Source organism: Jatropha curcas, chromosome 6, assembly GCF_041381405.1.
Source record: "Jatropha curcas cultivar XTBG-Jc1 chromosome 6, XTBG_Jcur_1.0, whole genome shotgun sequence".
Taxonomy (NCBI): Eukaryota; Viridiplantae; Streptophyta; class Magnoliopsida; order Malpighiales; family Euphorbiaceae; genus Jatropha; species Jatropha curcas.
Genome location: NC_143156.1, coordinates 13,689,887 through 13,761,975, shown reverse-complemented (window position 1 = coordinate 13,761,975; position 72,089 = coordinate 13,689,887). Strand labels below are relative to the sequence as shown.

The 72,089-nt window shown below is 33.8% G+C and overlaps 3 protein-coding genes across 8 annotated transcripts; 2 read left to right on the top strand and 1 right to left on the bottom strand.

Annotated features, from left to right (window-relative positions):
• Positions 1-14,048: 14,048 nt before the first annotated feature.
• Positions 14,049-15,071, top strand: LOC149495573 (uncharacterized). The gene is made up of 4 exons (XM_089723203.1): positions 14,049-14,121; positions 14,427-14,498; positions 14,602-14,687; positions 14,802-15,071. The coding sequence occupies exons 1-4, from the start codon at positions 14,049-14,051 to the stop codon at positions 15,069-15,071; spliced, it is 501 nt and encodes a 166-aa protein (XP_089579329.1).
• A 31,325-nt stretch (positions 15,072-46,396) lies between these two features.
• Positions 46,397-49,398, bottom strand: LOC119370981 (uncharacterized). Of its 3 annotated transcripts, none has more exons than XR_016321137.1 (6): positions 49,366-49,398; positions 48,502-48,782; positions 48,202-48,392; positions 47,705-48,105; positions 46,815-46,996; positions 46,397-46,639 (listed from the first exon to the last, which is right to left on the bottom strand). XR_016321137.1 is itself a non-coding variant. In XM_089722367.1 (6 exons), exons 2-4 carry the CDS (start codon positions 48,611-48,613, stop codon positions 47,972-47,974), a joined length of 471 nt encoding a protein of 156 aa, XP_089578493.1. In that variant the 5' UTR covers positions 48,614-48,782; positions 49,366-49,398; the 3' UTR covers positions 46,397-46,639; positions 46,815-46,996; positions 47,705-47,971. The 3 variants fall into 3 exon arrangements, 2 of the variants coding, with proteins under 2 accessions (XP_089578493.1, XP_089578494.1); XM_089722367.1 differs by having other exon boundaries at positions 48,202-48,426; XM_089722368.1 differs by having other exon boundaries at positions 48,202-48,423.
• Positions 49,399-65,979: 16,581 nt separating this feature from the next.
• On the top strand, positions 65,980-69,060 carry LOC149495572 (uncharacterized). 4 transcript variants are annotated; one of them, XM_089722291.1, is made up of 6 exons: positions 65,980-66,080; positions 66,670-66,950; positions 67,030-67,251; positions 67,348-67,748; positions 68,461-68,642; positions 68,818-69,060. In XM_089722291.1, exons 2-4 carry the CDS (start codon positions 66,839-66,841, stop codon positions 67,479-67,481), a joined length of 468 nt encoding a protein of 155 aa, XP_089578417.1. In that variant the 5' UTR covers positions 65,980-66,080; positions 66,670-66,838; the 3' UTR covers positions 67,482-67,748; positions 68,461-68,642; positions 68,818-69,060. The 4 variants fall into 4 exon arrangements, 3 of the variants coding, with proteins under 3 accessions (XP_089578417.1, XP_089578415.1, XP_089578416.1); XM_089722289.1 differs by having other exon boundaries at positions 67,027-67,251; XR_016321122.1 differs by having other exon boundaries at positions 65,994-66,080; positions 67,061-67,251.
• The last annotated feature ends 3,029 nt before the right edge of the window (positions 69,061-72,089 follow it).

Sequence of the window (72,089 nt, the reverse complement as noted above, 5' to 3'; positions counted from 1 at the left end):
ATCCGATGTCGGATCTCCCGATGTCGGATCGCTGGGAGGAGTACCTGCTGGATGTGATGTAGCGCCAGGAGGGGTGACCAAGGTATCGTCTGCAGCATCGGGATCAGGAGCCGGTAGTGGCTGCTGCTGAGACGTCGAAACATGTCGGTCTGTAGCAGGCGCATGATCAGAGGAAGAAGTACCAGCACGGGGCTCACCAGACAGCCGCATCACATGCGCTCTAAGCTCTGCAATCTGTCTCTGCTGATCAGCAAGCTGAGCCCTTATATCATCATTATAGTGCGAGTCAGTGTGCTCGGGCTGTGGTGCTGCGCTGGCTGTAGAAGCGTGAGATGCTGAGCCGCAGTAAAACTGTGATGCCTGAGACCCGATGCCGTATACCTTCCTCTTCTTCTCGCCCCCTACAGCCTCGAGATAAAGCGCTACCTCGTCAATTCTTGACTCAGCTTCGGATTCATCAGTCTGAGAAGTAACAATACGCTCCCGAGCTGTAGTATAGTTCTCCTGAAAATAAAAAATTAATTAATCAATGCAATTGCAAGCTTTATTATATTGAACTTTGTACATCTTCGCAATGATTAGAGGGTAAGTGTAAATATCATTCATTGTTACTTACATTGACGCTCAGCGCACGTCTGTCGACAAACGTATTACGATCGTGGTCCTTCGTGTGAGTGTATGTAAACACCTCAATCGGTGTGGGCTCACGACCTAATTCTTTAGCCTGTAATGAATTTTTATGCATGATATATTAATATATATAGTGTCCTTTCATTAAACATCAGTTTCTTGTAAAGGGACTAATTCACTTACTAATAATCGAGCTGTCTCTATAGCAGATATAGATCCGCCTGTGTGTCGCGAAGGTCCTGCTCCATCACCGCCAGTCTCACTACGCCTGTTTTGTGCAAATATCTCCCGCTTTCTCTTGAATGTAGGATCCTCCCAAGCCTTTTGCCAGCTCTCCCATATCTCCTGAGACACGCACTGCTGCTTCTTACCGCTTCTTCTCATCCTATAGGTGAAGTCAGCATATCGATCGACGCATATCTTCTCCCAGGCTACTTTCAGCATAGCCGTAATGGCCTCATCCCTTATGAAATGTTTCTGCAAAAAAAATGAAATTTTGCGTTTCAACACTAAGGATGTATCTTGAATTGTAAACATTGAATGATGATATAACTTAAACCAAAGAGTACTTGGAACTCCTCCCAATAAAAGTCTCTCGCCTCCTGTGGTACGGCATCCCATGTGTATCCTTCTTTATGCAGTTGTAGTTTGATTATCTTCAAAATTTGCCTCGCTGCTCGAGAAGATGGATATATGCTGAAAAAAAAACAGTAGTGAAATATAATTACACGAAAGCATCACAATCTGAACAAAATATGCCTGCGGAAAATTTGAATAAGTACTTACTGTCTCGCTACCAAACTGAGGGTGATACGTGGATCTGATGAAGCTGCAAAAGAAGTGACAAATGTTATAAATTTTTAGATAATTAATATATAATTAAAATGAAAGTTATGACATTTATGATTACCTTGCACAGTAGGTGACTATGCAGCTGGTGGAGTCTGTACTGGTCCAGAAACGGGGGTAAAAGAGGAAGGAGTAGAAGAGGAAGGAGCAGAAGGCTGTGATGGCGGCAGTACTAGACGTTGAGTAGAGGATGAAGCCCCAGACGTACCTGAAGAAGGATGTGATGGCGACAGTACTGGACGCTGAGCAGAGGATGAAGCCCCAGACGTACCTGAAGAAGGATGTGATGGCGGCAGTACTGGTCGCTAAGCATATGACGAAGCCCCAGATGTACCTGACGAAGGACGAGGGATCGACCCTCCTCGTCCACGGGCATTGCGTACAGGGCCACGACCTCCACGCGAACCACTACCGGACGTGTCAGAATCAAACGCTCTGCCTCTAGCCATCTGTACTGTAGATATCAGAACCTAGATAAAATGAATTTATACAATTATATGAATTGTGGAACATGTGATAAATATGAGTAAAGAAAGTTAATACCAATAGCAGAATTCTTCATTAATAATATTAATTAGATATACATTTATGAATTTGTAATAGTAAAACTGCTCTAAGTTTTAAGTGTCTTCAATATCATCTGCTTCCTCCTCCTCTTCATCAGCTTCCTCTTCTTCATATTCGTCTTCTGAGGTACCCATGATGATTTGATCTTGTTCCTCTTCATCATCTGATGCTCCTATTTCAACATAAGATCGGCTTTCATCATCCAATCTATCTGTTAAATCTTCAACAACTTGCATCGGTTGCGTTTCAACCCTAACTTCTTGAAATGGCTCCGATACTGCGAGTGAAGCAGATTGTTTGGTTTTAAGTGCATGAACAACTGATCTAGCCTTGATTTTACACACTGCCATCCAATCGCATCGATCTCATTTAAACGATGGATATGGGACATAGTACACCTGTGCAGCTTGCATTGCCAACACAAAAGGTTCATACTTTGTATATCTTCTTCTTTGATTAATATCTACCAGATTATACTTATGATGAACCTTCGTGCCAATGTTTGGCGTAGGATCAAACCATTCACATTTGAATAAGATTGTGCACTTCATTGGTAGGCCTGGATATTCTAACTCCAAAACCTCAACCAATTTCCCATAAAAATCGTTTGACACATCACTATAGTTTGATCCCTTTATGCACACACCGCTGTTCATTGTCTTTCTGCTTCTCCCATAACCCTCAGTGTGAAACTTGTAACCGTTTACAAAGTAGCGAGAGTAGGCATTAGCAATCGGTAATGGCCCCTTTGCCAGATCCGTAATAAATCTGTTACGGATATCGATTCCCGAGCTTCGAGCCTATGGGAAATAGTAATGAAATGAGTGAGATTTAATAAATGTACATTCCATGTTGTGTACATTGAAAGTAACTTACATAATATTTGAACCATTCTGCAAATTCGGTGTCCAGCTTTGCATCAACTGCAGTTTCAGTCAAATTGGGATTTTGAAGCCCGCAAAAGATTGATATATTTCCTATTTATCAACGAACCAAATTAGCATAAATATGATTTAACAACCGTTTACAAAGTTTAGACTATTTACATTATTTATACTTACTGTACATATGGTGTGATCTCTTCGCAATTCAATAAAATATAGGTTTGAGCCGCTTGTATCTCTGCATCAGTCAATCGTCTTTTTTTTTTATTTACCAATCGTACGCCCAGGATAGGTGAAAATTTTTAGATTTCCTTCAAACTCAGATTGTACGCGATCTCCTCCGTCATCATTACGTGGCACTCTCCGATGCTTGGTGAAAACATGTTGGTCAAAGTAGTGTGAACAGAATGTGGAAGCTTCTTCCACCAAATATGCATTGCAAATGGATCCCTCGACCTTTGCCTTATTGTGCACATTCTTTTTAATTTTCTGCAGGTGTCTATGATTGTACAATGCCAATATATAAGTATAAGTTCAAATAAATGATGTAATCATTAGAATGAGATGTTAGTGAATCACCTCTCAAATGGATACATCCATCGATATTGTATCGATCCTGCTAAACGACATTCATAGGGCAAATGAACCGGCAGATGTTCCATAGAATCAAAGAAGTCGGGTGGAAAAATTCGCTCCAACTTGCACATCACAACTGGGATTTCTCGCGCTAATTGGTCCATATCATCGCATCGGATAACAGTCATCGTCAATTCCTTGAAAAAGAGACTCAATTCTGTCATTGCTTCCCAAATTTTTCCTGGTAATAATTCCCGGAATGCCACAGGGATCAATCTTTGCATGGAAACATGGTAGTCATGGCTTTTCATGCGAAACAATCTGTACTTCCTCATGTCCACACATCTACCCATATTTGAACAGTAGCCATCTGGAAACCTTAATGATCGTAACCATTCGCACAATAATTGTCTTTAGGGTTTATCTAAACAATAACATGCCTTCGGAAACTTACCAGTAATTACAGATTGCTCAAGTTCCGGTCGACGACAAATTTCCTTCATGTCTGCTCTCACTTTTGCATTATCCTTGGTTTTCCCTTCAATGTTCATGACAGTGTTGAACAGATTTTCAAACACATTTTTTTCTATGTGCATGACATCAAGGTTATGACGGATAAGAAGTGAACTCCAGTATGGCAAATCCCAGAAGATGCTTCGCTTTTTTCCACCCGCTATTCTTGTCAATTCTTGTATTTACCTCATCTGCACCCAACTCTGTAACTTTCATAAGCCCCAGATCTTCAATTTCTTTTAATATTTCTACTCCAGACTTCACAGGTGGAGGGGGTTCAACAATAGTCGTGTTCTTTCTAAAGCACTGTCGATTTCTCCTCCAAGGGTGAGATTCTGGTAAGAATTTGCGATGACAATCAAACCAACATTGTTTACCTCCATTCTTTAGTGTAAATGCATTAGTGTTTTCCATGCAATGAGGACAAGCCAATTTGCCAGCCGTACTCCACCCAGATAACATTCCAAATGCTAGAAAATCACTGATGGTCCAAAGCAAAGCAGCTCGCATTATGAAATTCTGATTGGTCGAAAGATCGAATGTTTCAACCCCATATTCCCATAAATAATTAAGTTCGGCAATCAAAGGCTGCAGAAACACATCAATTTTATGTTTTGGATTAGTAGGCCCAAGAACAATAACACACAAAAACATATATTCATCTTTCATACACATTGACGGTGGTAGATTATATGGTGTCACAATGATAGGCCATGATGAATATTGTTGTCCTGATTGGCCAAACGGCTGAAACCCATCAGTACAAAGCCCCAATCTCACGTTTCTCATTTCAGCAGCAAACACAGGATGAATGTTATCAAAATGTTTCCACGCTTCAGAGTCTGACGGATGAGTCATTATACCATCCTCATATTCATGCAAAGCATGCCATGTCATGTGTTCAGCTATCGCCTTAGATGCATATAACCTTTGAAGGCGAGGAACAAGAGGGAAATAATACATCTTCTTGAAAGCCTTCTCTCTTTGTACTCTACCAGTCCCTTGACCGCGTCGTTGATATCTTGGAAGATTACAAAACTTGCATTCTCTGAATTCCGAGTCAACACCCCAGAATATCATACAATTATTACGACAGCAATCAATCTTTTCTACTGGTAGTCCCAATCCTCGAACTAATTTTTTTTTCCGATAAAAATTATCAACCATTAAATGGCCTTCAGGCAACATTTCTTTTGCTAACTGAACAAAATCATTGTAACACCTTTCTGAAAAATGGTGCTCCGCTTTCATGTGTAGTAATCGTGCAACAACAGACAGAACTGAATGATTCTTGTATCCAGGCCACAATTCACTGTTAGCTGCACTTAGCATGTCAAACAATTGTTGTGCTGCTACGTTTGGTGATTCCTCCATATTATCCCAATCACATTGTACTCTACTCGCATCGATTACCATATCATTGCATTGATTACCATACAGAAATTGATAAGGCTGAACTTCTAAACTTACCGGAATGGAGTGGCCTGACCCACTGGCAACTCGAGCTTCACCATGATGTATCCATTCGTAATAATTTTCCACGAACCCATTTTTGCACAAATGAAGTTTCACTGTATCGATGTCTAAGAAGGCTCGATTTCGACACTTCTTGTGATTACATGGACACCTCAACTTATTCCCATCCATAAAACTGGGATTACCAACTGCAAACTGTATAAACGCCTCCAATCCGTGCAAGAACTCTTGTCTTAATATCCCATTGACCTCGAACTTCCAGTACATCCAATCTCGATTATTTCGCATTTTTTTTACCTAATTAACAATGTGTTTATCAAGGGTAAATTATATGTAATTGCATTAGTCTGATCTAGCCTTAAAACATGCCACTAATGTAATGTTCAATTTACACTTATAACTACCTAAGGTTATTTCTATAATAAGGGGAACTATATATAAATGTAAAATAACTAAGTTCATTTATTCAATACAAAGGTTATATATATATATATATATATATATATATATATATATATATATATATACCTACTATAATAAAGGTAAGTATACTATTCTACATATTGAATTTATTGAAAAAAATTTGGCAGCATTTCGGCACAACACAATCAAATCTCAAATACAAAGACACTTCGATAAACACTTCTATAACATATCAACATTCTCCAAAGGCAAAATGGCCACTACTAGGCCTCCAATCCAAACTCATCATTCATTTAATAAAAACATATTTAAGAATAATAACGACAATAATATCTATAATAAAGAAAAAAATATTCTAAAGAAAAATATTCTAAAGTTGTAAGCAAAAAACAAGTTGTAAGCACCAAAAAAATAAAACACAAAAACATAAACGTACACATTATTAAGCAAAACTTGGGTATTCCACATCCATGGTGAAAATCGGTTGAGAAAGGTAATCCTTTTTTGAATTAAACTTTCAAGAAAAGAAAAATATTCTAAAGTTGTAGCGTCTTTGCCAAATGTTTGGGTGTATGTCTCATTATATGTATTAACGTGTCAACTATGTAAAAAAGAGAAAAAAATGCATACAACCACAAACAAGAACGTCAATTTCTCCAACTTATATGCTAAATTGTACTGTCTCTTAGGCTTTAGAATTTGTTTGTCAGTGGTTTTTTTTTTTTTTTACTTTTTCCTCTGTCTTCTCTTTAAACATGTCAATTTAAAATTGATGTGATTAGGAGAATTGATCATAAGTTCAATACAGACAAGTATTTTTACCTAATTCAAAGATATATTGACACACTCTTACAGGAGTCTAGCAATTTCTCCAAATTAGGTAATTTATTGTTTTTATTTGCTGAAGCTTTGTTTATGTTCTATTTTCCTATTTTATCTTTTAAGAGAAGTTCTATTTTCTCCAAATTACAAAATACTCACTAGTAAAATGACATTTAAAAAAAAGAGTTGAGGAAAGATTTGTTTGTCTTTTACCTAATAAAAAAAGGGTTAAGTTGAATCTAATCTAGTTGAAGTTTATTTAATGGAGGAAGGGCTCCATCGCACCTAATAAAAATTATTGAATTGAAGTTGATCATCTTGAATTAAATGGTAGCCATTATCAAAATGTCACAAGAAGCCAAAAAAAAAAAAAAAACATTATTCTGCTAAAACGGGCTCAACCGACTAAATTGACCGCATGTAGCAAAGACTAATTAAGAAAGAGGATTGCTTTTTAGAAACGTATACCCTTTAGATTTAAAAATATGAATATTCTTTATACTACTTTTAGTTGGTTAATTACAATGGAAAACCTGACATTTTTAGTTTGTTTTCTATTTTTCTACTGCATTGCCAACTGTGCAATATAACCATTATTAGGCTGCTTTACAGATTATTTGAAGTGCAATGTGATAAGATATAGCCAATTCTCATGGCTTGATTGTTTAGAGTTAAATGTATGACATGGCAAGTCAATGACATGCTCAAACAGTCCACATGTTCTCCCATGTGGCATGTTTCTACTTTGATCTAATTATATGCCCTTTACCTATTGGCAATAAGTTCTTTTCTTTCATTTTTATTCTATCTTTTCATACTTTTTTTTTCTTTTTTCTTTTCTGGCTGTGAATTAAAGGGCACAAGGGCATTCCCTAAAGAGGATAATTATTTTGTTTAAATTCTATCATTAAACTCAATTAACGAATTTTAATTAATTTGGCTCAATTCTTAAGACTAGATAATTCACTTTGCCTGAAAATAATCAACTACACTGTGTAATTTTATTTTTTTTAAATCAGAATAATAATTATAATATTTCAGTTTGATTAATTCAATTTTATGATAAATTGATCTATTAAACTCATTTAATTAATTGAATATTATTAAGTTTGAAAATCAAACCCATAAAATAATTAGCTCTTAATAATTCATAAATAAACAAAAGGAAACCAAATCTCAGCTTAATAATAATTAGACACTAAACAATAGGCAATCACTAATCACTACAACCTAAAGCTCACATCCATGGCTGTTATTACCATTAAAACTAACGAGACAACTAAGTTCAACAGTCAAATGAAAATACTATTTAAGACAAAGGTGTAGTTTTATATAAGGATCCAAAACCCAGAAGCAAAAATCCAAACAAAGACTACAACAGTCAAATGAAAATACTATTTAAGGCAAAGGTGTAGTTTTATACTATTGCTGTCATGCACATGGAGTGACATAATAAATGGATAAAAATGCAAACAGAAACAAAAGGTGGGTGAGGCGAAGCAAAGACAAGATGTACCATCAACCAGCCTCAAATAGGAGGCATGTTTTTCATTTTTTTTTTCTGTGAGATTATTCTTTTGCCAGGCTCAACAAATCTCACAGGTGTACTCACTCGCGTTACAATCATGCCTACCCTAAACAAGGGTAGTCCTCAAATCTTCAAATTTATCATCTAAAAAATTATGTTTTACAATGCAGATCTTGTGGCAGAATCAGGGAATCAGCGAGGCATAAATAGTATAACTATAAAAATTTTCAAATCTTCAAATCTTCAAATTTATCACCTAATTATAAAAATTTGCTTTTGTTTTTCCCCTTTAATTTTTCAAATTTCGTTTACAGTCAAACAAAAAAAAAACTAAACTAGTATAACTATATTAATAATAATAATAATAATAATAATAATAATAATAACAACAACAACACTAACAACAACATTAACAATATTAATAATAATAACAATAATAACAGTAACAATAATAATAAATTGAAAAAAACACAAAAATCGCAAAAAAAAAAAAACATTTCGAAAAAAATAAAATGAAAACCGGCTTACCTCAAATGCTGTCCAAACGGTGGCGAACGGCATAGAGGAGTGACCGGAGCGTCGGTGGCGGCGTCACAGGGGCTGGAGCGTTCTCAGGAGGGGCTGGAGCGGCGCTGCGGACAGAGGAGAGGAGAGGAGAAGGAGAAGAGAGAAAGAAGAAGAAAGGAAAAGGAGAGGGCGCGTTTAAAGCCCTAAACTTTGCGACCGACATATTAGTCGCAAAAGTAATTTAAATCGGTCGCAATTTTTACTTGTCCGACGTCGTTTTACTACGCGACAATATTGCAACCGATTTGCGACAGAAATAGTCGATCACAAAATATCGGTCGCAATTTTATCTCAATTCGGTCTCAGAATTTATTCCTTTTTTTGACGCGCGCATTTTTGCGACAGAAACACAATGGGTCGCAAGGAGGTCGCAAAATCGGTCGCAAATGCGTAGTAATTCAGTCGCAAACGGAAAGGCAAACTCGCGCGAGTTTTCAGCGATAAAATCTGCGACTGTTTGCCAATGAGTCGCAAATTGGTAGCAATATTGCGACCGATTTGTGTCGGTCGCAAAAATCGGTAGCAATTTGGCATTTTTTTTTGTAGTGGTGGAGAAGCGATGGTGGTGGTTGAGGTGGAGAAGCGATGGTGGTTGAGGTGGCGATGAGGGTGGTGGAGCGATGGGCTAGGATTCATTCCCATTTGTTAATATCATATGCAAACAAGACTATATTTTTTTTATTTGCAGCTTAATAATCCATATTTTTTGGACATTTCTTCCCATATTTTTGTCTTATACTCTGTCTTAGGTATATTCATAACAGGGTAAAAGAAATTTCATGAAATTCAAGACTTGTAGCCATTCTAGGTTTCTTGGAAGGATTTGATTGGACTACAAGTATGAATCAAAGCAATTTAAAAAAATAACAAACGAAAAGTACATGAGCAAATGTTATTCCTCTAGCATTCGCAATCTCAGTGAGCACTTGATTCTCCAGAACTCTGTTGCTACCCGAAATAGTTCCTCTAGTAGTCTAGCTCCTAAAGCTGCATAAGGAGTCAACATGATTCCATTGCCCTCCATTAACTTCTTTTGTTGCCACAGTAGATTTACTAAGAAAAGAAAATGTTACTTAAAATGCGAAAAAAGCAAATGCACGTACTTAATTAACAGCAGGAGGTATCTGCACAACAATAAAATAATACATTCACAACTGACAGGCTTAAAATTGAAATGGTATAGGGTTCAAAATTGTTGCTTTATATAAACAGTATATGAGTTTAGCATAATTCCAATGACATAAATAATTTGGATTCAGAAGAATTTATATTGCATTCTGTCACGACCTGCTTCCATAGGCCGGACCGGCACTAGGGCCCAAGTAAGCTTAAGGCCCCAGAAGCCCGTAGTAAGTCTGAATCATTAAAATTCAACTATCTTAATATGAATTTCTACCATTCAGCCCATATTATCATGCGCAGTAAACCTCATAATTATATTATATTTGGCCCCAAATTTAACATTTTACACATTTTATAGATCGGGCCCAATTTCTAATACATTACATTTATAATATGGGCTCATAAAATTATTACACCTAGATTAATACACAACTAGAAGTACATAAATCCTACAATTGAGGAGTTCAATATCAAACAGAACAATTAGATTTTTGTAAACTCACAATTACACTATATTAAATATTTTCTTTTCTAGCTCTGCGGTGAAGGCAACAGAGCCACCAATAGAGCTTTAACTGGGATTTAGAAGAATCTACGTCCTGAAAGGTTAAACAGAAGAGATGTGAGTTTATTAATAAATAATAATTATTGCACCACAACGCATTCACACGAATGTATAAATATCTCAATCTAATCATCCAACTAGTTATATGCTCACGCAATCAGCCACACAAATGTCATAACAACGACACTCACAATTATTAACAACTTCACATAATCACATCACGTGAAAATTGGTCAGTGCCGTCACCAAAACCCTCGATGAGTCATCCTCCCATATGGCCCATCCTCTCATAACGTGTGCACCAGGGAGACGACCCCCCATACATAGCCGACCGGTCTAATCCTCACTTGACCAACCCTCTCATTGTTTTTCCATTCTCCCTTTTCTTTTTTATACCAATAGGAGGCCACCCTATGGTTTTCCATATCATATCATAAGTGCACACGAAGGCGCCGATCTCCTCATACCTGGCCAACCATCAAATTTGGAAGAATCATTAGTGGCAATAATAATATCATCCACGTACACAATAATAGCTGCAAATGAAGTTCCTTGCTGATAGATAAATAAAGAAGTGTCAGCTTTGGACTGTTTGAAACCAAATTGTAAAATAGCAGTAGAAAACTTAGCAAACTATTATCGGGAGGCTTGTTTTAAGCCATGCAGGGAGCAATGAAGATGACAAAATCTTTTATCATCAGCAGATAAATATCCAGGTGGTTGTTGCATGTAACCTTCCTCGTGCGAATCACCATGAATAAAAGCATTAAGGACATCTAATTGATGAAGGTCCCAATTTCGAATAGATGCAAGAGCCAACAGAGTTCGGACAGTTGTGAGTTTGACAACTGGAGCAAAAGTTTCATGATAATCGAAACCTTCAACTTAGATGCAGCCTTTTGCAACAAGACGAGCTTTATAACGCTCAATGGGTCCATCAGAATTGTACTTGATTTTGTAGACCCATTTACACCCGATATTCCTTTTATCAGCTGGAAGATGCTCCAAGGTCCATTTATGGTTTTGGTGAAGAGCTTCCAACTCATTTTTCATGGCTTTCTTCCATAAATCAACTTGCACTGCTTGTTGATAAGATGTGGGCTCATGATGGTGAGTAATGGATGAAAGGAAACATCTGTGAGTTGAAGAAAATTTTGAAATAAGTAACATAATTAGACAAAGGATATGTTGGACCTGTACCTGAGCAAGCTGTGTTGGATGAACCTGAAGAAGAGCCTTTTTTTTTAATTTTTTTATCTGGTTTGCCTCATTCTCAAAGTCCCTCAAGAGCGCAAAAAAGCTCTAATACAACTTTGTAAGCCTTAAAAAAGACAAAATTGCAAAACTAAGGCTATTTCAATTTAGGAAACATCATACATGCCTCCTTTAGTTTTCTAGAATCTGCATTTCAATTGCTATGCTGTAAATAGTGAAAACAAATAAAGTGATAGCCAACATCAACTTTTAGAAAATTTTTACTGAATTCTTAGAAAATTTTTCAAAATGAAAGTTATGCAGAGTTCAGTGCACTTAATTTTGTTATATTGTTATGCATTGAGTGCTCTAGTGTTCATCTAAGTCTTACATTATATTTCAAATATGCATATATTTTTTTTTTTCATAAATACCTACTGAAAAAATGACATTTTTTTCAAATATGCATATAGTAAACCAATCACAAATAATATTTTGGTTAAAACGAGGTATTTCGGACTATTCATTAAGAAAAAAAAGAGAAAACAGTAAGTTTTTTTAAAAAAGATTTATTATAATCTGCTTGGTACGTGAGTTGTTTTATACACCCAGTGTACACAAGTTTTATCCATGTCCTGCCTATATAAAAGACAACCTTTTATTTGTTTGTCTTTTGTAGCTTTCTTCAATACTTTCTTAAAGAGATGAGTCAATTTTGATGATCAAGATATTTTGGCCTATTTAAGATTATTTATAATATTTAATAATGAATATGATAATGAATTTAATATCTTAATTTGACGCATTTTTCTGCACATTAATTAATAAACTAAATTATTGACATATATATAAATATAAATAATTTTTATTTTTTAGAGTTGTGTATTTTGAGTGTGTTACCTCATTTTCCCTTTAAAATTATTGTATTCCATATCCATGTTGTGTCGTTTTCAATATTCCATATCCATGTCTATAATTACTAGGTATTATTTGCTATTACAATTGTTTTATTTTCACAAATAAATTTTCACTCATGTATTATAGTTACAAGTCGATTCATAATTTATTTGTAATAATAAAATTAATTATATATTAAAGCATAATATAACTTTTTTTTTATGTTATTTAGATAATGTTAATTTTTCAATGATAATTTTTATTAAAAAAAAATATTTATAGCTATTATAATTTTAATTATGAGAATGACTCAAGTGTGGGATAGATAGAAAATTTGTGCTCTTATCAAAATCAATGGCAAAATATCCTTTGATTTGTATTAGAAGATACCTTTTGGAATTGAGTTATGAGGTGCTGTATAAAGGAGATTCATGGATGAAACGGTTGGAGGAACCATCAAGTGTCTGCGTGTGGACAATGGGGAAGAATACCTTTCTCTTCCTTTTCTGCCCAACTATGTCTTTTCATCTTTATTATTTGGCTAATTTGTCATGAGCGAACGAAAGGAGAGTCATGAAAATGGATACTGGGGGCCAAAATTCTGAAATACTTTTCCCTCCAAAATATTGAGTAAACCATTAAAATACCGTCAAGTTTGCGTCTTGTTATAATTACACATCATTCTTAAGCTAACTCCTCAGACACCCCAGTTTGTAACTTTTATAATAATTATACCCCAATTTAAAATTTGAGTCCAAAAATGAATAAACAATAGTCAAAAAATGAAGAGCAGATGATCAACACATACGTTAAAACCCTTGCTATCATCGTGGGTAGGTGCTGAGTTTTTGAATTTTGGCTATTGTTTTTTGGTTTTTGAATTTCTAAGAAAAATTAAGCAGATAGATAGAGAATCTGTAGCTGGTTTTCGAATTTCTATTTTTTCTAGGCAAATCTGCTTTGGCTTTGGCATAAATATAGGATGCAGAGCATTAATGGCTTCTGTCCTCGACGTGTTTACAGTGGCAATTTCTACCCCCGATCCACCGCTTTGCACAGCCAGACAATTCACTCTTAGTTAGCAGAGACTCTTGTTATTGTGAACCCCTCCCCAAACTATCAAGCATATGAATGCATGTGACTAAGGATAGAAATGCACGTGAATGTATGAGTCGCCACCTTGTTTAATTATTTTAGGGTAAACTAGGAAAAACCCTAAGTGACTCCAATTTTTAATTAACCTAATTACTAGATTAATTATCCCAATGTTAAGGCATGGTCTACAAACCTGAGGTGGATCCCGAGACTATGTCATGCTAATAAACTAACCGATGAATGAATGCTTTGCAAAGTAATTGGACCAATGAAATGTTTAAATGATCTTGACTTGCCGCTCGGGGTTAAATCCCAAACGTGCCTACGTACTTCTGTTTGAATGGAAGACTACCTTCAAGAGGGAGATGAATGGAAGACTACCTTCAAGACCAAGGAAGGATTATATGACTCAGGTTTTGTGCCCTTTCTTGCGCAAATTTGTGGTTGTTTGTTTTAATGACATCTTCATTTTCAGTTGCAGTGAGGAAGAACACCTTTAGCACCTTCGATAGGTGTTGGATGCTTTACAAAAAAATTAGTTGTACATCAACCTTAAGAAGTGCAGTTTTATGACAGAGCGGATTCTGTTTCTTGGCTATATTGTTAGCTCGGAAGGAATTTATGTTAATGACAGAAAGATTGAGCCCATTCGAAATCGGCTTACTCCCAAGAACATCACTGAAGTTCGCAGCTTTTATGGTCTTGCTACTTTCTATAGGCGGTTCATCTGGAACTTTAGCAGCATCGTCGCTCCCGTCGCGATTGTTTGAAGGAGAGATTTCGTCAATCTGTATGGACAGAAGCTGCAAAGAAAAGCTTTAGAGAGATCAAAGATAAGCTTACTTTCGCCTTTATTCTTGCTTTACCTGACTTTGATAAATTATTTACGGTAGATTGTGATGCTTGCGGGATTGGAATTGGTGGTGTTTTGTCTCAATCTGGAAAGCTTATTGCATTCTTTAGTGAGAAATTGAATGAAGTTAGATAGAGGTGGTCTACCTATGAGCAAGAGTTGTATGCCGTTTTCCGAGCCTTCAAGACTTAGGAACATTATTTGTTGGGGTGTGAGTTCACTATTTACACTAATCATCAGGCTTTAACTCATTTTCAAACTCAGAAGAAAGTGAGCAAGATGCACGCGTGTTGGGAAACTTATTTTGGTGTTTTCCATTATGTCAATAAGCACAAATCAGGTACTCATAACACAGTAGCAGATGCTTTGAGCAGGAGAGCAGCCTTGAGCAGGACAGCAGCCGTGTTCATTACAATTAGGCAAGAGATTGCGGGGTTCAAAATTCTTAAAGATCTGTATGCCTCAGATAAAGATTCTGCTGACATATGGGTAAAAATTGATGCTAAATAGCCTACCGATGGTCTCTTGGTTCATGACGGATATTTATTCAAGGAAAATAGGCTGTGCATCGCTCAGTCTTCCCTCCGAAAAAAGTTAATCCGAGAAATCCATGGTGGAGGATTGAGTGGAAACTTAGGGCGAGACAAGACTATTGCGGGGCTAGAGTCTCGATTTTATTGGCCACAATGGAAGAAGGAAGCAGGGAAGCTAGTACAGAAATGCTCATTTTGCTAGACACAGAAAGGCCATTCCCAAAATACGGTCTATACACTCCATTGGCTATACCGGTACAACCTTGGGAGGACTTATCCATTGATTTTGTGTTGGGTTTACCACGAACTCAACGTGGAGCTGACTCTATTTTTGTTGTTGTAGACAGGTTCTCCAAGATGGCACTCTTTATCCCTTGCAAACAAACTAATGATGCCTCGCATACGGCAAAGTTATTTTTTCAGGAGATTGTTTCGTTATATGGCATTCCCAAAACCATCACATCCGACCATGACACAAAGTTTCTAGCTCACTTTTGGACAACTTTGTGGAAGAGGTTTAACACTTAACTCCACTACAACAATATCGCGCACTCCCAAACTAATGGACAAACTGAAGTGTTGAACTAGACCCTTGGTAATCTCCTTAGGTGCATTTGTAGCGAGAAAAAGATGATGTCGGAGCTTGCTCTTGCCCAAGCAGAATTTGCTTACTACAGTTCTATCCATAGTGCAACCAAGATGTCCCCTTTAGCAATTGTCTAGCGGAAGGTACCGGCCCATATTCTTGATCTCCTTTCCCCTCCAGCAGGTGTAGAGAAGAGTACTATAGCTAATAACTTGGCTACCGAGCATGTGGAGGTATACAAGCAAGTGCAGCAATTCATCACTGCTGCCAATGAAAAATATAAAGTTGTAGCTAATAAACACAGGTGTTATAAATCTTTTACCGTGGTTGATTGAGTCATGGTTTATCTTTATAAGGAGCGTGGCAGAGGACAGAAGAGCTTGATTCCAAAACGATTGGTCCCTTTTAGGTACTTAAGAAGATCAATGATAATGCCTATGTGCTTGACTTGCCGAAGACATGAAGATCTCTAGGAACTTCAATGTTGCTGATTTATTCCCTTTCTATCCCGATGATGATCACTCGAGGTGGAGTTCTTTTGAAGTGGAGGGGATTGATGCGGAGCAACTTGCACTTCAATATATGGAAGATTTGGATCGCTGCAAACCCAAGAAGAAAGGCACGGCCGTGCCAACCTCTGGAAGTCTAGGATGCGAGAAACGCCCAAGCTTAATAAGCACAGACACGCCCATGTCACTTTCCAACCTGCCCGTGCTAGCCTCTAGGAGTCCAAAGCACGCCCGTGCCATGTACAGTACACCCGTGCCGACAAGCCCAGCTACAATTCGCACATAGACACGCCCATGTCACTTCCAACATTCCCCGTGCCAACCTCTAGAATCCCAGGACACGCCCGTGTCATGTTCAGCATGCCCGTGCCGCCACCCTTACTAGGGTTTTGTCCAGTTACGGCTTTTGTATTATATTTTAGGGTTTTATGCTTTAGCCTAACCTATAAATAGGTTATTTTTGTATCATTGGACATGCATCATCTTTGATCAGTATTCCTATTAATAAACTTCTTTGAGAGTTTAGTTCACTCTTTTATTCGTCGGATCAAACGTCATTGATCAAAACTCCTGACGGAGTATAATTCTTTATTCACATTCACGTGACCATTCTGCGTCACTTCGAGGATAGGAATGGGCTCTTCACGTCTTTAACAGTATTCATAATGAATTACTGATACTTAATTTAAAAACATATTATCTTATTGATATCAAAACAAGATTCTACCTACCCATCCTTCTTTTCCTCTTACTTGCCATAATTTATCTTCCAATAATCCATGCACTATCAAAGTTTACCTTATTGGTTTTCAATAAACACTGTTAGTTTTGTACATGCTCCTCAAGGATCTTCTTTGTTTTAGCTTTGAATGTTTTTGTAGATTTGGAATGGCTAGCTTACTGGTGTTATGTGAACCTGTACTTTTATTATCTCTCTCTAGTGATAGTTTAAATAGGAGAGTTATTATCTCTCTTTAGTGATACTTGAAATTAGAACTATACGTGAATATATGAATCAATTAAGTCAGAATGAATTAAGGAATAAGATCTGTTTAGGTATCTATCAAATGAGCTCCAATTTTGACAAATTCGATTTCAGATTGAAATCGAACTGTGATCATCCCTATATATATATAGAGAGAGAGAACATATGGCGTTGGAATCAAGGGCAGAAGGAGGGAGTACCGGGAAACCCAACCCCGAAGTTCTAAATTTTTTCTTAAAAAAATTCTAAATAAAATAGTATAAAAAAATTATTTCTTCGATTTTGGCAGCCTTAATATTGAAAAAATTTTTTTGGCCTCCTTTAATTTAGGAATTTGGCTCTATCCCTGGCTAAGATGATTATAATGTTTTAACTCAAGCATCAGTAATCCATTATGAAAGGTGCTAAGGACCTAAAAAGCCCATTCACATAGCCCGAAGCCTATGTATCTATTAATTAGGATTTATCTAGAAGCAATTAACTTCACTTATAAGGTAAAATTTTAAGCTTTGTATGTAAATCTTAATTCTTCAATATTGGTTTTGGTTTTTAATTAGAACTCGCCACAATGACTTATACTGTGATCTAAGTTATAAAAGAATTAAAGTGATATTTTATGTAAGACCCACTGATTTACCTTAGGTTAGCTTAACTCAAAAACCAAAAACTCACCATTTTACTATAGTTTCCTCTAACCCCAAAAGCCCTCTCAAACCAATGCCCAAAAATCAAACCAATGCCGAGAAATCACAACTTGTAGCAGAAATTAGCAAAATTATAAATTTCCTTGTAAAAGTTTTTACCTTCTACTCTTTTCTATGTTTTTGTTAATTTTTTTTATATAGAAAGAAATAAGAATTTTTTGTAAAATAATAACATTTTTTTTTTTTTGTATAATCACGCGGATTGAGGTCACTAATCATCTCAGCCAATAACCTGTTTGTAATCTTAGCTAGTTAAATAATGACAAATACAATAAAATAAAATAAATTATTAAACTTAGCCTCTCATAAAATTTAATAATTGTTACAATTTGCGTCTTAACCCAAAAAAAAAAAAGGTAATATTTTTTTCCTACTATTTCAATTAATAAAATGCCTAATTTAAAAAACAAAAGACATAATTTATGACTCATTAAAGATAATAGTAAAGATTTAAAAGGCCTATGAGCTTTGCTCTAAACCTATGATGCCATGAATCGGAGTTGAGTCAAATATGGTTAATCTTAATTCTCCAATTTTTAATTATGTTCTTAGTTATAATTTACGTTAACGATTTTATAATGATGTCACATAGAATTTCCTCTAAACTCTTAAAACACTCTTATTCTCATTATTTTTTTCTTCTTATTTTATCACAAAAAATACTAAACTTGATCATTTACTCTTTTACTAAACTTGAAATTAGAATTATATGAATCAATTAAGTCAAAATGAATTAAGGAATAAGATCGGTTTAGGTATTTATCAAATGAGCTCCAATTAGGTATGAAATATGAAATTGGAATTATATGTGATTACTTATTATGAATACATGAATTAATTTAGTCACAGTAAAATAAAGAACGAGATTCTATTTAGGGTGCATGGTCTTTAATTGGACTGAACCGCATCATATTTTAGAATTAAGGAATAAAAGTCTATTTAGTTAGGTATCAATCAAATGAGCTCAAAGTAGGGCATATATATATATATATATATATATATAATATTGGAATTAATTGTGAATATATGAATCAATCTTGTCACAATGAATTAAATTATATGAGATATTTTTTCATCGTCAAAAAAATCAAAAACCCAAACATTTTTCAAGCTCAGATTCATTATGTGATCCTTAAAAACCAAATATCAAACGTAGAGATCCTAAATGGGTTTTATTAAGAGAGAATGAAATAGAAAGCTTTTCTTTTGAGGTTTGAACTATGTACTAAAGAATAAAATTGATTTCTCTTGTGATATGACTAAATGAGTGAATGAAAATAAAGACTCGATGCATCTACAATCATTGATTTATTTTCTTGGTTCTACTAGGTTGTTCAATTTTGATCATTTATTGAACCGAAATTAAAGAAAATAAAAATTTAATTAATTGGCCGAATTTAACTGAAATGTATGATTATCTGACTTTAACCGGATTTATTAATCACTGCTTAATCAAAATAATGTAGTTTTGAAAGTCACTTAATTTGATTAATTTGGTTAAATTAAATTTTAACCGATCACCAAAATTTTAATTTTTTTTAATCGAACTTTTAACCGAACATTTATTCACTGAACTAAAGTGACCGAATTAATTGAATTAACCGAACCGAATGCTTACCCCTAATTTTATATGCTATCCCAATGAATCATCTATGTCTCTACAATTGGGTCTTGGGATAATATTTGCACTTTCTTTAAAATGAAGATTTTCGTCTTAATTGTGTTTATGGTTGTCCCAATGATTTATGATTTATGATTTATCTTCTGTGAAATAAATACTCTAATAGCTAGGCCACCGAACTCGTAATTGAATTCATTAATAGAATAATAAGAATTTATAGGTCACAATTTTTAGGTTAGTAGGATGATAGGTTACAAGTTTTTGCAGCAATTAAGTTATTCATTCGAATGATATGAGCAGATCAATACCTTTTAGCAAAAAATAATAAAATTATAAAATTTTTTTATATAAATTTTTATATGGAAAGAAATAATATTTTTTTTGTAAAATAATAACATTTTTATATAATAAGTATTCCCAGACTGTAATAATCACAAATTAAAATAAAAGGAAATAAAATAAAATAAAATGTCAAACTTAGCCTCTTTTAATTTTGGAAAGTTAAAAAAAAAAGAGCAACAAATAATTTGGGCATATAAATATGGGCTAGGTGTTTGAGTCAATGACAAGCTAATGTTTTTAACGCACCTACAATTTTTAAAGACAAATAGTATAATCGCTAGGCCAATTGCCTTTTATTATTTTCTATGTTTTTTTAATTTGTTTTATGTGGAAAGAAAAATATTTTTCTGGTCAGAAGAAAAAATTAAGTCATTTTTAAGAAAAACGACTTTGCAATTTTAAAAGAAAAACATTTTTCAGATATTGACAAATTTATTATAACCTTTATACATGCATATTTTTCATTTGTTACTACCACTGGTCACTGTTCACCATGTCCACCGCCACTGATCATTGACAGCTATTAGAATTTACCTTTTTTTTTTTTTTGCATTTTTCTCATATTTAACAGCAAAAATTTTAAATTACAAATTTTCTATTAGTATGAATATATTTATAGTCTTATGAGTTAATGGTTTTAATACTTTTCAACTAATTTTTAACATTGCAATCAAACAATGGAAACAAGTCATTTGAAAAATATTTTTCAAGGAAAAACCATTGCTAAAATTATTTTTCTTGAAAAATGTTTTTCAAAAGTAAGTTATTTTCCGGAACAAAAGGAGCCTAAAATTGTTTCAATTTGCATCTTAAACCCCCCAAAAAAAAGCAAAAGGCAATATCTTTTTTTCCTGTTATTCCAATTAACAAAATGCCTAATTTAGAAAACAAAAGAAAAAATTTATGACTTATTAAAGATAATGCGAAAGACCTACGAGTATTGGCTTGGTTGACAACGCAGACTCAGTATGTGGGAAGAGCTCTCGGGTTTGATTCCCATTAAATATATTTAGAGGGAGAGGCAAAGGATCTTAACTGTGACTAATCTCCAAGCCGAATTAGACGGTGACCGGTAATACGATATGGAAACCAATAGTTTACAAAAAAAAAAAAAAAAAAAAAAAAAAAAAAAAAAGATAATGCTAAAGATTTAAAAGGCCTATGAGCTTTGCTCTAAGCCTATGATGCAATGAATTAGAGTCGACCCAAATAGTTAACCTTTTCTATAAGCGAGGCATTGTACGTGGACTTTAATTCTCCAATTTTTGTTTATGATCTTAGTTATAATTTACTCTAAAATCTTAAAACACTCTTATTCTTATTATTTTTCTTCTTATTTTGTCATAAAAAATAAATAAAATTTTAGCTTACGGTTTTTCCATTGCTAAAATTAAATTAGCATTGGAGTAGCAACATACTCCTTCCCTTGCTAAATTTGGCAATGCTAATATCTTACAACCGGATTTTGTATTTGATACAAAATTAGCATCCGCTGTTAAATCTTGTGGCAATTTGTACACCAATTTTATTGCTAGTTTCTTGCTAATCCGTTGCTAAATATTTTACCAAATCCCTTGTTAATGTCTTACTAAATCCATTGCTAAAATTTATTAACATGTTATGAAATGCTGTGACTAATCCATTGCTAAACGTGTTGATGCATGTGTGATATAAATTGGTTGCTAAATCTATTGCTAAAATGTACTAATGTATAAATCCATGTGCCGGAGCTGATATAGATCAACAAGTTCCTCTTGGAGTTGAATACAACATTATTAGGATGTAAGAGAAACTATTTGAGTTTCTGCCAACTTTTTAATTAGGATTTATATTATGCAAAAAGAAATCAATGTCATTAGACAAATTGTCAATGAACTTGTCGGTTTACTAATTAAGTTGATGACATAAGTGGAAAATTTGAAGGCATAAGTCGATTTACTATGAGAAATAATTTGAATTATTAATGAAAACAAAGGCTAAACGTGCGCTGAACTAAATAGATCTGTATTGCAAAATCACAACTATTCTTTTGCTATTGCTTTTTCCAAAACAAACATAGAGTTAAGAAAAGAACTAAAAGAAAAGTATAATATTTAATCAATTAAACCAAAGTTTTGTTTCTTCATCAATACATGTACAAAGCTCCTCAACCTTTTTCAATACCTCTCAAAGAGATAAAGTTATAGAATAAAAGATATTAGCCTTAGTGATCAAAAATTATTTTAATTGAGCATATGGCAGTGAATAACAAATATAGGTACAAGAACACAAGTACCTAGGGTTTATATATAAGTACTCTAGGGTAATGAAGAAAGTTGGAGGGACAACGTCTAGACCTAAGTAATGAGCAAGGCAAACAATCTAATAAGCTCGAGTCATTGTAGAAAAATTTTGTTTCCAAATAAAGCGAAAGTTGCAATTTGGTAATCTATATTAGTTCACTCAAAAAATAAAGGTTACATAACATCTTGGGGTGGCCATGGTTCCAAAACTGACAGTTTCGGTCTCAAAAAATTTTGAACCAAAAATTGATGGTTCTGGTTACGGTTTGGAATCGAATGGTTACTGTTCTTGCTTCGCTTCTGGCTAGTTCTCCGACCGGTTTTCCGCGAATCACATAATTGTAAAATAAAAAATTAGAGAACAACTTTTCTTCAAAATTTAAAATTTAAAAATTTGTGAAATAATTTCTAATAAAAAAATACACTTAAAACGATTAAAAAATGCTTGAAATTAATTATTTTTTTTTAAAAAAAGGCTTGAACCTAATTTCTTTTTAAAAAAAGTCACCAACTTAATTTTTTTTTTTTAAAAAAAAGGACTTTAACTTAATTTTTTTTCAAAAATTAAGTTGCCTATGTATCCTTTTGGGGTTTAGAGGAATCAAAGCCTACGTATTTTCTACTTACCTTGTACCAATTTCATCCTTTTTACCTTACTTAGTCGTCATTTTCACCACCGGTTGATGTTCTCGTTGAGGGTCTATCGTAAAGATCATATAAATATTTATTTTCTTTGATATTCTCTTATGCTCTTAGTTCAGCCTTGCTCCAACCACCCACACATGATTATGCTTCTAGTGAATCAGGTTTCATACTAGATCGTTTCATCAAGTATGTTTCCTCCTTGACTAAAAACTTGTTCAACCGCAACAGTGGAGACCGGAGCTGCTAAAACTTGTTTTACAATTAGTGAAAGGGTTGGAAATGTATTGTCATCCCAAATCCACCAATCTAGAATTGAAAAATTATTATATGCAAAACTATCATCCAACTAGAAAGCAGTGGTAAGATAATTATCAAGTTCGGGAAAAGAATCGGATCCCTTAGGTCTTTTTTGGCTTTGTAATAATATACATTCAGCAACACTAACACTTATCTTTTCAGTTGGGAATGATTGATTATTAAATTGAGAAGAATTAGAAGAAGTAGATGAACTAGAATATTCAACAAATTCAGTATATAAATCTATAATATTTTTTCTAACTTCATGCAATACTGAATTTATATTAACACTATCTTGTACATCAAAATTTAATATTTCATAATAAATAGTCAAATATTCAGATAAAATTTCAAATTTACATCTAGGATCAAATATACAAGCAAAAAGAAAAGGGGGTGGTATATTTTTAAAATAAGATAACCATTTTTTTTTTCATTAATAAAACACAAATTTGCAATAAATTATCATTTTCAAATTCTTAAAATGCACTAACAATATTAATGTATATAAAAAAAATAAATGAGATGTGGGATAATAAACTCCACTAAATTTATATGTAGCATCATTAAAAATTTTTAAAATATCCAAAATTTTTGCTCAAATCTCTCAATTTTGTCGATATAAATTAATTTCTTAAATATTGTTTGTAATAAATATGCTCAATAATTTTTTATATTAAAAAGACTCATCTAAAAATTCATATGTTAATACCAACGAGTTGGGACATCCCTTCGAAAACGTTTTGGTCTTTTTATTTTTCTTACAAAATTTAGCCCAACTTTTCATTACTTGGGATGTCTCCATAAATATGAAATAGCTTTTCTAATTGGAGAAATAAAACATTCAAGAACTTTTGCAACATCTTGTACACATAAATTTAAAACATGACATGCACATCTAATATGAAAAAATTTTCCACCAATATTTGGTTCACAAATTGATTTAGGCAATATTAATTTAGTGTTGGTAGAGGCATTATCAAATGAAATTGAAAAAATGTTTTTGGTCAATTTATATTCATCTAAAATTGAAACAGTTATTCTATAAATATTATTTGTAGTATGTTTATCATCAAAAACACGAAATGCAATAATTTTTTTTTTAATTTTTCAATCATCATCAATCCAATGACATGTAATACCCATATAAGAATGCATTTGCCAATGAGCACTCCAAATATCACAACAAATTGAAACACGAATTTTTATTCCATAAAATAAAAGTCCTAACCCTTTTTTTAATTTCCTTTTTTATATAAAGAAATAATAATTCATTTTATAATATTTCTTGGCACTCTTTTAGCATAAGAATTTAAATCTTTTTGACAATATTGATTAAAACCCACTTTTTAACCAAAACTAAAAGATAAATGTTCCATAGAAATCATTTTAGCTAATTCTTCCTTTTGTTGTTTTTCAGAATATTGAAATAAAGAAAAGTTAAAAGATGCATACCCAGAAATTTGTGTTTAAGACTGATCAACTCCTATTTTTATTAGATGTTTTGCCTTCAAATGCTTCCAAAATGATCCATAACCATTCGCTTATTTGTATTTATAAGATGTTCCACAATAATTGCAAATTACATTGAATATTTTGTCGCCTTTAAATTTTTTCAAAAAATGAATGGCAAATATGTCAGAACTTTGTCTTGCTCTTCGAACAATTTGTGTACTTGTTCTTTCTCTTGCTGTAAATTCTCTTCATTAAATTTGGATTCTTGAGTTGGACTTTTCAAATTTTCATTTGGATATCCCTCAAGGTTATGTTGGCCAGGAGTGAAATCGAAGATGTCGTTTGTAGGGACAGATGAATATTGTGTTTCTCAAACCTTTTCCTTGCCCTTAATGGAACTTGAGTTTTCCCTACTTGCCATTATAAGAAAATAATATGTAATTTAGAAAATAGAATAAAAAAATTAGAGATTGGAACTTGAAGAAATTAATTGACAATAATTTGGACAAATAATTGGAGATTGGACTTTGAAGAAATTAATTTGCAATATTTTGGAGATAAATTTATAAATGAAAATTTGAGAGATTGTAGAGTAGAGAATAATATAGAGTAGAGAGAATAGAGATAATTTTGTGTGAGGAGATTGTAAATGGAAAGGGGTATTTATAATAAATCAAAAAATTTTATTTTTCCACAAATACCTTTAAATATAGCCGTTATGTAACCGTTTATAGTTGTTAAGAGGAGCAATTTGGGAATTTCACAAAACTATTTGAAAAAAAAAAGCTGCTGGAACAGCGAGTTCTAGTCGTTCGATATAAAATTCAAAATCTGCTTGAAACCGTCAGTTCTAATCGGGCGGAAAAACCGTCGGTTTCAGACATTTTCGATCGGTTCTTAGAACCATTGCTTCACGGTTCCGAAACTGGTGGAACTAGAATAGGCCACCGGTTCCAAAAATAAAAAAATGGCCACCCCTAATAACATCAGAGTTGGCCAAATTCAATTTTAGTCAAAATAATAACTTCAACACAAACCCTAATTCTATTAAGTTATCGAATGAGAATAGGGAGAAATTAGAAAATCTGAAGATTGTCATAACCAAAGTTATGGTTCCAGTTGGACTTATGTGCTTTCAGCATGCACATATGATATTAGTGAACGAAATCTTTATGAGGTAGGAAGGAAGTGAAAGTGATGGAGAAGAACGCATATTAGAGAATCTGTTAAAAATAGTAATTACAACTTTATGGTGTTATGCTGTTGTTTTGTGCTATCCCAAGCATGTTAGAGTATCCGTAGGATGAAGGTTTCTTTAGGATGAAGGTTTTCGTCTTGCGTTTAATTATGTAATGTTGGGTATTGGGACTAATGGTTTCAGTATTGTGTTTATAATTTGTGTTAGTGTTAATATATATAACTAATTTTCAGTTATGGTCAATTAAGTTCTAACTCTGCTTACTTTGATATGGTATTGATTGTTTTCAATTTGATGGACAAAATGTGTTAGATTTGCTTAGCTGAAATTTAAATTGAATTCCATAAATATCTTTTGGAACTCATTTACATCTTATTCCAAAAAAATAGAAAAAAATAATTGTTTTTTCCTTTCTATTCCTAATCAAGGAAAAGCCTACCTAGAAAAAGAAAAAAAAAAGGTATTTCATTACAGACCATAGTGAAACTGTTGCGTCTTCTACCATTGCTCACTTGTACATTATATGTTTGGTTTGTTTTATGTAGAGTTGGGCATTCGGTCAATTCGGTGAATGGAATAAAAGTTTTAAATGAAATTAATTAACCGAAATTTTGTGACTTAACTGAATGTAACTGAATTAATTTTTTAACCGAACTTAACCGAACCGTCTTGACCAATTAATTTTGATCATTTATCGAACCGAAGTTAAAGAAAATGAAAATTTAATTAAATAGCTGAATTTAACTGAAATTTATGATTATCTGACTTTAACCGGAGTTATCAATCACTACTTCATCAAAATAAAAACTCAAATATTTTTAATTTTTAATTTTTAATTTCATTACCTACTTAATCAAAATACTGTAGTTTTGAGAGTCACTTAATTTGATTAATTCGGTTAAATTAAATTTTAACCGATCACTGAAAGTTTAATTTTTTTTAATCAAACTTTTAACCGAACGTTTATTCTGTTGGTGGTGGTGTGCCCACTCAAGTGGGACCCACACAATTATGAAAAAAAAAAAAAATCAAAGGTTGGCAACCAACCATTGAATGGTTGGCATGCCAGTTGAAAATAATGAAGAGCCGTGCATGAGCAATGCACGGCTCTCTCAAATCTTTGCCTATAAATAGAGGCAGGAGCATTCAGCATAGACACCAACAAGTGAGAGAGCAATAGAGAGTGTTTTGAGTTTTAAGAAAAGGGTTCTTAAAACTACTGGTTTAGAAAATAGTGAAGATTATTAGGGTGTTCTTGTGAAACATGTGTGAGTACCACTATTTTGTATTACTCTCTTTGTAAACCTACTATTTTTTTAATAGTGGAAGAAATATTCGGAGTTGGTCCCGTGGACGTAGCCCTAAATAGTTGAGGGTGAACCACGTAAATTTCTGTGTGTCCCATTTCTATTTTTCCGCTGCCGTATTTATTCTCGTATTTTTATTGCCGGTATCCTAACAAGTGGTATCAGAGCCGAAGGTTTCAGCTGGTTCAGCCGGTCAGATAGCGGTACCAGATCCGTGGATATATTTTAAAAATAAATATACCACGAAGACGAGAAAATTACGACGAGTCCGTTGGTGCAGTCTACTCGGAAAGACGTTGCAGAATCGACTTAGTGGTGAATAGTAAAATAGTAACTCGTGGTTGATGGTGAATAGTTACTATTGGCGTTACTGTTGCTGAGCCCGTCACTGTTAAGCCCAGCACTATTCACGTATAGTACTATTCACGCATACAGGTACTATTCACGTATAGTACTATTTCCGTATACAGTTACTATTCTTATATACTGTTACTATTCATATATACGGTTACTATTCACTCAAAAGTCATGGAAGCTAGAACAAGCAAAATGATCAGTCTAAATGGCGCAAATTACCATATATGGAGAAATAAAATGAGAGATCTCCTTATGGTAACCAAAATGCATTTGCCCGTGTTTGGTTCAAGCAAACCGGAAGACAAGACTGATGAAGAATGGGCTTTCGAGCATGAACAAGTTTGTGGTTATATTCGACAATTTGTCGATGATAATGTATACAACCACATTTGTAACGAGACTCACGCCAGAACATTATGGGACAAGCTTGAAGAATTATATGCCTCAAAATCCGGCAACAACCAATTATTTTATTTGACGAAGCTGATGAATTTCAAATACCAAGAAGGTACTTCTGTAGCAGATCACTTGAGTGAAATGCAGGCGACTATTCACCAGTTGTCAAATATGGGCATAAAATTTGATGATAAAATCCTCGGCCTTATGGTGCTTGCTTCCTTACCAGAGTCTTGGGAGACTTTGAAGATATCAATTACAAACTCCACACCACATAGTGGAGTTAGCTGGAAATTTATTAAAAATGCTGTTCTGAATGAAGAAATGAGACGCAAAGCACAGAATCCTTCTTCATCTCAGTCAGACATGCTTTTAGCAGATGCTAAAAGAAATAACCAGCCTAGAGGGAGGAGCCAATCTAGAAGTTCAACTACAAGAGATAAGAGCAGGGGTAAATCAAATAAATTTGCCAATATTGTGTGCCATCATTGTGGGAAGAAGGGGCACATTAAAAGGTATTGCCGGAAGTTCAAAAGTGATCAGGAGAAGATCAAAGGCAAGGCAAAGAAAGAAGAAAGCAGTGATGATGAAGCTAATGTCATTGCTGAGTTCCAACTGTTCATAGAAGACACTATCAATCTTGCAACCCAAGAGACTAGTTGGGTAATTAATAGTGGGGCTACACTTCATGCAACATCTCGGAGAGAAAATTTTTCATCTTACACACCAGACAATCTGGGTGTGGTCAAGATAGCAGATGACAAACTGTTGAAAGTCGTCGGTAAGGGAGATATTTGCCTGGAGACAGAAAATGGTTCGAGATTAATTTTAAAAGATGTCGTGCATGTACCAGACATGCATTCTAATTTAATCTCAGTTGGCAGACTTGATGCTGAAAATTTCTATAGCACCTTCAGAAATAGTCAATGGAAACTCACAAAAGGTTCCATGGTGGTAGCCCATGGAAAGAAAGATCCAAAGTTGTACGTGATGCATGCAAATCTCTCCCGAGATACTTTAAATGTAGTGGAGGATGACAGTATAGTTGAATTGTGGCATAAACGACTAGGCCACATGAGTGAGAAAGGAATGACAACTCTGGTAAAAAATAAAGTGCTATCTGGATTGGATAAAGTCCATTTAGAGAAATGTTCTGATTGTATGGCAGGAAAGCAGAATAGAGTAGCCTTCAAGATTTCTCAGCCTTCCAGAATAAAGAATGTGTTAGATCTGGTACATTCAGATCTATGTGGACCATTGACGATGTCATATGGTGGAAATCGATACTTCGTAACATTTATCGATGACCATTCTAGGAAGACCTGCGTATACGCTTTGAAGTCTAAAGATCAAGTTTTAGATGTCTTTAAACAATTTCTAAACTTGGTTGAGCGACAGACAGGCAAGAAGCTGAAGTGCATCAGAACAGATAATGGCGGAGAATACACTGGGCCATTTGATGCTTTCTGCAAAGAGCATGGTATTCGACATCAAACAACACCTCCCAAGACACCGCAATTGAATGGTTTGGCTGAGAGGATGAACAGAACTTTGATGGAGAGAGTCAGATGTTTACTCTCACATGCAAAGTTGTCTAAAAGATTTTGGGGTGAAGCTCTTCTTACAGCAGTTCATCTTATAAATCGTTCACCTTGTGTTCCTCTTCAGTATGATACTCCAGAAAGAGTATGGTCAGGAAAGGATGTTTCCTATGATCATTTGCGGGTGTTTGGTTGCAAAGCATTTGTGCATATTCCTAAGGATGAGAGGTCTAAGCTTGATGTCAAGACTCGACAATGTGTATTCATCGGCTATGGCCAAGATCAATTTGGCTATAGATTTTATGATCCAGTCCAGAAAAAGATGATAAGAAGTAGAGATGCTGTATTTGTTGAAAATCAGACTATTGAAGATGTTGAAAAGACTCAGAAGCAAGCTGCCGATAGATCTGAAGATGATTCAACAGATGTACAAATAGTTCCTCCAGCAACAGAACAAAGACAAGTTGGAGATGAAGAAAATGTTCCACAAGAACAAGAGCCAGAGTTAGAAAATCCACAAATTCCTCATCAGAATGAACCAGAAGATGATTTTGATGGTGTTCCTGTTCAGCCACCAGCACCAGAAGGTTCTCAAACATTAAGAAGGTCTAGTAGAGTCAGACAACCATCTACTAGATATTCAGCAAATGAATATGTGTTGATGACTGACGGGGGAGAACCTGAATGCTTTGAAGAAGCAATGGAAAGTGAACACAAAAGGAACTGGATTGAAGCCATGCAAGATGAAATGAAATCCTTGCATGAGAATAAAACATTTGAGCTGGTAAAGTTGCCCAAAGGCAAGAAAGCTTTGAAGAACAAGTGGGTGTTCAGGATCAAGCAGGAAGAACACAGCTCCCAACCACGATTCAAAGCTAGACTGGTTGTGAAAGGATTCAATCAAAGAAAGGGTATAGATTTTGATGAGATCTTTTCACCAGTTGTGAAAATGACATCCATTCGGACAGTGCTCGGAATGGCCGCCAGTTTTGATCTGGAAATCGAGCAAATGGATGTAAAGTCTACCTTCCTACATGGAGATTTGGAAGAAGAAATATACATGGAGCAGCCAGAGGGTTTCATAAAAAAGGGGAAAGAAGATTATGTCTGTAAACTGAAGAAGAGCCTATACGGCTTGAAGCAGGCACCAAGACAGTGGTACAAGAAGTTTGAGTCTGTTATGGGGGAGCAAGGTTACAAAAAGACCACTTCAGATCATTGTGTTTTCGTAAAGAAATTCTCTGATGATGACTACATTATTCTCTTGCTCTATGTAGATGATATGTTGATTGTTGGTCAGAATTCTGTCAGAATTAATAGCTTGAAGAAACAACTAAGTAAGTCTTTTGCTATGAAAGACTTGGGACCAGCAAAGCAAATTCTTGGTATGAAGATTACAAGAAATCGAAGAACCAAGAAATTATGGTTGTCACAGGAGAAGTATATTGAGAAGGTACTTCAAAGGTTCAAAATGGAGAATGCTAAAGCGGTTAGTTGTCCTCTTGCTAATCACTTTAAATTAAGCTCAAAACAGTGCCCTTCTACCGATGGAGAGAAGGAAGAGATGGAAAATATCCCATATGCTTCAGCTGTTGGAAGCTTGATGTATGCCATGGTCTGTACACGGCCAGATATTGCTTACTCAGTCGGAATAGTGAGTCGGTTTCTTTCAAATCCGGGAAAGGAACATTGGGCTGCAGTGAAATGGATTTTCAGGTATCTTCGAGGTACGACCAAAGTATGTTTATGTTTTGGAGATGAGAAGCCAGTATTAGTCGGTTATACCAATGCAGATATGGCTGGGGATGTTGACTCGAGAAAGTCCACATCAGGGTATCTAATCACATTTGCAGGGGGAGCTGTGTCATGGCAGTCAAGATTACAGAAGTGCGTTGCTCTATCAACAACTGAAGCAGAATTCATAGCACTAACAGAAGCATGCAAAGAGTTGCTGTGGATGAAGAAGTTCTTGAATGAACTCGGAATTCATCAAGAACGATATTTGATATTCTGCGATAGCCAGAGTGCGATTCATCTTGGGAAGAATTCCTCCTTTCATTCAAGATCAAAGCACATTGATGTTAGATATCATTGGATCAGGGATGTACTGAAGATGAAGCAGTTACAGCTTGAGAAGATCCATACAGATGAAAATGGGTCAGATATGTTAACGAAGACTCTTCCAAAAGACAAATTTGAATATTGTCGATTAGCTGCAGGGATGATGGAGAATATGGCTGACGTCCCCACTTGAGCGTGCAGGGGGAGATTTGTTGGTGGTGGTGTGCCCACTCAAGTGGGACCCACACAATTATGAAAAAAAAAAAAATCAAAGGTTGGCAACCAACCATTGAATGGTTGGCATGCCAGTTGAAAATAATGAAGAGCCGTGCATGAGCAATGCACGGCTCTCTCAAATCTTTGCCTATAAATAGAGGCAGGAGCATTCAGCATAGACACCAACAAGTGAGAGAGCAATAGAGAGTGTTTTGAGTTTTAAGAAAAGGGTTCTTAAAACTACGGGTTTAGAAAATAGTGAAGATTATTAGGGTGTTCTTGGGAAACATGTGTGAGTACCACTATTTTGTATTACTCTCTTTGTAAACCTACTATTTTTTTAATAGTGGAAGAAATATTCGGAGTTGGTCCCGTGGACGTAGCCCTAAATAGTTGAGGGTGAACCACGTAAATTTCTGTGTGTCCCATTTCTATTTTTCCGCTGCCGTATTTATTCTCGTATTTTTATTGCCGGTATCCTAACATATTCTCCAAACCAAATTGACCAAATTAATTGAGTTAACCGAATTGGCCGAACCGAATGCTTAGCCTCAGTTTTATGTGATATCCCAATGAATCATCTATGTCTCTACAATTGGGTCTTGGGATAATATTTGCACTTTCTTTTAAATGAAGATTTTCGTCTTAATTGTGTTTATGGTTGTCTCAATGATTTATGAATTCCTCTAATGTTGGATCTTGGGATTAGTTTTGCACGTTCCTGTTCAAGTCGATGGCTTATGTCTTGTATTTATTTATTTTAATAAAACTTCACTTACGGTAAATCAAGTTGAACTCTGGTTACTTTGATTTTGCTTCTCAAACTCATAACTTGAATGGACAGGTTAGGAAAAAGCATAGACTAAATTAATTAATTTTTACTAAATTGAAATGAAAAAATCAATTTTATTAAAAATTCAAAGAAAGGAAGGAAAGAAAGCACAAGAAAACCTAACCTAAGAATGATTCGAGATTTAGATTCCATTTTCGGCAAAAACCAAGCTGATGGAGAGCTTTTTATGTTCCTTTCTTCTCTCTTCTTATGTTTTTAGATGCCGAAAAAACAATCAAAAAATCATAAATTTCCATTAAGATTTTTAATTAGATTTTGTTATTAATCCTCTTAGTTACTCTTAGTTCCTCTTTACTTAATCACAAAATATATATATATATATATATATATATATATATATATATATATATATATATATATATATATATATATATATCATGAAGTAAAAATATGTGAGTTAGCAATCTAATCCTTGAGAATTCTATTTTATCTTTTTTTAGAAATTTTTGGATTTTTTCTTCATTTTTCTATGTTTTGATTGGTGGTTATATTTTTTTAATTTTAAAATTAATATTTAGACAATAACAATATATTTTGAAATCTAATCTAATTTAACAAATATTTATACTATTTGGTATTTGATTTTCATTTTCTAAAATTTAAAATTTTTTAAAAATAATTTGGCTTTTAAAAATTTTTAATTGGAATTTTGGATTTTTCTCTTTATTTTTCTATGTTTTGATTGGATGATTATATTTTTTAATTTTAAAATTAGTATTTACATAATAGCAATACATTTTGAAATCTAATCTGATTTAAAAATTATTCTATTTTATTTGCTATTTGGTTTTCTCTTTTTACTATTTATCATATATTTTATTCATTTTATATGGAAAGAAATAATAAATAAAATAAAATATATCATTAATTTTACCCTATGTTTAAAGAGTATTTTGTGAGATAAATTCTCTAAGCATAACTTTGTTGCAACAATTAGATTGTTCATTCGGACGATAGGTCGTAACTTTCTTGCACCAATTAGATCGGTTATTTGAATGATATGAGTAAATAAAACTATAAATTGCGTTATATAAATGTTTGTATGGAAAGAGATAATATTTTTTTGTCTTTGTAAAATAATAATATTTTTTCAATAATAAATATTCTTAGCCAGTAATAATCTCAAATTCAAATAAAATAAACTATCAAATTTAGGCTCTTTTAATTTAGAAAAGGAATAAAGCTCAATTTGGTTACTAAACTTGTTTAAAAGGATTAAAAAGGTTAGATTTGACCTTTTGGAGTAATTTTTAGATCTTGAACTTGTATAAAATAATTAAAAAGATCCGATTTCATTTTTTTAGGCTAATTTAACCATTCAACTTATTTTGAATTTTATAAATTAATAATTGATTTAACTTAACATGATTAACTTTTCATCTCTTTTTGTCCTACACTAAGAATACTCGGATCAAACTTTTCCAACACTTATAAATGTAAATTTAAAATCCATAAAAACATCATTTCTTATAATATAATGAATTTATAAACATGCATCATAACATTAATTTATAAAAATGAATCGAGAAAGATAAGAAAGCGAAGAGATGAAGTGAGAGTTCGGGTAAAGAACAATGTTAAATTGCAACGCGCGACAGCAATATACGCCATTGTTTCTCTACCTCTGGTTTCCTCAAGCCGGTGAAATTGCTAAAGGTTGGTTAAGAGAAGGCATTGCTAGAGTTTATTTTCAACAATTAGATAAAAAACTTTTTTCTATATAAAACGGCGTATTGTTAATTGACATGACTTGGGTCAATTTTAACCATGTGTCAGGAGTGGATCCCATTATTTTTATTGTTTATTCATTTTTTGAACTCAAATTTTAAATTGGAGTACAATTATTATAAAAGTTACAAACTGAGGTACCTAAGGGGTTAACTTAAGAATGAGGTGTAATTATAACAAGATACAAACTTGAGGGTATTTTAATGGTTTACTCAATATTTTGGTCCCCAGTTCCCATTTTCATATTAGTTGAAGAAAGCTACAAAAGGCAAACAAATAAAAGGTTGTCTTTTATATAGGCAGGACATAGATAAAACTTGTCTACACTCGGTGTATAAAACAACTCACGCACCCAGCAGATTATAATAAATCTTTTTTTAAAAAAAGTTATTGTTTTCTCTTTTTTTTTTTTAATGAATAGTCTAAAATATCTCGTTTTAACCAAAATATTATTTGTGATTGGTTTACTATATGCATATTTGAAAAAAAAGTCATTTTTTTCAATAGGTATTTATGAAAAAAATATATGCATATTTGAAATATGATGTAAGACTTAGATGAAAACTAGAGCAATTTACTCAATGCATAACAATATAACAAAATTAAGAGCACTAAACTCTGCATAATTTTCATTTTCAAAAAATTTCTAAGAATCCAGTAAAACTTTTCTAAAAGTTGATGTTGGCAACAATGAGACTTAGGCTATCACTTTATTTGTTTTCAATATTTACAGATTCTAGAAAACTAGAGGAGGCATGTATGATGTTTCCTAAATTGAAATAGCCTTATTTTTGCAATTTTGTCTTTTCTAATGCTTACAAAGTTGTATTAGAACTTTTTTGTGCTCTTGAGGGACTTTGAGAATGAGACAAAACCAAAACCAAAACCACAAACCAGATAAAAAATTTAAAAAAATAAAAAAGGCTCTTCTTCAGGTTCATCCAACACAGCTTGCTCAGGTACAAGTCCAACATATCCTTTGTCTAATTATGTTATTTATTTCAAATTTTTCTTCAGCTCACAAATGTTTCCTTTCATCCATTACTCACCATCATAAGCCCACATCTTATCAACAAGCAGTGCAAGTTGATCAATGGAAGAAAGCCATGAAAAATGAGTTGGAAGCTCTTGAACAAAACCACACATGGACCTTGGAGCATCTTCCAGCTGATACAAGGAATATCGAGTGTAAATGGGTCTACAAAATCAAGTACAATTCTGATGGACACATTGAGAGTTATAAAGCTCGTCTTGTTGCAAAGGCTTATACCTAAGTTGAAGGTTTGGCTTATCACGAAACTTTTGCTCCAGTTGCCAAACTCACAACTGTCCGAACTCTGTTGACTCTTGCATCTATTCGAAATTGGGAGCTTCATCAATTAGATGTCCATAATGCTTTTATTCATGGTGATTTGCACGAGGAAGTTTACATGCAACAACCACCTGGATATTTATTTGTTGATAATAACAGATTTTGTCATCTTCATCGCTCACTGCATGGCTTAAAACAAGCCTCTTGATAATAGTTTGCTAAGTTTTCTACTGCTATTTTACAATTTGGTTTTTAACAGTCCAAAGCTGACACTTCTTTATTTATCTATCAGTAAGGAACTTCATTTGCAGCTATTATTGTGTACGTGGATGATATTATTATTACCATTAATGATTCTTCCAAATTTGATGGTTGGAGGAGATCGGCGCTTCCATGTGCACTTGATGATATGATATGGATGATATGGAAAACCATAGGGTGGCTTCTGTTGGTATAAAAAAGAAAAGAGAGAATGGAAAAACAATAAGAGGACTAGTCAAGTGAGGATTAGACCGGTTGGCCATGTATGGGGGGTCGGCTCCCTGGTGCACACGTTATGAGAGGATGGGCCATGTGGGAGGATGACTCATTGAGCGTTTCGGTGACGACACTACCAATTTCCACGTGATGTGATTATGTGAAGTTGTTAATAATTGTCAGTGTCGTTGTTATGACATTTGTGTGGCTGATTGCATGACTATATAACTAGTTGGATGACTAGATTGAGATATTTATAAATTCGTGTGAATGCGTTGTTGTGCAATAATTATTATTTATTAATAAACTCACATCTCTTCTGTTTAATCTTTCAGGAAGTAGATTCTTCTAAATCCCAGTTAAAGCTCTATTGGTGGCTCTGTTGCCTTCACCGCAGAGCTAGAAAAGAAAATATTTAATTCCAATATAATGTAATTGTGAGTTTACAAAAATCTAATTGTTCTGTTTGATATTGAACTCCGCAGTTGTAGAATTTTCGTACTTCTAGTTGTCTATTAATATAGGTGTAATAATTTTATGAGCCCATATTATAAATGTAATGTATTAGAAATTGGGCCCGATCTATAAAATGTGTAAAATGTCAAATTTGGGGCCAAATATAATATAATTATGAGGTTTATTGCGCATGATAACATGGGTTGAATGGTAGAAATTCATATTAAAATAGTTGAATTTTAGTGATTCAGGCTTACTACGGGCTTCTGGAGCCTTAAGCTTACTTGGGCCCTAGTGCCGGTCCGACCCATGGAAGCGAGTTATGACAGAATGCAATACAAATTCTTCTGAATCCAAATTATTTATGTCATTGGAATTATGCTAAACTCTTATACTGTTTATATAAAGCAACAATTTTGAACCCTATACCATTTCAATTTTAAGCCTGTCAGTTATGAATGTATTATTTTATTGTTGTGCAGATACCTCCTGCTGTTAATCAAGTAAGTGCATTTGCTTTTTTTCTCACTTTAAGTAACATTTTCTTTTCTTGGTAAATCTACTATGGCAACAAAAGAAGTTAATGGAGGGCAATGGAATCATGTTGATTCCTTATGCAGCTTTAGGAGCTAGACTACTAGAGGAACTATTTGGGGTAGCAACAGAGTTCTGGAGAATCAAGTGCTCACTGAGATTGCGAATGCTAGAGGAATAACATTTGCTCATGTACTTTTCATTTGTTATTTTTTTTTTAAATTGCTTTGATTCATACTTGTAGTCCAATCAAATCCTTCCAAGAAACCTAGAATGGCTACAAGTCTTGAATTTCATGAAATTTCTTTTACCCTGTTATGAATATACCTAAGATAGAGTATAAGACAAAAATTTGGGAAGAAATGTCCAAAAAATATAGATTATTAAGCTGCAAATAAAAAAAATATAGTCTTGTTTGCATATGATATTAATAAATGGGAATGAATCCAAGAAAACCCATTTATACCACCAAAATCTATAATCTAAGCAAATAAATTGCTTCTAGCCCATAGCATATTTCTAGGTCCATGATCTATCTGTAGTCTCATACTTGGCTCTATCTGTCTTATGGACATGAGCAATCTCAGGCACTAAACTGTAAGTGCAGGACTCCATTTTTCCTTAAGAATGTAAGTGCAGGACTCCATTGTTGATATTTGGGTGATAAACTTTTGTCTTGAAAGAAACTTTGGGTAGCTTGAATGGGTAATCAGGAGGGAAGTGTATGGATATCAAGAATACACCTCCAGCATATAGGCTGTCCGTTGGGTGGCTTGAGTTTCTGATTGATTGTTAATTAGATTATTAAATTATTTAAATGCCATTGTCATTGAAATGTCTAAATAAAAATATAATTAGATAATTATGACTTTCTTCTTTTTTTTTCAAAACTATATCTATCTCCTTAAAAAAAAACTATATCTAAGTATTTATCTTTAATTATATATATATTTATAAAATTTTTCTTTTTTTCTATATATTTTCATTGGGCCACTTTCAAGTATTATTTTAAAAGTTTGCGCGTATAGTTGAATTTTAGTAATTCAGGCTTACTACGGACCTCGGAGGCCTTAAGTTTATTTGGGTCCTAGTGCGTTCTAGCCCATGGAAACGAGTCGTGGCAACAGGTCACAATTTTTAGGTTAGTAGGATGATATGTCACAAGTTTTTGCAGCAATTAGATTATTCATTCGAATGATATGAGCAGATCAATAACTTTTAGCAAAAATTAATAAAATTATAAATTTTTTTTATATAAATTTTGTATGGAAAGAAATAATATTTTTTTGTAAAATAATAACATTATTCTATAATAAATATTCCTAGCCTGTAATAATCACAAATTAAAATAAAAGGAAATAAAATAAAATAAATTGTCAAACTTAGCCTCTTTTAATTTTGAAAAGTATTTAAAATTGTTATAATTTACATCTCAGTATAAAAAAAAGCAAAAAAAAAAAAATATCAATACCATTTTTAACTGTACTCCAAATAGAGGAAAAAAAAAAAAAAAGGAACTCGCACAAAAAATTAATATTGAAGAATGAAATGGCTGGGTTGTTTGTAGTCGCAATAATAAAAAAAAAAATGGACGCATGAGATTTGAAAATGACAAATGAACTCCAATTAGGGGACATGATATTTGATAGAGAAAAATTCCAAATTTCAATGAAATATAAATCAAAGGAGATAACCTTAACAAATACCCTATTAAAGAATCAAAAACCCAAACATTTTTCAAGCTGAGATTCATTATCTAATCCTTAAAAACTCAACATCAAACGTAGAAATCCGGAATCGGTTTATTAAGAGAGAATGAAATAGACAAGCTTTTTTTTTTTTTTAGGATCAAATCAAACTATTTACTAAAAAAAAAAATTGATCTCTCTCATGATATGACTAAATGAGTGAATGAAAATAAATACTCGATGCATTGATTTATTTTCTTGGTTCTACTAGTCTATGTATATTTCCAAGGCTGCTAATGCTAGAGCCTAATCTTTTATTTGAATGAAAATAAACAAAATTCCCCACCCTTCTCCTCTGTTTCGGCATAAATATTTTTTTGGAATTTCCAATGTGTATATATATTGAGCTAGAGGTTTTAAATTTAAAATAAATTTTCTTTTATAATTAATTTTAATGAAGTTTCTCAAATGTGTAATGAATATCTCTCGGTGGTATTCATGATCTAGCAGGAGAGAAATTATGATAAATAAGAGGAAAATTAGTATAATCTTAAATCAATAAATCCAATCCACATGCTCACATGCTGCCTTAGCCCTCACTTATAAATATTGGCGTAAGTTATGTATGTAAGTTATGTATGTAAACCCTAATTTTCTTCGCAGTTTCCTTTAAACTCTTAAAACCCTTTTGCTCCAATTATGTTGCCAAAAACATCCAACCTAAATCCTACACTCGTTACTCCAATTCCAGTTTCACCCAACAGACAAAAAACCACAAATTTGAGTCACAGTTTTCTCAATTTCGCTGCAAATTTTGGTTTTGGGTTTTAATATCATGGGTTGTGCTTTGACTATTTATGTTGCTGTTTGGTGGATGCCTTTTGTGATGCTATGTAAGAAGTTGGAGGAGGAAATCAAGATGATGGAGAAGGAAGGACATGTAGAGGGTCTTACTTGTGTCCTGCAAAGTGTTAAGGAACATTTTTCAATTATAAGACCTTTTGTCTCCTGTGTAAGAACTTTCTGGTCTGTTCTGTTAGTTTCAGTTGTAATTATTATGGTTTTCTTCGATTAGAAGTTTGTCTCTCATGGCCATGGGATTTAATCTTCTTGAAGGGAAGATAGAGAAAAAAATGATTCTTTTATCAATTTAGCTGAATACATCAAAATCAAACTAATTGGTCTTTATCATTTATTTGCCCCTTTATTGCATATTCCAAGCATTACTATTCCTTTGAAAACAGAAGTTACAGTAATCATGCAGACAAGTACTTGTATAACTTGGTATTGGATAATAATTTTTCTTCTTCTGTTCTTTTTTTTTTCCTTCGAATCTATGCTCAAATCTAGATAACCTATCAAAGGGAAAATAAAAAAATAAGCTGTTTTTACTTAAAGAATAATTGGAATTGGCTTATTTTTACTTAACAAATTATATAGCTGAGGTTCTAATAATCAATTTGGAAATTGTCTCAAAACTTTGAGTTGAGACAATTGTCTTGTTTATTTTTTATTTTTTTTCAAAAAATTCAATATAGATTCAATTACAAGCAACTAGCCATGTTATACCAATCGCCTCGCTAAGCTCCTGGTGGACCGGAAGGACAAAGTGAAGATTAGAGATTTCACTAAGAATACGGGAATTCTTATTTTGATTCTATGAAGATCTATCTATAATGATTAGAGATTTCACTAAGAATTATAATCTTTCACACTTTTATTCATGTAATTGTAACCCTATTAAGTAAATATTGTGATGTTCATTATTATGTCTTCTTCATAGTAGATCAGACCTAAATGACGATCACAAAACAAACAACCTAACAGCTTCTATCAGGAAGCAATATCCGTTTGATGAATCTAAAGAAGAAGTGAAATAGCCAGAAGATGATGAGGGATTTGAAAATCAGTTATTGCTTGCTTGTCTACGATTTTTTATGCTTCATATTCCATTTTCATCAAGGACCAAGCTTGTGAAGAGCTTTTTATGTTCCTCTCTTGTCTTTTCTTATGTCTTTAGACGCTGAAAAAACAATCAAAAAATCATAATTTTCCATTAAGATTTTTAATTAGATTTTGTTATTAATCCTCTTAGTTACTTTTAGTTCCTCTTTACTTAATTACAGATTCTAAAAGTCTATATATATATATATATATATATATAATCCTATAGCAAAAAGATGTGAGTTAGCAATTTAATCTTTCAGAATTCTATTTTATCTTTTTTTTAGAAATTTTTGAATTTTTTCTTTACTTTTCTATGTTTTGATTGGTGGTTATATTTTTTTTAAATTTTAAAATTAATATTTAGATAATAACAATATATTTTGAAATGTAATATAATTTAACACCTATTTTATTTTATTTGGTATTTGATTTTCGTTTTCTAAAATTTAAAATTTTTTAAAAATAATTTGGCTTTTAAAAATTTTTAATTGGAATTTTTGGATTTTTTTTCTTTATTTTTCTATGTTTTGATTGGATGATTATATTTTTTTTTATTTTAAGAGTTTATAGAATTTGAGTATTTGATTTTTAATTGGCTAGAAAAATTTGGCTACTTAAAATTAAATTGTATGAGTTGTAAATTAGAAAATGTAATTCTCTAATTTGGCTAAACCATCTTAAATTTCCTGAACTTTGAAAGTTATATCTATTGTACCATAAAATGACCTTAACCCCTCAGACACTCCAATTTCATCTTTTTGTTAAAATTACACCATAAGGCTATGTTGGTATGATGTAATCAACCATGCAATGGAATGAGGATTGTATTACATTGTTTGGTTAGACTTTTCTGGACAATATAATGTAATTGAGATTATATCTTTGATTACATTATATTGCATTACTTCCAACCAAACATAGTCTTAATTCGAGAAAAATAAAAGTGTAGATATTAAAATATCTAAACTCGCAAACTCTAGAAACCACATAAAGTTATAAGTTATAATTTAAATATAGTTTAAGATTTTCCCTTCAATGTTTAAAAAAAGAAAAAAGGGGAGGGAGAAATAATTATTCTACTGAATAATTATTCTCTATTTATTCTAGACAATAGCAAAGTTGAATTCATTATTATCAAAAGTCATAGCTAATATTGAAAGGTTCTAACCATTACTCTTTCATTTTTTTTTTTTTTTTTTTTTTTTTTTTGGGTAAGAAAGGGGAGTTGAAGCTAAAAAGAAAAACTCAAATAAAATACGAACGACTATAAGTCAAACCAAAAACATCATGGTAGTCCGATAAGAAGGTATAAGATGTGATAACTGTTACTATAATTACATGCAAGTTCATTTATTTTGAAGTTAAACTGTGTTACTTAATTATCATTTTGTTAAGATTGCTAATATACCTAATTACTATTAATTAAATGACAATTAAGTTATATTACTGCCTCTTGAAAGAAATTCCACTTTACAATTATAAAAAGTTCAATTTATGGTCTATTAAATTTTAGACTAATTAATCTTTACAATAAAGTAAGTCATGGTAGCACAATCGTGAAGCCATAAACAATTAAACATCATTCTTTATGAAAGGACATGGTGATTTCTTGGATATTTAGGATCAACATAACCAAATGTGTGACTCACCGATGGAGGGAGGAGAGTTGGAGGGGGCATGGCTCCCATGGCTTCAAAAAAAAATAATTATTTTTTTATTATTATCTTTATTTCTTTGTTTTTTTAAAAGAAATAAAATAGTATAAAAAATAGTATAAAATAGTATAAAAAATTATTTCTTTGATTTTGGCCACCTTAATATTAAAAATTTTTCTTTGGCTTCCTTTAATTTTGGAATATGGCTCTCTCCCTGGCTAGAATGATGATAATGTTTTAATTTAAGCATCAATAATCCATTATCGATAGTGCTAAGGACCCAAAAGGCCAATTCACATACCTGAAACCCATGCAGCTATCAATTAGGACTGGTCAAAATGCAACTAACTTCACTTATAAGGTAAAATTTTAAGTTTTATATGTAAACTCTAATTCTCCAATCTTGATTTTGGTTCTTAGTTAGAACTCGCCACGATTTTCTAGTGATCTAACATAGGCTCTCCTCTAAACTCTAGGATCCATTTTATTTTTTTTATATTAACAGGCTATTTCGCAAGTGTATGAAACCGCAAACAAGTAATAAATAGTGAGTAGGGTATCGTCCCATAAAAATTATATACTAAGTACCAAAATTGTGTTAACCTACTATTATTTAAACGATAAAAAAGAGAATGGATTGAAAAATAAAATCAAACAATGAATAAGAAATCAAACAAGAATATTTGATGAAAAGAAATCACTGATTAAAAACTCTAGGGATTTTGACTTCACTTAATTCTATCCAATTTATTTCATTAGTTTGATAATCAATTTTAATTGTTCAAGTACGGGAAACAACCCTAAAATCACTGACAAGCTATCTGGATGCATTATTAGTTATTTTAACCGGTCTAATTACCTATCTTTCAATAGTGCAATTAAACATAAATTAAATCATTAAGTTTTATGGTTTATTTATGAATTCATAAACTAAGGTCATTAACTTATGAAAACCCCCATGAGTCAAACCATATAGTTTCCACATCAAGTTATTATTCTCATGTAATTTATTACTTTTGTCATATCAAAAATCCTTCTTTCGATAGCGATTAATTAAATAAATCAATTCAGAGGAGAAACTCTGCCTGAAAACATTAAGTACAATAATAAATTATACTTTGAATAAAGAAAAGCAAATCTAATATTATAAATTGGAATAAAAAGTAAGCTATATCAAATCTATGGTATGAGAGTTTAGTTCGACATAGTAATTAAATAAAACTTAATTAAACTTGTAAATAATCCCATAAAGAATAATAAACAAAAAGAGTGTTTAGAAATAAAAACTAGTCAACAATATGCTTGAGCAGCTTCCTTGAATCTTGATACAAATCTTGAGCACTTGAAGTCTTAAAGAAAAGAAAACTAACTAGAGAACAAGAGAATCAGAGATCAAAAGACCACACACTAATTTAGCTAATCTCTCTCTTTATATAAACTATTTGGGAACCTCTGACTTTGTTTAGGAAATAGAATATTTAATGAGGAAGAAATCGTTTGGAGGTAAGAGACTGATTAGGCTTTGTATTTCTTCTAAATTAAGATTTTCCCAACAGCTTTGACAGCTTATTTCGCAAGTGTACGAATCGCTACAAGTAATATATGATGAGTAAGATATCGTTCCCACGAGGATTGTAAACCAAGTACCAAAATTGTGTTATCTTGTTATTATTTAAATGATAATTAAGAGATTTGTTGTATAAATGTAAAATAAACAAGAGTCAAGTAAACAAAAATTGATTAAAAAAAATCAAGAAAGTAAAGCTACTAGGGGTTTTGATTGCACTTAACTCTATCCAATTTATTTCATTAGTTCATTAATCAATTTAATTATTCAAGTAGGGGAAACAACCCAAAAATCACTAACAAGCTCTCCCGATGTATTGTTAGCTATTTTAACCCGGTCTAATTACCTATCTTCCAATAGCGCAATCAAACATGAATTAAATCATTAAGTTTTATGGTTTGTTTTGTGAATTCATAACCTAAGGTCATTAACTTATGAAAACCCCCCATGAGTCAAACCGTATAGCTTCCGCATCAAGTTATTATTCTCATGTGTTTTATTAACCTTTTCATATCAAAGATCCTTCTTCCGATAGTGATAATTGAAATAAATCAATCTAGGGGAAAATTCTGCCTAGAAGCATTAAGTTCATTAATAAATCATAACTTGAATAAGGAAAAATAAATCTAATTGCATAAATTGGAAAAGAGATTAAGCTACATCAAACCCCTAGTATAAGAATTTAGTTACACATAGTAATTAAATAAAACTCAATAATACTTGATAAATATTCCATAATCAATAAAGATAATGAAAGAAATAAACAAGATTAAGAGTTTAGAAATAAGAACGAGTGATAAATTGCTTGGATGGCTTCCTTGAAAACCTTGCACAACTCTTGAAAACTTAAGTTCTAAAAACAAACTATATACAAAGATATAAAATGAGAGATGGGAGAAGAGATGTAGAGTGTGCCAATCCTTTTACAATGTATCCTTCCTCTCTTTATATAGACTTCTTGGGAGAGAACTTCTACATTGTTTAGGGAATAAATTCCACCTTGTTTATGGGATAAAGTTCTCAATCAAGCCTTGAATTTCTCTCAATCATGTCTTCCATGTGCATAAATTAAGGCTTGATTTGTATGTGAAGAAAGTTGTCCAAGATAGCTCCATAAATTGGTGGAAGTTGGTTGGCAACTTTTGACTAAGTTTAGGATTCCTCGCTTGGCACGGGCGTGCACTATAGGACGGGCTGGGGCGTGCACTCCTCTGGAAGTCTGATGCAATAATAGCACGGGCGTGTTGATTAGCACGGGCACTGTAGCACGGGGCACTGTAGCAGTACGGGCACTGTAGCAATACGGGCACTGTAGCATAGGCGTGCTTAATGAATTTTTACCTCATTTTCTTGCAAAACCCTGCATTTTTCCTCAAAATCAAGTGAGTTGTGTTTCAAGGAATCTTTTAAATAAAAACATATCAATATTACATAAAAAGTAATTTAAATAAATTAAAAGTAATAGAAATTTTAATCAAAATTACAATAAAAATACTATAAAAATAACACTTATCAAGCTTGATAGATTTTAAGCTTGATTGGCACGTCAGAAAGCATTTTGTGCAGGTCCATGCAAGCTGCACAGTCTAGAACTGACGTTCTTGGCCCAATGCAAAATCTGGTCTTCAGCACGGGCGCACTATCTGGCATGGTTTGGGTGTGCTAGGCTCTAAGTCCTCAAGGTGGTTGCAGCACGGACCGTGATGGGGTGAACACGCTTACGGATCGACAACTTCTTTAAGCACAGGCATGCTCTCTGGCATGGCTGGAGCGTGCTGGCATTTGAACCTCAGTTGAATTTATCTTGAACACAGCACGGGGTGCTCAATAACACGCCCAGGTCGTGCCAGTCTTTTTGCGTAGGTACACTATTTTCTGCATTTTTGGCTAGTTTTCTATAAAAATGCTACAAAATTCCTCAAGATCAAGAGAGATGTGATTTAAGGAAGCTTTAAACAAAAATAAAAATAAAACTAAATAAAAACTAATTAAAGTAACTAAAAATACTAAAATTCCTAATAAAAACTATATTAAAAAATTATAAAAATAATACCTATCATATATTTCCTCCTACTTTTTTTGCCAAAAAGCATTATATTTAAATCTTTTCTTTTAAGCATTTATAATCTAAATTGACAATAATTGATTCTAAAATAATCAATTAATTTCATAATTACACAAACTTTTGATTGCTGGTTTTTCTCTCCTCCAATATAAAAAATCTAGTTCAAACCAACAAATTCATAATTCGCTATACAATGCTAAAGAAAATATGAAGAAGTTCATACGTGGTTTTGGCAAAATTATGGTTCCAATTGCTACATTGCTTGGAGTTGCTACATTAGCGAACGAATTCCGTTACGGATGTAAAATCATTGATTGGTTGTGTGTTTACAAGATGCTGTTTGAGAAGAACTGAAGAAGATGGAGCAGCAAGGCATGTTAGATGATCTTACTCATACCCTGCAATCTTCTCGCACATTGCATGTTCTGTTAAGGTTATACTTACTGTAAAGAGACTTAAGGTTATACAATGCTCTGTTAGTTTTATGTCAATCGTAACGTTTTATCTATCAATGAAACTTGGAGTAAGAATTCTCAATATATCTTCATTTGATATAAATCTGAGCTAGCAATGAAAACATTCTTATACAAATCATTTTCTGGAAGAAGTCTATAATGATTAACTAACTCACACACTTGACACTTTAAGATGGTAGGTGTTACATGTAAACTTGATGTCCTTTTGCTTAATTCCTCTTCAGTTGAACTTCTTTCTTGACAGTTGCTGAAGTCCTTAGCCAAGTACTCACATATTCAAAAGGCCTGAATTTCACACCAAAAACAACAAATCATGTAATTACAATAATTTGATTGCTGTCTATATATTTTCTCTGATGCATATATCTAGATGTACCAGTTTGTTTGCTGCTGCTCAGATTTATTGGTAAAAAATGAAATGTTTAATGTGTAACTTCTCAATCAATAACTCCTTAATTACCTCTTTTCTCCCAGAGCAGGCTGTTGCAAAATATACTGGATTGGCTGCCAAGAATTGTTGAAAGGAAATCCTCGAGAAGAAGATATTCACTGGGAACTGTGCTTTTGAGGAATTTGATGCTGTTGTTCCACCTGAATGTTTCCTGTACCTTGTTGAGGGTGATTTTACCAGAATTGGAGAATCTGCAATAAATTAAGAAGGCCAGGATGTTATTTATTGCAACAAAATGACAGCAATAGAAGGAAGCAGAATCTAGTAATTGTCATGAAGGAAATGATAACTGGTAAGACTAAGTAAGTGGCAATTTCAGTCTTATAATTGCTTCTGGAAAACATAGCATTTGTTGAAAAACAAAAGGAAATTGCAATGCCATTCTTGTGTTCTCTGATTACTATATGCAATATGTTACTGCATGCAATTGTTAAACAACAAACACAAAAATAAATAATTACAGCAAGTTTATGTGCTTTACCATGTTAAATCACAATTATGATCAGAACTAATATTCTGTTTTGAAGATGAATCACAAAACATGACATAGATATGGTCTTCTATTCCATTTTCTGAGCAACTGGCATCACAATTTTGCATTTTTATTCTCTTTGACATTCTTTTCCCCTTCATTATAAGGTTAAGAATTTAACAAGCTAAAATGAATAAGAACATTTTACAGTTTCAAGCGACCCCTGATCAGATTAAAGCCATATGGTGCCTGATAAAAAAGACAAGCAAATATTGTCAATATAGAAGTTCAACTGCCTCTTTCTCTGTCTCTCTATATCCCCAAGCATTCCTAGCATCTTGCTTTTTAAAAGTTTTAAGTGACAATGAGAGGTTAAATTAAAACTACTTTTTCCCTAACAAGGACAAATATTTTAAGCAGAATTTACCTTTTTCTTTTCCGTAGCTTGTTCTGCAGTATTTTTGCGAGCATATTTACTTGCCCTCTCATTGCCATACTCTATTCATTTTTTGAAGGATATTAATATTTGGACCGCACTCGAAGGCTGCCTACGTACCTCCAATTTTTTTAATTGAAAAAGGAGGATCAGGTCCACGTAGTTCTTATTAGTTCATACAAGTAAGGTGGTAGGCGATAGATGTAAACTTGATGTCCTTTTGCTTAATTCCTCCTCAGTTGAACTTCTTTGCTTCTGCTAGTGTTGAGCAATGGCAGCCACCTTCTGATGATGATGAAATTTCTTGGCATGTTGAACCTTTGGCTTTGGCTTAGTAGGAGCTTTTGGCAAATCCATTAGGTCGATGATCTGAATCTGCTTCTCCCTTTTAACTGTATACAAAATTAATCATCAAAATCCATATGAAGAGGAAAATATGCACTGTAAAAAACAAATTAATAAAACAAATAGACAAAAATATATCTTACCTTTATCAGCTTCTTGATAATAAGAATGCAATTTTCTTTTTGTAGACTCTAACTTGCTACCATAAGAGGCCTTGTCAACTTCCACACTTGACTTCTTTTGCACTATGGGTTCTTTTTGTGTGGTTTTCTTATCTTCTTCACATTTTCTATGTCGCTTGTACAAAGATAATAGGCTCTTCAATTCTTTGCCTCTGCGTTCAACCATCACCGGCTTATCATCAGCTACTGTGAGAGAAAGTTTAATTAGTAACGGATAGAAACGGAAATAAAGCAAAATTGAACAACATTTATTAATTTTACCTCCTTCAAAGAATTTCTCAGGTCGCAAATCAAACACGGTTTGAACCAAAGAAATTGTAAGGTCGTCCAAAGGAGGACAGGGGAGCCCAATTTCATAATCTTCATTTTCCATCACGTACACAGCAAGCAAAAATGGTGAGCACAAATGTAAGGAGGCCTAAGATTTTACCCTTCTCCTTCCTTGATGTATTCAAATGATAACAAACACGTAATATGCTTTCAATTACAGCTCCTGTCCCATTAACAAAATATTGTTCTTGGAGACGAATGGCAGGCTATACCTATACAGAAATTGTTTAAATCAGTAATTACTCAAAATTATAATACATGTGATTAGATTGAAATTTGAAACTGAATAAAAAAAATACTCATGATTAGATTGAAATTAATGATCCCAAGAACAGAACAGGATAGAAAAAGAAATGTGGGTAAAAAATTAATGATAAAATATTCAGGAATTAAACCGAGAAATTGCATGTGAGTGAAATTAAAATTAAAGATTCCAAACATATTAGTTGCGATTGATTACCTTTACAGGATTAACATAATCAACAAAGTGAAAAGACAATCAAGAAGCGGAACATTCACCAGTTTATTTATATTATTATTGTTTTTTTTTTTTTAAAAAATATGAATGGATCAATTTTATTTATGTATGTATTATTTATATTATTAATCGATCAATTTAAGTCTCAATTATGAGATTATCGAAATCATGGATTAATTAGGTGGTGATTTATCATTGACACCATCGTCTTTTCATCAAGAAAAACATGCACACATACATACATGAAAGAAAGATACATACATACATACATAATATCAATAATAGAGAAGAAGAAGAAGAAGAAGAAGAAGAAGCACCTTGTACTGGAGTGGAACACCAATGTTAGGGCCACCTATCTAGATGCAAGTTACAGATTGATTAAAGGACTTAGCGTCCATAACAAGCTGCCAAACCTGTTTTGCCAAAGAACAATCACGGAATAGGTGTGGAAAGTTTTCACTTACGCCACATAGTTTGTAGCTATCTAAGGAAGCAAAAGCATGATGCATTCTTTCATAATTGGTCATTAGCTTATCAATTTGGAATAGCCACAAGAAGCATCTAACCCGTTGTAGTACTTTGAACTTCCAAAGACCATACTAGGGCACTATTTAAGGAGGGAGAGACCTGTTCTCCACCATCTTATAAGCTGAGGAAACAAAAAAAGTTCCACTGGGAGTAGAGTCCAAGCAAGAGCATCTGAAATGTAGGGATCATCATCAAGAAAAATAGCTCAAGTAATTTGCAAACTGCAGGAGGTAAGAAAGGAGTCAAAATGCCCCATCTCTAGCAACCATTAGCCTAATAGTTATGCACCAGACATCTGCCCACTTAGCTGGGATTGGACAGATAGCAGCATTTCTGAGGGCACTAGGAAGAAGCCACTTATCAATCCAAAAAGCAGCGTTAAAACCACTACACACTACTTTCATCAAACCTTGCTGCAAGATAGGGACTGTTTTGACTATACCCCGCCAAATGCAAGAAGCGTTAGACCTATCCAAAATAGCATCAATATGGTTTCAACCCTTTATATATTTAGATTTCAAAAGCAGGCACCAGCCTAACTTCACTAAGAAAGCTTCATTTGTAGCTCGAAAGGAGCGGATCCCAAGACCCCTTTTGGACATTTGTATAGTTACCTTCTCCCAGTTGATCAAATGAATTTTCTTCTTTTGCTAAGAGTTAGAGCCCTATAGGAAATCCCTTACCTTTTTATCAAAATTGTCATACAAAGGTTTGGGTAAAGAAAGAAACTGCATAATATGATTTGACAAAGCTGTGAGCACAAACTTTGCTAATGTCAGACGACCAGTAAAGGAAGGAACACCCATCTTCCAACCTACAAGATGTTTATCAATACGAGCAAGTAGAGGACCGAAATCTACATTCATTTTTCTGTCGTGCCTGAGCTTTGACATATGTTATCTCGTAAAACGGGGGACATGTTTTGTGAAAACATGATAAAAGATTTGGCATAATTAACCTTTTCTCCCGACATGGAATAGAAAAGGTCTAAACAAGTCTTAACGATATTAATCTAATCAAGAGAGACTTCAACTAAAAGTAAGAGCTCATCTGCAAAGAATAGGTGGGACAAGGCTGGACCTCCTTTAGATGAGTGAATAGGCTTCTAGGAATCATTGCTGACAGGATCCGAATAATGTGCCCTAATCTCTCCATCGCCAAGAGAAAAAGATAGGAAGAGACTGGATCTCCTTGTCTAATGCCTTTAGGAGTAAAATGGTCAGAAGCTTTACCATTCCATAAGATCTTCATAAAATAAGCATGGAGGCATTATGAAATCAAATTTCTCCAACGAGTGGAAAAGCCTACAAGTTTAAGACATTCATCTATGAAGGTCCATCGAAGTCGATCGTACGCTTTTTTTCAGATTGATTTTAAGAACCATCCAGCCCATAAACTTAGTTTTACTATGCATAGCATGGATAAATTCTTGGTAGACTACAACATTTTCATGGTGGAGTTATTGACCATAAATAAAGCTACTCTGAGATTTAGAGACTAAATGAGGAAAGACTTGTCACATCCTATTGGTAAGAGCCTTAGTTAAAATGTTAAAACTGACATTACAGAGACTTATGGCCCTAAATTGGGTAATTATTTCTAGAGATGGAACTTTGGGTAATAAAGCAACCAAGCTACTATAGACTCCACTAGGAAGAATGCCACTATTCAGAAAGTTTAAAGCAAAAGTAGCAAATGCAGGAATAATAATCCCCAAAAGTTCTGATAAAATGCCGCTCGATAGCCATTAGGACCCAGGGCTTTATTTGGAGCCATAGCAGAAATGCAGCTTTAACCTCTTCTACCTGAAAAGGACAATTCAGGAAAAGACTATAATAAGAAGTTAACACCTGATTAGTAGTAGAAGTTGTACACGCAACAATAAGAGCTGCCTCCTTTGAGTATAAAATATGAAAATATTTTACTGCCATATTAACAAGCTTACGAATCACCATTAGCAGATTTCAAAGCAAAGATTTGCTTTTTAGATCCCTTAAGAACTGTAGAGGCGTGAAATATGTGGTATTCCAATCTCTACCTGAAACCCAATCCTTTAATTTTTGAAACCAAAGCAACTCTTCCTGGTCAAGAACTGAATCTAGTTCCCTCTTAAGCTGAAGTTGAAGCTTCCAAAGGCCGGGTTGGGCTCCTGAACAAATTTTCTCTCGAAAACCTTTCAGCCAAGCTAACAGATGCCTCTTAAGTTGATGAACATTACCAAAAACATCTCTGCTCCATAAGGAAAGAGAGGAGCTAAGATGGTTTAAGTTTTGTTCAATAGGAGACCAATTGCCCACAAACACCCACTTAAGATCTCTATGAGCACAGCATTAAATTTTGAAAACTGAATCTAGAAGAACTAGGGGTGTAATTCGGACAGTATGGAATGGAATGACACTCGTTCCAATTCCATTTCAAAATATTGTGGAATTTGAAATTACACTCCATTTCATTCCAAATATTTTTTGGAATTTAACATTTTATTTCATACCATTCAATTGAAATTCTATTGGAATTTGTCAGTTCCAAATTTCTTAACCATAAATGCAAATCTAACATATCATGACATTTTTTAAGATGTAAAATTTTAAATTTAATAAGAAATAATTACCATATATAAATACTAAAAAGATATAATTAAATTATTAAAAATAATAAGTTAATATCACATATAAGTGAAAATTAAAATATTTAATCTCACATGTTCGTAGATAGTAGGTATGCTTCACCCTTAACATTTAATAATTCAATTCATATAATTAACAACTTAATACTTAATAATAATAATAATAATAATAATAATAATAATAATAATAATAATAATAATAATAATAATAATATAAAATCAACTAAAGTATTACATTCATATTAGGATACATTCATATTAGGATATATGAATATATGTAGTCACCAATTCCATTAAAAAGTGCTAACTCCAATATATATATATATATATATATATATATATATATATATATATATATATATATATATATATATATATATATATATAGATACATTATGAGTCTAAGCATACTAAATATTTTAAATCAAATAATCTAATAAAAAGTAAGGCATTATAACTAAAATCATAAATTTAAATCCAATAAAGTATATATGAATGTTAAAGCACATGGTATATATTAATTACTAATTAGTCTTAGGGTTAAAATATTCTATTAAGCTACAGAGTTTTAGAATTAAATAGAAGTTTTCTTAAAAAAAATGAAAAATTAATGGTATTTTATTCTAATCTTTAATTTAATATTTTATTTTAGAATTTATGACTAGAAACTAAAAAATAATAAAATAAAAGTTTGGTATATGGATTGGAATATGAAATTTTATTTTTTGTTATCTTTCCATATTCCAATTACCAATATTTAAGAAATAAATTCTATTTTAAATTCCGTATTTCAAAATTTCATTCCAAATTAATATTTGGTTTGAAACTAAGAGGAACTGCAAACTTGAGTTGTATTGAGATTTAGCAAAAGCAGATAATGATCCGAAACCAATCTAAACTGTAGTACATACCATAGCTAAATAAGACAAAATCCATCCATCAACGCCATAACTGAAAATTAGTTATATATATATATATATATATATATATATATATATATATATATATATATATATATATATATATATATATATTAACACAATACGTAAACCATTACTCCCAATACACAACATTACAGAAATTAAGCTCAGAGTTTGGCCCTTTTGGGCATTTTAAGCATCTGAGGCCTCCTTTGGCTTCAAATCAATGATTTGAGATGTTGATGACGAAAAAGATATGAGGTTAGGGTTTCTGGATTTTGTACCGAAATTGAGGTTCCATTAAAGAAAATTGTGATTCAAACTTGTCAGTAATAGTGCTTGAGATTCAAAAATCGAGGTTGAAGTAAAATTGGAGAAATAGAAAATGGGGTTTACGAAATTTATCTGATAAGTGAAAATGGAATTCAAGAAATTAGCAAATGATTCAACATTGGTGGTGTTTTTGGCCACAAAATTAGAGGAAATACAATAAGAATAGGAGGTACTTAAAAGCTTTGAGGAGATCCTACGGGAGCCCAATATCCCATAAGAGTCATTGCTGCCTATTCTGCCTAAGAAACACAAGCTCAAGAATTAGGGTTTGTGTAGAAGGCTTGTATGAGACTCTTTCTTTATGATATCCTAATAATTCTAATAATTTATTATATCCTAGACTTTGGCTACTTGCCAATGGTACATCTTTATTATTTAGTATTGTGTAATGAATTACCAATTTTAAGGAGAGAAAAACTAGACGGTTAAAAGTTTGTCTAACTACAAAACTTAAATTTTGTTATACATGTATATTGAAAGGTCAAAGTGATCATTTTAAAAAAGAATAATTATCAAGTTAGATTATAAATAAGCAAAGGAAAAGATTTAAATATAATGTTTTTTAGCAAAAACACAGTATGAGAAAGAATAAAAAGATTTAAGAGTTTAGAGGAAAGCCATCGTGCCGAGTTCTAACTAAGAACCAAATGATTTCTGTTTAGTTCAACACATGTTTAGCCTTTACTTCTGTTAATAATCCAAATTATTTCTTTTAGTAAATCGACTTATGCCTTCAAATTTTCCACTTATGTCATCAACTTAATTAGTATAGCTTCAAGTTCATTGACTTCTTTTTGCATAATATAAATCCTAAAAAGTTGGCAGAAACTCAAACAGCTTCTCTTACATCCTGATAATGTCGTATTCAACTCTAAGAGCAACTTGTTGATCTATATCAACTCTGGCATGTGGATTTATCATTGTGAACCCCTCCCCAAAATATCATGCATATGAATGCATATGACCAAAGGGCAGAAATGCACGTGAATGTATGAGTCGCCACCTTGTTTAGTTATTTTAGGGTAAACTAGGAAAAAACCCTAAGTGACTCCAATTTTAATTAACCTAATTACTAGATTAATCAAACCCAATGTTTAAGGCATGGTCTACGAACTCGAGGTGGATCCCGAGACTATGTCATGCTGATAAACTAACCAATGAATGAATGCTTTGCAAGGTAATTGGACCAATGAAAATGTTTATGTAATTTCGACTTGCCGCTCGGGGTTAAATCCCAACCGTGCCTACGTACTTCCGTTTGAATGGAAGATCAAAGTCAACGTAGTTCGATGGGCCTTTTTAAAAGGGCTTTGAATGGGTATGCTTAATGCATGAGTGTGTGTATGCTTCGTGCATTTTGTTTAGGCATTTTGCCAAAAATTGATTGATTTGATTTAGGCATTTGTTGCCAAAAGGAAGTGTTTGATTGGGCTTATTGTTGCCAAAAAGAAGAGTTTGATTGGGCTTATTGTTGCCAAAATTGATTATTTTAAGGCTTTAAAGCCAAAATATTGATTTAGGCAATTTATTGCCAAAAAATGTTGATTGGGCGATTGTCGCCAAAAATTGATTGATTTGAGGCAATTTATTTGCTAAAAGTGATTATTTGAAGGCTTCTAGCCAAAATACTGATTTAAGCGATTGATCGCTAAAAAAATTAATCTCACTTATAGGCAATTTGTTTACCAAAAGTGATAAATCGATTTGCAATGTAGGCAATTTCTTGCCAAGAAAAACGTGTTTAATTAAGGCTATTTAGCCACAATTATTGATTAATTGGACTTAAGCCGGATTTGTTCGAAATAAAGGCGACTTCACCATAGTTATTGATTAACTAGGCTTTTTAGCCAATATTATCGGATTTAGGCTTAAATACCACGATTATTAATTAACCGGGCATTTAGCTTAAATTTATTTAATTGAGGCAATTTACTTGCCTAATGATGACATGAATGCATTTATGCAGTTGTAGAATTAGGAGTTGAAGAGAAGCATGCATGAAGTGCTAAAATTAAATAGGCAGAGTTTAGTTCATGTACCTGATTTACTCGACGGCCACTTCTTAACTCCAGGTTAAGCTCCTCGTTAAGGGAATATTAATTAATTCAAATTTAGTGACCACTTAACAAAGCAAAGCAAGAAAGCAATAAAGCTAAACTAAAATGCAGAAAAGCAGTAAAGAATCGCAAGGAGTGTAGGGGAGAAGGAGCGTCCGTCAACACAAACTGAGTGAGTAAAACTGAGGGCTTCGGGGCCAATTTATAGGCAAAATCGGACTGTTTCGGCGGCCTGGGTCACTGGGATCGGCGGCCTGGGCCGCTGAGTTCGGCGGCTCGGGCCGCCGGGCTCGGCGGACTAGGCCGCCGGATTAGGCGGTCTGGGCCGCCGGAGAAGGCAGTCTGAGCCGCCGTGAAGGGCGGCCGCAGCCGTTGCCGACGGACTTTCTAGTTTTTCGATCCGGGGGCTTTTTCAGGAGTTCCGGACTTCCAAAAATTATTTCGAAACCAGTTCTATGATCCTTGCGACGTCCCGGACGTTTTAAGTACCATATTGGCATACTTCCAGTAAATTTCCAAAATGGCCTCCAGTTCGGCCGGACTGTTTGCAGTCCGGGAAAACTGGCTTTTGAGCCTCAAAATTTGAATATTCACAGTTGCCCCCCACTGGCTATCATAAAAATGATTTATGAGAGCCAGTGGCTTTCTGAAGGAGCAAATTTTGAGGATGGGTAGAGGAGGAAACCCTGCCGTTGGTTTTTTTTCTTTGAAATGAAATGATCAAATGCATGGATTTATGTTTGCAACTTGAAGATGTTTTTGCCTTTTTGAGGACTTAAAAAGAAATTTTGCCTCTTAGAGGACTTGAAAAAGATGTTTTGCCTCTTAATGAGGGTTTGAACAGAGATTTTGCCTCTTAATGAGGGCTTGAACAGAGATTTTGCCTCTTAATGAGGGCTTGAACAGAGATTTTGCCTTTTAGAGGACTTGAAAAGATGTTTGGCCTCTTAATGAGGGCTTGAAAAGATGTTTTGCCTCTTAATGAGGGCTTGAAAAGATGTTTTGCCTCTTAATGAGGGCTTGAAAAGAGATTTTGCCTCTTAGAGGACTTGAAAAGATGTTTTGCCTCTTAATGAGAGCTTGAAAAGATGTGTTGCCTCTTAATGAGGGCTTGAAAAGAGATTTGTTTTATTTTTGTTTCTCTCTTTGAGAACCAAGGGTCCACCTAAAGTCGAAATGATCAAATGGCTTGATTTTGGGTGAAAAATGGTTGGTTATTGGTTAGGTTTTATGTTAAAAAAAAGGTTAACCATTAACCGGGTTCTACCCTGGGTTTGTGTAAAAGCGATTGACGATGGTTGGGTTTCACCTTGGGTTGTGTATTTTTTTTTTTTATAACACTTGCCCCTAAATCCGACTTGGAGGATTTTGCCCCCTGCTCGAGAGAATTGATGCCCTTATTAGCTGAAATAGAATTTCTTCTTAATGAAAGACTAAAAATTCCGTGATTACTTCTGTGATGGGAGAATGGTTAAGGTTCTTATCACTTCTTGCCCCCATAATGGTGCTGACTATGGAATACTTCAAAACATTGGTGTTGTACTTGTCCAATCGATTGAGGAATCAAAGAGAATAAAGCCACTTATATGACTCGAGGAAACGGACAATGTGGATGACATCGCTCGTCTGAAAGGATCGAAGAAACGATGGTCCGAGTGGAGACAAGGTATTAAAGAATTACCTCTCAACGATTGTGTTTGACATTTTTTTTAGGGTTGTTTTGGAAACCCCGGGGATTGAATTGACATTTTCCTCTCTCTTTTTTTCGAGGAATGACTCAAAGAGTGACGCTTTCAAAACGAACTTTTGAGAATGACTCGATTTTTGTGACTCGTCGTGGAATGACCACTGGTGATGGAGACTTGATTTAGAGACTCAAATTTTTCTTGTAGCCAATTTTGACTCGAAGGAACTCGGTGATTCCTGGAAAAAAACGATTTATATACTCCCAAGGAGACCTTTGAAAGTCCTTTTTTTTTTTAAGGACATACTTTGTTGTTCATCCTACGAAAATGGACTCTCTAAAAGAATTCATGAAGGCACTTTTTTTTTTTTTTGCCTTAACTTTTGCCTAGTAGCCGCCCTTTCGGTTTTTCGACTCTAGCAGGCTCTTTGCCCTAACTTTTGCCTAGACCGCCCTTTCGAGTTTTCAGCCTAGCGGGCTCAATTCTTGCTTGAAGCCATCCTTTCGGGTTTTCAACTCCAGCTCTTATTTTTCTTTTCTTCTATTTTTTTTCATTTTTTTTTATATTGGCAAAGAGAAAATGCTATTTATGATGCCAACTTATGTTTGTGACCGCGCCTTTGCGGCTGCCTACGTATCTCCAAGAACTCTTCGGGGGATGGGGAGAATCAGGTCTTTCGTAGTTCCTTCCGGAATGCGAACTTCGTGCTCGGCTGGTGTGGAATTCATCTCCGACTTGATGTTAGTGCGGAATTCCTTTCCGTCTTGGTGCAGAATTTATTTCTGACTTGCTGTTGGGGCAAAATTCAATTCCGACTTAATGCTGATTGTGGAATTCATTTCCGATTTGATTTTTTTTCGAGATTCCTTCCCGACTTGATATTAATACAGAATTCATTTCTGGCTTGATGTCTTCGCGGGATTCCTTCCCAATTGGATGTCTTTGCGGGATTCCTTCCCAACTTGATGTCTTTGCGGGATTCCTTCCTGACTTGACGTTGATGCAGAATTCATTTCTGACTTGATTTCTTCGCGGGATTCCTTCCCGGCTTGATGTCTTTACGGGATTCCTTCCCGACTGGATGTCTTTGCGGGATTCCTTCCCGACTTGATCTTGATGCAGAATTCATTTCTGACTTGATTTCTTCGCGGGATTCCTTCCCGGCTTGATGTCTTTGCGGGATTCCTTCCCGACTTGATGTCTTTACGGGATTCATTCCCGACTTTGATGATGTTGAATCAACTTATTGACTCGAGCTCGTATGATAGTGATGACCCTAGGCGAATCTGACTTTGTTGTTGTAGTGGTTTTACCACTGGTTGACTGAAATATGACTTGTATTCATCACAAAGAGTTTTGAATACCCACATTCTGGTGGTAACTTGAGTGGCTTGAGTGTTGAAGAAGCTTTTATGCTTTGAGTTTGTGGCTTCGCCATGTTTGAATTCTTGAGGTTAATTTGATTCCTTTTCTTGGACTTCATCTTCCTCTGAACTTGAAACTTATTTCCTCAATGGTTCTCCTCTCCATAAGGAATTTTGAGGAGACTCTTCCTTTTCCTTGTTTTGAGAAATGATCCTTGTTTATAAGGACACTTGTACTTGTGCCATGCTTGGCGCTTGATTTTCAAGGTGTTTGTTGTCATCCAATTCGTGGAAATGACTGCTTCTTTTAACTTGCTTTTCAAAATGTGAGCAGCCGCTTGGTCTTTGTCCTTATGGCTGAAATGGTTTGTCATCTACCCTTGATGGGCTTGAATTTAACGGAGAGCTTGCAGTTGACCCGTTTTTGACAACTTGATTTCCTGTGGCTTTGTCCTTGATTTCTTTCTTTTGTGAAGAAGTTCCTTTTGACCCATTTTTTTCTTTTGCTTGTTTGCTTCCTTTTGACCAGGGGTTCCTTTTGTCCCGTTTTTCCTTTTGCTTGCTTAGAAGCAGCCTCTCCATAAAGAATTTCGAGGCAACTTGATTCTGAGATGACTTGAGTAGTGTATGGATAGCATTGCGACTTCGTGCCGACCCAACCCAATTCCGAACATAAGTTCTTTATTCTGTCGCTTTTAAGCTCAAAATTTAGACACCTCTCTGTCAGAGCATCTTCCATTACTGGGTTTTTGGAGAAACCATTCTGGCTCTAACCCCTTCAATCGGCTTTGCCTCGGTACTGTTTGAAGTCTTGCTTACCCTTCGCTGGATCCTTTCCATGATTACCCTTCAAAACTTCCCCTTTGGTGGCGCTTCTTAGGATGCCCCCAGTTTTGATTGATGCAGAGCAAATGAATGCATTTTTCTTTGCCAATTTTTATTATCTTTTTTATCATCATTTTTTTATTTTTTTATTTTTTTTTCGATTTTTTTTTTTGTGCTTTCACAGGAAAGGATAGGGAAAGAGTATAAACATGATTGGAACGTAAACTGATCCCTTTTTATTGATAAGACAAAATTTGTGTACAAAAGACACTTAGATTTACAAATTTGAATTGAATGAAAACTTGAATGGAAATGAAAATGAAAAGAAAAAACTAGACCCTAAAAGATAGACTCTAGGTGGACTGTGATGGACTAGGATTGGATTGACTGTAGTGACTTTGTTCTTCTCGATGCTTAAATCGATCAGACAGGTTGTTGTTGGTCTTGAACAATTCCTTTGTTCTTTTGGAGGTTTGATCTCAACCTTCTCAGACACAAACTTCATTCATTTCTAAGAAAAGTTCGAAAGGATCGAATGGTTCTTGTTCAACTTTTTTTTTTTTGCATTAATCCCATGGTTAGGCAAGGGATTGGTTGATATTCATCTTGCTCTTGGGGATGATGGACCCATTGTCAACCAGGTCTTGTAGACGGTTTTTCAAAGTCCAGCATGATTCGGTCTTATGCCCATGTCCTTGATGGTACTCACAGTATTCATTGGCTTTGAAATTCCGGGGCAGGGGGTTTGGTAATGGCCTTGCTTCTAAGGGCTTCAGTAAATTTGCTTTCACTGCTTCTCGGAACACCAAAAGGATTGGCATGCCGAGATCAGTATACTGCCTCCTTGGCTGATTGTTTCCCAAATTCCCAACACGTAAAGGATTCGTGGGGATTATACTGGCTATTTCATTTGTCTCACTGGACCCAGCATGATTCTGCTTCTTGTATGAGTCTTCTTTGAGTTGACCCAACTGGATTAAGTCTTCCACCTTAGTTGCAGTCGCAATGAGCGATTAGAACATAGGCAAGTACTGTGTTTGAAGTTGTGACTGGTAGACAGGCAGTAAATTCTTGATTATTATGTCAACTTGTTCCTGTTCAGAGGGTCGGTTGATCATTTGAGCAGCTTTGGCTCTCCACCTCGAAAGGAACGAGGAGAAGGGCTCATTGTTCTTTTGTTTAGTGGTTTCCAGCTCCCTCCAGGTAACATCCACTTCGATATTATAATGGTACTGCGTGTTGAAAGCATTGCATATGTCCTCCCAATTCTTCATTTTGGAACGATCCAAGCTTACAAACCATCTTAATGCAGCACCAGTCAAAGATTGCTGAAACAACTGAGCAAGGAGCTCGCTGTTCAGGGCAAACGGGTTGAGGGCACCCACATACATTTTTAGGTGCGTTTTGGGACAAGTGGTTCCATCAAATTTGTCCATGTTGGGCATTTTGAACTTCGTGGGCAGTCTTGCTTCAGGGAACAAGGACAAGGAGTCCATGTCCACCACTTCCTTGTGTGTCTTAAGGGCAGTAATAGACCTTTCCAACAATTCCAGCTTCTCTCTCATTTTCTGAGCTTCCAGCTCAAAAGCAGTTCCAGAGGGCATGTCATCCAGGGCAGGGTTTGAAGACGTCGGTGCAGCACCGGGTCCCTGATTGGAGGCAGCAGGATCATTTCCCCCAACTGACGCCCCATTTCCATTACCACTACCTAGTTCAGCTATTAGGGCAGTTCTCTAGGCAGTCAATGCCTCATTCATTCTAGCCTCCATTCTGGCTTCCAGTTGTTCAATGAGGTTTTGGATGTCAATAACTGATGCCATTGGTGCGGTTGGTGAAGCTAGTAAGGTTGGTGATGCTGGTGAGGTTGGTGATAGCACTGTAGGTGTGACTGGAACTTGGATATGCACTCGAGCAGCGGGTACCTGTGAAAGGATATAGTCAAAACGATTAGACTATCCTATATAAGGTGTTTTCATAGGGTATGTGAGATGGGACGGTTTGACCCTGTGTGGTAGGGTAATGTTGGTATGCTAGGACACATAGGATAGAACCCAATGGGATGTGATATGTAAGGTAGAGTGCTTAGGGCTGGATACCTCGACTTTTCGAAAGGCCCTAAGTTTTCAAAAAAAAAAAAAATTTTTTGGGCTTTAGGGGCCAAAATGTGAACTTTTGGGCCTTTGTGGCCAAATTGGGCATTTTTGGGCCTTTGGGGCCAAATTGAGAATTTTTGGGCCTTAGGGGCCAAATTGTGAATTTTTGGGCCTCTGTGGCCAAAATGTAATTTTCCAGGTCTCAGGGACCAAAATGTAATTTTTCAAGTCTTAGGGACCAAAATGTGATTTTCCATCTTTGAAATGGAATGTTTTTTTTTTTTTTTTTTTTGAAGTATGGGATGAATGCGTGAATGCGCACATCACAACATAATTCATTTTAATGGAATGATTCAGCATCATTGGGTGCATACAGCCCTAAAGGATAGGTTCTATAGGCTATGACACAAATAGAGAATAGGCTTATAAAGGAACCCTTGAACCTTCAGCATGGATATACCTAACCACATGTGAAACAAGGAGTTTCGCGTGGGTCCGACAGTACGCATACTCATGGGCTACCCCCCAAAAGGATTAGGGATGGTTTGCGGTAACAGGGAGGACGCTTTGGCTGTCCGTCGACATAATCAAGGAGACCTGCCGATCAGCGCTACTTGCTATCCAGACTCAGAAGTTTGAACAGAAGAGAAGAAATTCATTTGAAATTCATTTTTTATGCAATGAAGAAAAGGATTCTCAATCGTGCAAATAAATAAACAAATTTGAATGATTCAAAGTAAATTTCAATTAGGTCCAAATTCTTTTTATTAAGCATTCTTAAAGAAAGAATACTTAATATTTGTTGGGGTACCCTGCAAAACAAAGCATAGTAAAATAATACCCTAAAGAAGGGCAGGTTAGTTTACACAACAATTGTAGTCCACTTTATGCAAAATGATTACATAATTCCCTAGTGAAGTCGCCAAACTGTGAACCCCTCCCCAAAATATCATGCATATGAATGCATATGACCAAAGGGCAGAAATGCACGTGAATGTATGAGTCGCCACCTTGTTTAATTATTTTAGGGTAAACTAGGAAAAAACCCTAAGTGACTCCAATTTTAATTAACCTAATTACTAGATTAATCAAACCCAATGTTTAAGGCATGGTCTACGAACCCGAGATGGATCCTGAGACTATGTCATGCTGATAAACAAACCAATGAATGAATGCTTTGCAAGGTAATTGGACCAATGAAAATGTTTATGTAATTTCGACTTGCCGCTCGGAGTTAAATCCCAACCGTGCCTACGTACTTCCGTTTGAATGGAAGATCAAAGTCAACGTAGTTCGATGGGCCTTTTTAAAAGGGCTTTGAATGGGTATGCTTAATGCATGAGTGTGTGTATGCTTCGTGCATTTTGTTTAGGCATTTTGCCAAAATTTGATTGATTTGATTTAGGCATTTGTTGCCAAAAGGAAATGTTTGATTGGGCTTATTGTTGCCAAAAAGAAGAGTTTGATTGGGCTTATTGTTGCCAAAATTGATTATTTTAAGGCTTTAAAGCCAAAATATTGATTTAGGCAATTTATTGCCAAAAAATGTTAATTGGGCGATTGTCGCCAAAAATTGATTGATTTGAGGCAATTTATCTGTTAAAAGTGATTATTTGAAGGCTTCTAGCCAAAATACTGATTTAAGCGATTGATCGCTAAAAAAATTAATCTCACTTATAGGCAATTTGTTTACCAAAAGTGATAAATCGATTTGCAATGTAGGCAATTTCTTGCCAGGAAAAACATGTTTAATTAAGGCTATTTAGCCACAATTATTGATTAATTGGACCTAAGCCGGATTTGTTCGAAATAAAGGCGATTTCACCATAGTTATTGATTAACTAGGCTTTTTAGCCAATATTATCGGATTTAGGCTTAAATACCACGATTATTAATTAACCAGGCATTTAGCTTAAATTTATTTAATTGAGGCAATTTACTTGCCTAATGATGATATGAATGCATTTATGCAGTTATAGAATTAGGAGTAGAAGAGAAGCATGCATGAAGTGCTAAAATTAAATAGGCAGAGTTTAATTCATGTACCTGATTTAATCGACGGCCACTTCTTAACTCCAGGTTAAGCTCCTCGTTAAGGGAATATTAATCAATTCAAATTTAGTGACCACTTAAGAAAGCAAGAAAGCAATAAAGCTAAACTAAAATGCAGAAAAGCAGTAAAGAATCGCAAGGAGCGTAGGGGAGAAGGAGCGTCCGTCAACACAGACTGAGTGAGTAAAACTGAGGGCTTCGGGGCCAATTTATAAGCAAAATTGGACTGTTTCGGCGGCCGGGGCCGCCGGGCTCGGCGACTCGGGCCGCCAGGAGCCGGCGACCGGGGCCGCCGGAGAAGGCAGCCGGAGCCGCCGTTGACAGGCGGCCTAGGCCGCCGGGTCAGGCGGCCTGAGCTGCCGTGAAGGGTGGCCGCAGCCGCTGCCGGCGGACTTTCTAGTTTTTCGATTCGGAGGCTTTTCCGGGAGTTCCGGACGTCCAAAAATTATTCCGGAATCAGTTCTACGATCCTCGCGATGTCCCGGACGTTTTAAGTACCATATTGGCATACTTCTAGTAAATTTCCAAAATAACCTCCGGTCCGGCCGGACTGTTGCAGTATTTTTTATGACAAAATAAGAAGAAATATAACAGGAATAAGAATGTTTTAAGAGTTTAGAGGAAATTTTACGTGACATCATCTAAAAACCTATTGATGTAAAATATAACTAAGAATATAAACAAAAATTGGAGAATTAAGGTCCACATACAATGCATGGCTTATAGAAAAGGTTAATCATATTTGGATCAACTCTAATACATTGCATCATAAGATTAGTTATTATAAATAATGTTATTATTTTATAAAAATTATTATTTCTTTCCACAAAAACAAAATTTAACAAAAACATAGAAAAGAGTAAAAGGCAAAAACAAAGGAAATTTATAATTTTGCTACTTTCTACTAAAAGTTGTGATTCACTTGTATCATCTTATTGAACAACCTAATTTGCTCCAAAAAGTACTAATTCTTACTCAACCTGAAAGTTCTGAACTACTAATTCCTATTAAACTACCAATTACAAGGTAATTGGCTTAGCAATTATACGATTTGTCTCTTAAAATTATAGGGGTGTTAAAAATATTAGCTTGACAGTGACCGACTCAGTCAATAAAATTTTTATTTTAATGTTATACTATTACCAATTATACTATTTTTTTAATGTACTAGTGTTTTTTCTTCTCTCTATCTATTAAAATTTTTATTCATTATTAAAAAAAACTGGAAAAAATATCATTAATATCATTACTGTTATTTATTCAAATTTTATTAATATTTATCAATAATAATGTTAAAAAATAAATTTCTTTAAAATACTACACAACATAATATTCTATATATTATTTTGCCACATCATCATAATACAACATACTACAATTTAAATCATAGAAGAAACAACATAATATTCTATATATTTCATAAAAAATTCAATCATGACACATAAATTCACATCATTCAATTAATTTCTCAATTATAGCATATTTTTACATAATCACTTTTAATTTACTAATTGGCAGAATTCCAATGTATTAAATCCAACATAAAAATCCGCTGGCAAGATTGCGGGCGGTGTCGCTGGAAAAACGAGTCCGTGGGGAGGGGAGCTGCTGGGGTCGCGTTAACCGGAAGTGGAAAAGGGAGTTAGGACCAAAAATGGGGATTTTTGCACTTCTAAACACTCTTAATTGGTTATGGGCTGGTTTGGTCTAATCCAGGGCCGCTTAATTCCGAGTTTTTACTTGAATTTTTCTTTTGATTTATAGGTTTCTATTGGGTTTGATTTAGTTTTTAGGTTTGGTTTCTACATATAAAATAGTATTTGAATTAAATTTATCAAATAAATTCACAAAGTAAAATATATTTATTTTTAAAAATGAAAATGTCCTTTTATCCCATTGGTTAAACTTATTATTTAAATTTTTAAATAGAAAATTTTTAAAATAAATTTTCTAGGTTGTTTCAATGATAAATCACTACCTAATTAGTCCATGATTTTCATATTGAAGTCCTCCTAATTATATTGAAGTCCTCGGATATTGACTTGTCTAATCTATTTTCATATGTAAGTTTCCTTAATTAAATAAAATTTTTTTAATTCTCATCGTAATGGCATAAATAAATTTTTTTTTCGAAAAAGTTCTGGTATGAGTTAATATATATATATCTTTTAATCCAAATATAGTTATTATTTACACCTTGTATTTTACACCTTATATTATTTACACCTTTCAAACAGTTCAAACACTGTAATCAGGGGCGGACTCCAAAACTAAAACGAGCCAAAAGAAAATTTTTTTAAAATTAAAGGCCCAAATTAAAGAAAAAATTTTTTTTAAGCTATTTAATATTTATAGATAAAAGTTTTAATTTTTTTTTTTAGGACCAAATTAGTGAATTACCGAGCAGATAAAAACCCCAAAAATACTGCGAGGCGGTCAAACGAGAGCTTTACAACGACGTCGTTCCTAAAACTGCTGAGAATTTCAGAGCACTTTGTACTGGCGAGAAAGGCATTGGCCCTAACATTGGTGTTCCACTCCAGTACAAGGTGCTTCTTCTTCTTCTTCTTCTTCTTCTTCTTCTTCTCTATTATTGATATTATGTATGTATGTATGTATCTTTCTTTCATGTATGTATGTGTGCATGTTTTTCTTGATGAAAAGACGATGGTGTCAATGATAAATCACCACCTAATTAATCCATGATTTCGATAATCTCATAATTGAGACTTAAATTGATCGATTAATAATATAAATAATACATACATAAATAAAATTGATCCATTCATATTTTTTTCAAAAAAAAAAACAATAATAATATAAATAAACTGGTGAATGTTCCGCTTCTTGATTGTCTTTTCACTTTGTTGATGATGTTAATCCTGTAAAGGTAATCAATCGCAACTAATATGTTTGGAATCTTTAATTTTAATTTCACTCACATGCAATTTCTCGGTTTAATTCCTGAATATTTTATCATTAATTTTTTACCCACATTTCTTTTTCTATCCTGTTCTGTTCTTGGGATCATTAATTTCAATCTAATCATGAGTATTTTTTTTATTCAGTTTCAAATTTCAATCTAATCACATGTATTATAATTTTGAGTAATTACTGATTTAAACAATTTCTGTATAGGTATAGCCTGCCATTCGTCTCCAAGAACAATATTTTGTTAATGGGACAGGAGCTGTAATTGAAAGCATATTACGTGTTTGTTATCATTTGAATACATCAAGGAAGGAGAAGGGTAAAATCTTAGGCCTCCTTACATTTGTGCTCACCATTTTTGCTTGCTGTGTACGTGATGGAAAATGAAGATTATGAAATTGGGCTCCCCTGTCCTCCTTTGGACGACCTTACAATTTCTTTGGTTCAAACCGTGTTTGATTTGCGACCTGAGAAATTCTTTGAAGGAGGTAAAATTAATAAATGTTGTTCAATTTTGCTTTATTTCCGTTTTCTATCTGTTACTAATTAAACTTTCTCTCACAGTAGCTGATGATAAGCCGGTGATGGTTGAACGCAGAGGCAAAGAATTGAAGAGCCTATTATCTTTGTACAAGCGACATAGAAAATGTGAAGAAGATAAGAAAACCACACAAAAAGAACCCATAGTGCAAAAGAAGTCAAGTGTGGAAGTTGACAAGGCCTCTTATGGTAGCAAGTTAGAGTCTACAAAAAGAAAATTGCATTCTTATTATCAAGAAGCTGATAAAGGTAAGATATATTTTTGTCTATTTGTTTTATTAATTTGTTTTTTACAGTGCATATTTTCCTCTTCATATGGATTTTGATGATTAATTTTGTATACAGTTAAAAGGGAGAAGCAGATTCAGATCATCGACCTAATGGATTTGCCAAAAGCTCCTACTAAGCCAAAGCCAAAGGTTCAACATGCCAAGAAATTTCATCATCATCAGAAGGTGGCTGCCATTGCTCAACACTAGCAGAAGCAAAGAAGTTCAACTGAGGAGGAATTAAGCAAAAGGACATCAAGTTTACATCTATCGCCTACCACCTTACTTGTATGAACTAATAAGAACTACGTGGACCTGATCCTCCTTTTTCAATTAAAAAAATTGGAGGTACGTAGGCAGCCTTCGAGTGCGGTCCAAATATTAATATCCTTCAAAAAATGAATAGAGTATGGCAATGAGAGGGCAAGTAAATATGCTCGCAAAAATACTGCAGAACAAGCTACGGAAAAGAAAAAGGTAAATTCTGCTTAAAATATTTGTCCTTGTTAGGGAAAAAGTAGTTTTAATTTAACCTCTCATTGTCACTTAAAACTTTTAAAAAGCAAGATGCTAGGAATGCTTGGGGATATAGAGAGACAGAGAAAGAGGCAGTTGAACTTCTATATTGACAATATTTGCTTGTCTTTTTTATCAGGCACCATATGGCTTTAATCTGATCAGGGGTCGCTTGAAACTGTAAAATGTTCTTATTCATTTTAGCTTGTTAAATTCTTAACCTTATAATGAAGGGGAAAAGAATGTCAAAGAGAATAAAAATGCAAAATTGTGATGCCAGTTGCTCAGAAAATGGAATAGAAGACCATATCTATGTCATGTTTTGTGATTCATCTTCAAAACAGAATATTAGTTCTGATCATAATTGTGATTTAACATGGTAAAGCACATAAACTTGCTGTAATTATTTATTTTTGTGTTTGTTGTTTAACAATTGCATGCAGTAACATATTGCATATAGTAATCAGAGAACACAAGAATGGCATTGCAATTTCCTTTTGTTTTTTGCACAACAAATGCTATGTTTTCCAGAAGCAATTATAAGACTGAAATTGCCACTTACTTAGTCTTACCAGTTATCATTTCCTTCATGACAATTACTAGATTCTGCTTCCTTCTATTGCTGTCATTTTGTTGCAATAAATAACATCCTGGCCTTCTTAATTTATTGCAGATTCTCCAATTCTGGTAAAATCACCCTCAACAAGGTACAGGAAACATTCAGGTGGAACAACAGCATCAAATTCCTCAAAAGCACAGTTCCCAGTGAATATCTTCTTCTCGAGGATTTCCTTTCAACAATTCTTGGCAGCCAATCCAGTATATTTTGCAACAGCCTGCTCTGGGAGAAAAGAGGTAATTAAGGAGTTATTGATTGAGAAGTTACACATTAAACATTTCATTTTTTACCAATAAATCTGAGCAGCAGCAAACAAACTGGTACATCTAGATATATGCATCAGAGAAAATATATAGACAGCAATCAAATTATTGTAATTACATGATTTGTTGTTTTTGGTGTGAAATTCAGGCCTTTTGAATATGTGAGTACTTGGCTAAGGACTTCAGCAACTGTCAAGAAAGAAGTTCAACTGAAGAGGAATTAAGCAAAAGGACATCAAGTTTACATGTAACACCTACCATCTTAAAGTGTCAAGTGTGTGAGTTAGTTAATCATTATAGACTTCTTCCAGAAAATGATTTGTATAAGAATGTTTTCATTGCTAGCTCAGATTTATATCAAATGAAGATATATTGAGAATTCTTACTCCAAGTTTCATTGATAGATAAAACGTTACGATTGACATAAAACTAACAGAGCATTGTATAACCTTAAGTCTCTTTACAGTAAGTATAACCTTAACAGAACATGCAATGTGCGAGAAGATTGCAGGGTATGAGTAAGATCATCTAACATGCCTTGCTGCTCCATCTTCTTCAGTTCTTCTCAAACAGCATCTTGTAAACACACAACCAATCAATGATTTTACATCCGTAACGGAATTCGTTCGCTAATGTAGCAACTCCAAGCAATGTAGCAATTGGAACCATAATTTTGCCAAAACCACGTATGAACTTCTTCATATTTTCTTTAGCATTGTATAGCGAATTATGAATTTGTTGGTTTGAACTAGATTTTTTATATTGGAGGAGAGAAAAACCAGCAATCAAAAGTTTGTGTAATTATGAAATTAATTGATTATTTTAGAATCAATTATTGTCAATTTAGATTATAAATGCTTAAAAGAAAAGATTTAAATATAATGCTTTTTGGCAAAAAAAGTAGGAGGAAATATATGATAGGTATTATTTTTATAGTTTTTTAATATAGTTTTTATTAGGAATTTTAGTATTTTTAGTTACTTTAATTAGTTTTTATTTAGTTTTATTTTTATTTTTGTTTAAAGCTTCCTTAAATCACATCTCTCTTGATCTTGAGGAATTTTGTAGCATTTTTATAGAAAACTAGCCAAAAATGCAGAAAATAGTGTACCTACGCAAAAAGACTGGCACGACCTGGGCGTGTTATTGAGCACCCCGTGCTGTGTTCAAGATAAATTCAACTGAGGTTCAAATGCCAGCACGCTCCAGCCATGCCAGAGAGCATGCCTGTGCTTAAAGAAGTTGTCGATCCGTAAGCGTGTTCACCCCATCACGGTCCGTGCTGCAACCACCTTGAGGACTTAGAGCCTAGCACACCCAAACCATGCCACATAGTGCGCCCGTGCTGAAGACCAGATTTTGCATTGGGCCAAGAACGTCAGTTCTAGACTGTGCAGCTTGCATGGACCTGCACAAAATGCTTTCTGACGTGCCAATCAAGCTTAAAATCTATCAAGCTTGATAAGTGTTATTTTTATAGTATTTTTATTGTAATTTTGATTAAAATTTCTATTACTTTTAATTTATTTAAATTAGTTTTTATGTAATATTGATATGTTTTTATTTAAAAGATTCCTTGAAACACAACTCACTTGATTTTGAGGAAAAATGCAGGGTTTTGCAAGAAAATGAGGTAAAAATTCATTAAGCACGCCTATGCTACAGTGCCCGTTGCATCAGACTTCCAGAGGAGTGCACGCCCCAGCCCGTCCTACAGTGCACGCCCGTGCCAAGCAAGGAATCCTAAACTTAGTCAAAAGTTGCCAACCAACTTCCACCAATTTATGGAGCTATCTTGGACAACTTTCTTCACATACAAATCAAGCCTTAATTTATGCACATGGAAGACATGATTGAGAGAAATTCAAGGCTTGATTGAGAACTTTATCCCATAAACAAGGTGGAATTTATTCCCTAAACAATGTAGAAGTTCTCTCCCAAGAAGTCTATATAAAGAGAGGAAGGATACATTGTAAAAGGATTGGCACACTCTACATCTCTTCTCCCATCTCTCATTTTATAGCTTTGTATATAGTTTGTTTTTAGAACTTAAGTTTTCAAGAGTTGTGCAAGGTTTTCAAGGAAGCCATCCAAGCAATTTATCACTAGTTCTTATTTCTAAACTCTTAATCTTGTTTATTTCTTTCATTATCTTTATTGATTATGGAATATTTATCAAGTATTATTGAGTTTTATTTAATTACTATGTGTAACTAAATTCTTATACTAGGGGTTTGATGTAGCTTAATCTCTTTTCCAATTTATGCAATTAGATTTATTTTTCCTTATTCAAGTTATGATTTATTAATGAACTTAATGCTTCTAGGCAGAATTTTCCCCTAGATTGATTTATTTCAATTATCACTATCGGAAGAAGGATCTTTGATATGAAAAGGTTAATAAAACACATGAGAATAATAACTTGATGCGGAAGCTATACGGTTTGACTCATGGGGGGTTTTCATAAGTTAATGACCTTAGGTTATGAATTCACAAAACAAACCATAAAACTTAATGATTTAATTCATGTTTGATTGCGCTATTGGAAGATAGGTAATTAGATCGGGTTAAAATAGCTAACAATACATCGGGAGAGCTTGTTAGTGATTTTTGGGTTGTTTCCCCTACTTGAATAATTAAATTGATTAATGAACTAATGAAATAAATTGGATAGAGTTAAGTGCAATCAAAACCCCTAGTAGCTTTACTTTCTTGATTTTTTTTAATCAATTTTTGTTTACTTGACTCTTGTTTATTTTACATTTATACAACAAATCTCTTAATTATCATTTAAATAATAACAAGATAACACAATTTTGGTACTTGGTTTACAATCCTCGTGGGAACGATATCTTACTCATCATATATTACTTATAGCGATTCGTACACTTGCGAAATAAGCTGTCAAAGCTGTTGGGAAAATCTTAATTTAGAAGAAATACAAAGCCTAATCAGTCTCTTACCTCCAAACGATTTCTTCCTCATTAAATATTCTATTTCCTAAACAAAGTCAGAGGTTCCCAAATAGTTTATATAAAGAGAGAGATTAGCTAAATTAGTGTGTGGTCTTTTGATCTCTGATTCTCTTGTTCTCTAGTTAGTTTTCTTTTCTTTAAGACTTCAAGTGCTCAAGATTTGTATCAAGATTCAAGGAAGCTGCTCAAGCATATTGTTGACTAGTTTTTATTTCTAAACACTCTTTTTGTTTATTATTCTTTATGGGATTATTTACAAGTTTAATTAAGTTTTATTTAATTACTATGTCGAACTAAACTCTCATACCATAGATTTGATATAGCTTACTTTTTATTCCAATTTATAATATTAGATTTGCTTTTCTTTATTCAAAGTATAATTTATTATTGTACTTAATGTTTTCAGGCAGAGTTTCTCCTCTGAATTGATTTATTTAATTAATCG

Excerpts from the sequence above, each read along its gene's own strand:
- LOC149495572 (XM_089722289.1), top strand. The coding sequence starts at position 66,839 with ATGGAAAATGAAGATTATGAAATTGGGCTCCCCTGTCCTCCTTTGGAC. Across the intron at positions 66,951-67,026 it reads TGAGAAATTCTTTGAAGGAG|TAGCTGATGATAAGCCGGTG; the intron begins GTAAAATTAATA and ends TTTCTCTCACAG. Across the intron at positions 67,252-67,347 it reads TTATCAAGAAGCTGATAAAG|TTAAAAGGGAGAAGCAGATT; the intron begins GTAAGATATATT and ends TTTTGTATACAG.
- LOC149495573 (XM_089723203.1), top strand. The coding sequence starts at position 14,049 with ATGGAAGACTACCTTCAAGAGGGAGATGAATGGAAGACTACCTTCAAG. Across the intron at positions 14,122-14,426 it reads GGAAGGATTATATGACTCAG|GCGGTTCATCTGGAACTTTA; the intron begins GTTTTGTGCCCT and ends TACTTTCTATAG. Across the intron at positions 14,499-14,601 it reads AGGAGAGATTTCGTCAATCT|ATTGTGATGCTTGCGGGATT; the intron begins GTATGGACAGAA and ends TATTTACGGTAG.
- LOC119370981 (XM_089722367.1), bottom strand. The coding sequence starts at position 48,613 with ATGGAAAATGAAGATTATGAAATTGGGCTCCCCTGTCCTCCTTTGGAC. Across the intron at positions 48,427-48,501 it reads TGAGAAATTCTTTGAAGGAG|TAGCTGATGATAAGCCGGTG; the intron begins GTAAAATTAATA and ends TTTCTCTCACAG. Across the intron at positions 48,106-48,201 it reads TTATCAAGAAGCTGATAAAG|TTAAAAGGGAGAAGCAGATT; the intron begins GTAAGATATATT and ends TTTTGTATACAG.